Source organism: Lactuca saligna, chromosome 7 (assembly GCF_052625555.1).
Source record: "Lactuca saligna cultivar CGN05327 chromosome 7, ASM5262555v1, whole genome shotgun sequence".
In the NCBI taxonomy this organism is placed as follows: domain Eukaryota; kingdom Viridiplantae; phylum Streptophyta; class Magnoliopsida; order Asterales; family Asteraceae; genus Lactuca; species Lactuca saligna.
In genome coordinates, this window is record NC_136423.1 from 158,838,136 (window position 1) to 158,910,224 (window position 72,089).

General features: G+C 37.3%; 1 protein-coding gene across 1 annotated transcript; it reads right to left on the reverse strand.

Moving 5' to 3' along the window:
* Positions 1–17,255: 17,255 nt before the first annotated feature.
* Positions 17,256–26,662, reverse strand: SAP (Transducin/WD40 repeat-like superfamily protein). Its single transcript, XM_078963005.1, has 3 exons — positions 26,357–26,662; positions 18,335–18,872; positions 17,256–18,242 (listed from the first exon to the last, which is right to left on the reverse strand). The coding sequence occupies exons 1-3, from the start codon at positions 26,570–26,572 to the stop codon at positions 17,638–17,640; spliced, it is 1,359 nt and encodes a 452-aa protein (XP_078819131.1). The 5' UTR covers positions 26,573–26,662; the 3' UTR covers positions 17,256–17,637.
* Between the last annotated feature and the right edge of the window lie 45,427 nt (positions 26,663–72,089).

A 72,089-nucleotide genomic window follows, 5' to 3' on the forward strand; every position in this document is an offset into this window, starting at 1 on the left:
TTCATCTTATTATGGAATTCAGAATCTGATGCTAGCTTTCCCTTTCCTTTGATGTCCTTCACAGAATTTATTTTGCACTTCGAATTGGAAGAACCGAAACTAGTGTTGGGACCAAAACTAGACTTTCGGTTCTGTGGGCCAATGTGGGGACCGAAACTTGACTTTCGGTTCTGAGCGCTGATGCGGGGACCAAAACTTGACTTTCGGTTTGGTATGTTAGTCTGGGAACCAAGAGCTGATGTTTGGTTCGGACTTTTGGAGTAGTTGGAATTTGGGCTGAAAGTTTCTTTTCCTTCTAGTATTTCCTTTCCCTTATCCGTTGACACTTTCTTTGGAGGTACGTAGTTGGGTTTTTGAGATTCCCAGTGACATTTTCGCTCATTCAAGTTCTTTGCATATCTTTGATTTCTTAAGCGTTTATGTTCTGCTAACTCCTTCTGTGATTTGTGGATATTGAAGCTAGCCTTTAGCTTCTGCTTTTGATTTTCGGTTGTATTTGTTTGAACATATGGTTCTGTCATCGGTTCCTCAAGGATTTCTTTAGTTCCACTTGTTCTTGGTTTGTCAAAACTTGAGGGTTTGTTGATAGGTTCAGCCACATATCTTCCTTTAACCCTCCATGAAGTTTCCTCAGATAAGCCTACGGTTTCATCTGCGTTGTCAATAGGGGCAGACCATAACTAATCGTCGCATCCTTCAGCATTGTCTTTTTCTATCAGAACTCTTAATTCTGCAATTTGTCTTGTAGTTACCCCTGTAACTGCATAGACCTGATTTGGCACAGTCTGAACCTTTTGATAAACCATAGCTTTTTCCTTGAGTTTTTGTTGCTTGTCATTTGACATGCGAGCAAATTCAACCGAATTTTTTGAAATGAGGGGTTTCTCATTCTTGGTTTCGTTCTTCATAAACATAGAGCAATCAACAACGTCTTTTACTTAGATTTCACTCATCTCACTTTCCTCATCGAATTCCGACGTATTATCTAAGTTCATTTTATTTTCAAAAGTTAATTTGGCATTGGACATGTCAAATGATTGAATAGAATCTGACTTTATTTTCAACCTATCATTTTCATCTAAAATATCTTTTAGCATACATTTGTGTTCCTTAGAATCAATGAAGGTTTCTATTTTGTCCAGTCCAAATTTGTAAGACACGGATGTCTCTTCTGATGACACTACTGATTCACATTCTGCGATGATCTCATCCTCCTTAAATTCAAGGAAGGGTAAAATCATCTTATGAATCTTTTCTCCTATCTCACAGCTTAAATGTAATTGAGCAATATTAGTTTATAAATGCTTAGTAATTAAAAAAACATTCCTTCGTTTTAAAAACTTCAAATTGTCTCTTTGCAAATAAATAATTTCATCCCTAGCCCTAATTAACTCTGCCTCCTTCAGCTCAATCTACATTTTTCTCTCCTCAATCTTTGAAGACACCCTGCTGAGTTGGTCAGTTAGGTTAGAATTCGCTAAGCGAGTTTGCATGAGACTACCACTTAAGTTAGAAAATTAAAATTTAAATTTATTTAATTCTTCTTCATAATCTGTTAATGGAACTTTAAGTGATTCAAGGATGGATTGTACCCTTTTGATCAACCGATCGCAGTCGTTGATCTTCTCACTGACAGGTTTAGCCGCAAAACACTTATTCTCAGTCAGGTTTGGTTCCTCGTCTGCACTTTCGGTTGATAATCCAGCGGTGACAATCAAGCACTTTCCAGCCAAACATAATTCCTTTGCCACATAATCCTTTCCATGAGTGGGTTTTCTCACTTCTTCATCTTCGGTGTTGGTTGACCAAACTTCAACGCCACCGAACTCATCTTCATCTACATTCTCCTACACAATCAAGGCATTCATAGAATTGTTAGAACTGTTAGTTTCGTTCTTTTTCTTGATCTCTTCCAGCTTGCACATATAATACGCCTTGTCATTTTCACCATCTCTTTTCTCATCCATTTTTCTCAGCATGCAATCTTTGGCGAAATGGTTCTTGTCATGACAGTAATTGCAATCGAACCCAGTGTCTCCTGCAAGCTTGCTCTCCTTCTTGTCTTCATCCTTTTGAGAAGAAATTTTCACTTCATCCTTCACCTTCTCTGAACTATAACTTCCTTGCCAGTTTCGGTTTTTGTTGACAGGAAATTTTCTTCGTGCAAACTTCTTTGGGTTAGTGACCATCATAGCGTACTCTTCATTTGTGAGATCATATTGTGACCTATCAGACTCTTCTTCTTCTTCTGCAATGCTTTTTCCTTTTGAGACGAGGGCCAACGATCCTATACCAGAAACTACCTTTGCTTCTTTGGTTACAACACTCTCATGGGACTTAAGTATTCCCACAAGTTTCGCTAAAAAGTAAGACTTAAACTGTTTGTGGGCTTTCACGGTTGAAACTACGGCCATCCATTCCAGTCTCAGTCCATTCATAAAGGCTACCTTCTGCTCGATCAACTTTCTTTCAATTCCATGTTTGATCATCTTACTTAGGAGATGATTGAACTGATCGAAATTTTGTATGAGTTTCTCCTCCGGCTTCTGTTCAAAAGCTTCAAATTCTGACAACAACAAGGTTTGAATGGAGTGTTCTATATCTTCATCAGTCGAGTAAAGTTCCTTCAACCTATCTCAGATTTCTTTGGCAGTCGTGCATGAACCGACCAACCGAAAAGTATCAGATTGTAAGGCGAATCTGATCATTCTCATAGCCTTCACATTACACAAAAACTTGTCTTTCTCGTCCTATGGCATCTTATTTTCATCCGCCACTTACTTATTGTATTCCTTTTGAGTCTTAATAGTTGTGTTTGTTCCTGACTGAACAAACAGCCCAAGTGTGATAGCCTCCTAGATGAGATAGCCATTATCTTCTGATCCAGCCATGTAGTCTTCAAAGTGATTTGCCCAAACTTCATAGTCTTGAGTGTAAAGAATGGGTATTCTGGTTGTAGATCCAATGTTGTTTGAGATGTTGATGGGATTTGTTTGCGAATCTTCATGAGACATGGTGAGCTCCTAGAATCAAACCTGTAAACTTGAGATTAGGGTTTTATCTGAAATAGAGTTGTCGTTAATATGACGAATAAGGCTTCTATTTATATGATAAAATCGAAAACCCTAAATAATTCTGAATACAGAAGGAATTTGTATTGATTACACAGTCTCCTGCTCTGATACCAATTGTTGAAACTTAGTTCATTCAGGATTGTTAGATTCTATGCATGCAAACAATTAAGAATGTAAATATAAACACAAATATGACTTTGAATATGTCGTATGATTAATGCTTCAATGCCTCAGAAGAGCTCGACTAAGAACTTCGACTATAGAGGTGTTTAGGGTTACAGAGAATAAGCGTAATAAAAGTTGTAAAACTATAATGCATACATGCATGCATATTTATAGTATAACCCTACTAGATAATCACAGATGGACAGGCCCAATCCGGATACAAAACAAAAATCCCATGATGCAACACATTTAAGCTCTACACTATTGTTATACGAGAACTCCGCCAACAGAAGGTAAGTATCCTAACAACCTATGAAGTCTAAAACACACGCTCGAAGTATATCCTCCAGTGTTTGGATGGTCCGCTCACTCTGACCATCCGTCTGCGGGTGAAAGGCAGCGCTAAAATGCAGTCGAGTACCCAGCTCGTCATGAAACTTCTTACAAAACCTGGAAGTGAACCGCACATCCCTGTCTGAAATCACTGAAACTGGCATCCCGTGCCACGCCACTACCTCCCGGATATGGATGTTGGCCAACTTTTGGGCCGAATTACTCTCCTGAATCAGAATAAAATGGGCGCTCTTGGTCAATCGATCAATGATGACCCATATCGAATCCACTCCTCATGCGGTCCTGGGAAGCTTCGTAATGAAGTCCATAGTAATATCCTCCCACTTCCACAGCGGGATATCCAACGGCTAGACCTTGCTGTGTGGCCTCTAGTGCTCAGCCTTGACCTCTCTACAGGTCAGGCACCTTTCCACAAACCAAGCTAAGTCCCTCTTCATACAGGGACACCAATAATCGAGACGAAGATCCCTATACATCTTTATCACCCCGAAATGGATAGAGAACCTGGATTTGTGCGCCTCTACCATCAATACCTGGCACACAACCCCTGATAAGGGACCCACACCCTACGGTGAAGAGTCCACAATCCTCAGCTATCATAGTCGAATGAGGAAACCTGACCTACTATTCGCTCGCTCTTCTGATGTTCCTCCCTCATGGCCTCCTGTTGGGCCTCCCGAATCTGATCCAATAACAGAGTCACAACTGTCATCCTCATACAAATATCCCTGATCAGCACTGTCTTGCGGATAAGTGCGTCGGCCACGACATTGGCCTTCCCCAAATGGTAGAGGATCTCACAATCGTAATCCTTTACCACATCAAGCCACCGACGCTGCCTCATATTCAAATTTGGATGGCCCATGAGATACCTCAGGCTCTTGTGGTCTGTGTAAATTGTACAACGAACCCCATAGAGGTAATGATGCCAAATCTTGAGGGCAAAAACAACAACCCCCAGCTCCAAATCTTGCGTCGGATAATTCGCCTCGTGAGGCTTCAGTTGCCTCGAAGCGTAAGCAATAACATGCCCCATCTGCATCTATACCGCACCCAAGTCGGAGATGGACGCATCACAATATACCACAAAGTACTCCATGCCCTCTGGCATGGCTAAGATTGGTGCCTCGCACAATCTATGTCATAACCTCTCAAATGTGACATGCTGCTCAGGCCCCCAGCAAAAGACCACGGCTTTCCTTGTCAAACGGGTCATGGGCACGGCTATCTTGTAAAATTCCTTAATGAATCTCCGATATTACCCTGCCAGTCCCAGAATGCTCTGAATCTCGGATGGAGACCTCGAAACCTCCCATCTCATCACAGCCTCCACTTTGGCCGGATCAACCGAAATCCCGTCCTGGTTGACAAGGTGCCCAAGAAACTGCACCTCGTGTAACCAGAACTCACACTTGGAGAACTTACCATACAAGTTCTCCCTCCTCTAAGTATCCAACACCTCTCGCAAGTGCTCCTCATGTTGCGCTCACATCTTGGAATAAACCAAGATGTCATCGATGAAAACTATCACAGACCGATCCAACATCGGTCTGCACATGCGGTTCATGAGGTTCATGAACGTGGAAGGGGCATTGGTGAGCCCTAAGGGAATCACCACGAACTCATAGTGGCCATAACGCGTTCGAAACGTAGTCTTCTGCACATCCTCCTCTCTGACCCTCATCTGATGATATACTGAACGCAAATCAATCTTGGAGAACCAAGATGCTCCCTGTAGCTGGTCAAAGAGGTCATCAATCCTCGAGAGTGGATAACAGTTTTTCACCATTACCTTATTCAGATCCCTATAGTCTATACACATCCAATGCGACCCGTTCTTCTTTTTCATGAACAGAATCGGGGCTACCCAGGGTGAACTACTCGGTCTAATGATCCCTTGTCTAACAGCTCCTGCAGCTGTGTAGACAACTCCTGTATCTCAGGAGGAGCCAACCGATATGGTGCCTTGCCTATCGGAGCTGCACCAAGGACTAGGTTGATCCTGAACTCTACCTGCCTCTCCAGAGGTATCCCAGGAAACTCCTCGGGGAATACATCCACAAACTCTCGTACCACTGGCATATCGCCCACCATCGCCTTACCTGCCTCTCGGGTATCGATAACATAGGTGACAAATCTTGTGCAACCTTGCTGAAGGTAGCACCTAGCTCTTCTTGTTGAACATAAGGTTGGTCCTCGTTGTAGCCTCTTGCCCTGAATCACCAGCTCTCCCCCAGTTAGGGTCTTGATCCTCACCAACTATTGTGCGTAGTCGATCACTTCCCTATTGGGGCTTAGCCAATCCATACCAATAATAACCTTGTTCCCCCGCAAAGGTATGGGAACCAACTATACCAGGTAATGCTCCTCGAACAGCCTTAAAACACAATCTCGATAGACCTCTGATGCTCGCACTGACCGGTTGTCCATAATCTCGACCTCTAGAGGGAAATCCAACAGGCCCGAAAACTCAAGAAACTTCTTGCTAAGCGCAAGAGAGATAAATGATCAGGTAGCACCCAAATCAAACAACACCTGAACTGGGATATCGTTCACATGGAACGATCCTAAACAGAGCACATACATAACATATCAAAATCACAACGACATAAAACAAAAGCATAAGAAAAAATTGTACATGTCACCACATCAGGTGCAGCGCGTGCCTCCTCGGTTGTCAACTGAAATGCTCGGCTCCGCACCATCGGAGCCTCTGCCTTGACCTTCTGGTCATCTGCAACTCACACTGTCATCGTAGTCGGTGCCACCACTTGCATTGTTGTTGTCGCTGCTGTCAATCTAGGGCAGTTGGCCTTTTTATGGCTGCTCTGATTGCAATGAAAGCAAATCAGGTCTGATATCTGAACCTTGGGAGCAGGGCAGTACAATCCCTGCCAAAATGCCCAGTCTTGCCGCACTTATAGCAGCCGGAACCCGACCCAGTACGACAAACTCCCTCATGTGACCGACCGCACTTCCCTCAGCAGTCCCACCCCTACTGGCCCTTCGACCTCGCGTCGAATCCCTTGTATTTCTTCCCCGAAACCCCCCGCAATCTCTGACTTCCTCTTCCTGAGGTGCTCCAAATCTATCTCCCTCTCCCGCACCCTGGCAATCATGGACTCCAGGGTCGGGCAGGCCGAATAGCTGACATGCTCCTGAATGTCGGCTCTCAACATATCATGATAGTGGGTCTTCCGCATCTCCTCATCACCCGCATACTGGGGTACCAACAAAGCCCTCTCATGGAACTTGGCGGTGATCTCCGCTGCAGTCTCTGTAGTCTGTCTCATATCTAAAAACTCTCTGGCCAGCTATTGAAGCTCCACAGCTGGTGCAAACTCAGCCCCGAATCGAGTCACGAAATCTGACTAAGTCATAGCCTCAATGGTTAGGGCTCCCAACAAATCACCAACTGACTCCCACCAGTCTCTAGCTCTATCCCTCAAACATCACGCGGCAAACCAGACCTTCGACCCTTCCGGGCAGAAGCTCATCAAATGCACAGACTCAATGTCTGTGATCCATCTCCTTGCAGCAATAGGGTCCTTCGCCACGTGAACGCCCGGCGCCCCACTCCCCCTGAAGTCTTTGAAGGACAGTGTGCACGTTCCCGACTGGCTGGACGCTAAGTCACTCCTGAATGCTCAGAGGCGATCCTCCATCAGCTCAACCATCATTTCCTTGATCGACCCGAAAATAACCGGGGTCGCCTCAAGGATACCTCTCGTGATCTCAAATGCGAAGAACTCGCATAGCCCGTCATCGACTTGCTCGGACCCTGCACCCGATCCTGATCCTGATCCTAATCCAAATCGTAAGCCTCCTGCTCCATGTCATGTGACCACCATACTCGAAAATAAACACGTAAACGTTAGGATCATACATACTTTTGAGAGGTCTCACACACTCTCCCAGTTTCCTGGTTCCATCTTGACCCTCCTTGACTTGAGTACAGATCCTCTACTTTCAGTGTTACGGGCCCATACTACCTTCCGTATCTATCCACACTTTCCTCAAGGATTGCCTCAACTTCACCAAGTCCCCTTATCTATATCCTTCTCCAACTGATCTCATCCTAGGCTTTCCTAGGTCACCCTCTGACCTACTCTCGGCCATCAGCTGCACTAGGGGTCCCTGCCATCTTTCCCTAACTAGCTTGCGAATACTATTACATATCCGCTCAGTAGTTAGTTAAAGTTAGCCAGAACCCCTATAGCACAAAGCAAGCAACATTCGTGCATAGAGTAATTGAATCAACCATAACCTAATCAGGTTATCTCACTGCTAACTACAGGTCTACATACAGCTCGATGAGCTCCTATAGCAGGCATACAAGGCATCCTTCCTAGACCCTTAGCCCTATTCTAGCATGCAGTTCTCATAGTCATATCATATAACATAACAAGTATGGGTATCTTGGGGAAAACTTACTTCAGCTCGTCCGGTTGCACGCATCACACACCTCGTTCTTTCTCAAAACTCTTTAGTTTAGATTTTAGAAAAACCATTTCCTTGCAAAAAAAATCTTTCAAGCACTCGGTTTGAGTTCAGACACCCCCGAGGGTGTGTCCGAATCCCTCAACCCAAGGCTTTGATACCAACTTGTAACATCCCAAATTTCGAGACCAAAAATTTCATTTTTGAAGTAATATTTTATAAGACATTTTACCAAAACATTTTCAATAAAGTAACACATTACAAAATCATAATGTTGTGTCCCAACGCATGACATCAAAAGTTATGAAAATCATAGTACAATCCCAGAAACTCAATGCGGAAACCATGTGTGTGTGATGCGCTGCTACACCATCGGCTCCTTTCCCTTAGACGAAGAGGTACCTGAAACCAAAACTACAACTATAAGCACAAAGCTTAGTGAGTTCCCCCATCATACCACATACAATATCATATCATCGGTATCTTTCAACCGGTAACTGCTATCGGCATCTTTCAACCGGTAATCACCATCGGTACCTTTCAACTGGTACCTGTCATCGGTATCTTTCAACTGGTAACCGGGGACTATTTCACCCCCTACTGCTATCATACAATATCAAGATATAATCATACATTCAGGCATATCTGGGTACTGACCTACCCTTCGATCCTAACGACCGATGTGAGGGAAAAACTATTCCCTACTACTACCACTAACATACACATTGCATATCATACAAGCATATCTCATGACCGTATCACATAAACACACCAAGATAATTATCACAGATACAATTATCCACCAAATACCCCTGATGGTGGGCCGGCATTGTGGCATTAGACCCACCCATACTGTAAGGTAACTCACCTCGATGTTGTGTACTGTCTGAACTATCTTCGGCATACAAGTCGACTACCATCGACTCCTCGATCCCTACACGACAATACTTCAAAGTTATTCATTTGAGTATGCAACCCTAACCAGGGTCATACCAAACCAGGCAATGTCAACATTGGTCAAAGTCAACACCCAGTTGACCTGACTCGCAGAGTCCATACTCCACTAACTCGATCCAACCCCGACTTCACACGTCGAGTCTAGCAAGAACTTGGAGGGTTCCCCTTCATTCAAACCATCGAGACCATCTTCATCCGACTCGACGAGTTATCGGTGAGTTCTTCCTTGATCTCGTCGAGTTTATCTTGAGCATATGAATGCTACCAGTCTATGACTCGTCGAGTTGTATGAATAATTAGTCGAGTTCATCTTCAAAGATTGGGAGATTGCCTTGGACTCTCCAAGTCTGTTCATACTCTTGTCGAGCCCCATGATTCCCAGGTCTCTTTTCATGTCTAAACATCTACGGGACTTTCCTCCCTAACAGTTGATCCATCCACAGAAAGGATTTGGTTGTCAATCCACCACGACTCGTCGAGTCCCAAGAAAAACCCATCGAGTCCATCCTTGACCAACACTATACAGTCAATTTAAATGGTTCTTAACACACCAAAACCATAGATTTAGCCTCCTAATGCCCGATTTACACGTAAAGTTCCAAGCTTGGTGCACATGCAAAGGGTCTTTGGCTTAAAAAGCAATAAAAGATGCTCTAAAAAGTGCATGGGGCTCTCTTGGCTATAGATTTGGCACCTTTATGCCATGAGACCCCTCCAATGACCCATATCTGAAGTTAAAACCCTAAATAACCCTTCACAATTCCGAAAATGGCTTAGAAAGCTCTAAAGATACTCAAAATCCAAACCGTAAGGATAAATAAACACATGGAAGACCAAGAGTGGTGCATTTTACCTTGAATCAGCTGGAAATGGAACAAAATATCTGGATCTCCAATCCCCAACTCGAACTCCCAAGCTTCCTTCCTCTTTTCAAGCTTCACAATCCACCAAAATGCACCAAAATGGCCTTAGGACACTCACACAAGGCTAGGGTTTCGAGATAATGCTTTCTGGGAATAATAGGGCGATGGAGGTTGAGATAAGGTGTTTAAATAGGGTGCAAACCCTCAATTTAGGGTTTTACCCAAACAGAACCTACTTGCCGAGTCAGTCTTCCGACTCATCAAGTAGGTCACTTAAACTGTCCGCGTATCTCGACTCTACTCGACGAGTTGGGCCTCCAACTCGTCGAGTCCCAGAGAAAAACACAACAAATGCTTGAATTAACTGTGTACCAAGAATCGGGTGTTACAATTAGATTATTCAAATAATCCATAGCAGATCATACTTTGGAAGTAAGTAGTGAATTAAGGCTGTCATGAATTGGGTTGTAGATTATCTAGTGTTTAGACATAGCAATGGTTTGCTACAACGTTCTTGAGTACTTTTCAAATGGGGATTTAATTATTGGGTTAAACTGTAACACCCCGTTTATAAAATAAATAAATAAATGTATAGAATCCCTAAAATAAATAATAATTGAGCAAGGAGTTAGTTTTGAGGAGTTAAAAGTCATAATTACAGAAGTTAGGGTGAGTTTGGTAATTAATGGATTAAAAATGAAAAGATCCCATGGGGAGGGACCATAATTGTAATTATGGTAAAGATGTCATATGGGTGGGTATATATGAAACCTTAATTCGCTGGAAACCCTAACCCTACACACCACTTATGCAGCCGCCATCTTCACCTTATTCCCCTTTCCCCTCGTCCCAGCAACTGCCTCCGTGAGGCCATAGTAGGATCGTCGGCGACTCCATGCGACTCCGATGACGGGCCTGTGGCCGGTGCCGAGATTACCATGGTGTCCCCTCTTCCGAGACCATTCCACATCAGCTAGCCGCCGCCACCGCTTGTATAACCGACAAAGCCAGGCTATTCCATCGTTTTTCTACGACTTCCATGGGCCACCGCGAGAGTGGTTGGGATTGGGTGCGTTCCCCTGCTTAGTTCGCCGTCGCTCAGCCTTCTCTTTTCTCCATTTCTTTCTGATGGGTACAACATCGCTTCCTCCCCGTTTCTGCCGCTTCTGTCGTTGTTGGAGGACTCATTTCTGTTGCTCCGGTCAGCGGTTTCCATCCCGACGGTCTACCGTTTCGTGTCGCTGCCCCAACCATCGTGAGCGCCGTTGTAGCACTGCCAATAACGCTAATGCCATCGTTACCACCAGCCGACAACGTCGCCATTGTGCGTTTCTGTGAAGCTAATTGGTCACCGGTTCTCGTGGATAGCTCAGTCGGTATTGTGGTAGTGTTCGTGGAATTGTTGTCCCACTGGGAAACCATTGCTGCCACCATCTCGTGCAACCGCCGCCTACCACCGTCGCTGCTGCTTTTCTAGTGTTGTTGCCTCCACCGTGAGACACCAGGTGGGTGGTTGGGTCCTTAGTGCAAATAAGAAAACGTGTTTAGGGCTGTATTTCCATAGTTAGTGGGTGTGTTTTGTATAATCGAATAATGAGAACAGCCACCACCACCACCATGAGGAGGTGGCTGCCACCTTGTACCACCGCCAGTCACCACTTAGGTGGTTGTGTGTTTGTGTATGTGTGTGTGTTAGTTAGTGTATGTGTATAAAGCATTATAATTGTAATTTCCAAAAGATTAATGAAAAGAAATGGAAAACCACCACCTTAGGGTGGTGGCCGCCACCGTAAGCCGCCATTGACCACCACTACCCTAGGTGGTAGTGGGTGGTGCCCCACTAGAAAACCCTAATGGGCTTAGAGATTAGTTTTGGGCTTATTGGGCTATGTTTGGGCGGAAAACCCAAATTATGGTAATTGGGCCTTGGACTTATTTGGACCCACTTTTGGGCCATTGGGATTGGATTGTGAATTAAGCCCAAACTATTTCATGTCATTTATCTAGTAGAATAAAGGACTTAATGGACTAAGTCCTTAATGGACTGATTGAGAAAATACTAATATTTGAGAAATTATCAGGACACACACAAGAATTATTTAATAAGTGAAATATTAAATAATAATCATTGGCATAAATTAATCTAAGTAATAATGGACTTAATGGATTAAGTCCTTAGTGGGTTAAGCCCTTAATGCGTTAAGTGAGAAACACTTAACCCTAATTGTCATTTTATGTGAAACCCTAATGTCACATGGGCCTTAAGTTGGGCTTTTCAAATGGGTAATTGGTAATTAGGCCAATGATGGGCCATCCAAGAATGATTACGGACTAGAATATTTAGTTGGGCTATAGGGTAAGGCCCTAATGAAGGATTGGGCCCAATTTGGAAAATTAGGCCATAGATGGGCCATAGTTTGGGCCTAGATGGTTGTATGATATTGGTCCCTTAGAATAAGACATGTTGGATCGGACTGAGCAATTGGGCCTTAAAGGAAGTCCATGTAGAGGTTTGGGCCCAATTTAGAAAATTGGGCTATACGTTGGGCTTTGATCCCTAGTTGACTTTGGGCCTAGGGTTTGGACCTTGGGCTTGGGTAAGCCAAGCTTGGGGAATGTAGTAATTATCCAAAGTATGTAATTATAGTTATGTAGTGGAACCCAATTATTAATTGGGTGTGATTTTGATGTTGACAGATCAGGAATCTATCATCTAACAGCTGGGGTCGAGTCTGCGGGACTTCAGCAGGGTGGGATTGAGCCTACGGGACTTCAGCAGTGTGGGGTGAGTTTCCTTCCAGTAGGAACGGGTCTAAGGCCACAATGCCGACCCGTTTAATTAGTAGTAGTTTCCGGACCTCGGTCTAATGCAGTAGTTAGAATGTTTGATGCCTTCGTGGCTCAGACAGTGTTTATGTGTTATGTGTTCCGGGCTACGACTCGATGCAGTATGCAGTTTATGTGTTCATGCTAGTTGATATGTTTATGCTATGCTATGTTATGCTATGCTCAGTTACTTTTCGTACTTCGGTCCGATGCAGGGGATAAGGTCTCAGTCAGTTCCGGAATTTGGTCCGATGCAGTTAGTTCCGGACTTCGGTCCGATGCAGGGGACAAGGTCCCAGTAAGTTCCGGACTTTGGTCCTATGCAGTTAGTTTCGGACTTCGGTCCGATGCAGGGGACAAGGTCCCAGTCAGTTCCGGACTTCGGTCCGATGCAGTTTCCGGACTTCGGTCTGATGCAGTGGGCAAGGCCCAATATGTGTTTATATGTTATTGTATGGTATGTGGTACTTTGGGGGAGCTCACTAAGCTTTGTGCTTACAGTTTCAGTTTTGGTTTCAGGTACTCAGTTTTCAAAAGAGGAGCTCGGGAAGATTGCAGTGCACACACCATTTGTTCAGTCTGGGATGTTTACACTCTGATATATTTGACAGTTGTTATAATATTTTGAGATACATTGCTTATGATTTCTATATGAGGTTTATTGACTATGGTTTTATCATTAAATTAAACGAAATTTTCAGACTGTGTTTTTGGGATGTTACATAAACCCACATTGAGTGAATTACTTCATAGAATTTATCACGAGTAATTCTGAGGTGATAATATCGTATAATCTTAAAATGGAGATATAATGCGTAAATGTATCGGTAACTTGATGTTATAAAACGTATTGTTGTGCATGATTTGATGAGTAAATAGTGCAAGCATATAAGTCAAAGTTTATTTGTTACTTTTGCCCTAATGGGAAAATTGATATCTTGGGCCCCTCGATGATTTCGTGTTGAATTATTTGGCGAGCCCGTTCAGGACTAAATTGATGTGTTCAATTAAGTTCTTTGTCATTACAAATCAGAAATCGGGAAACAAACTGTTGGACAATGAGAACGATTATGTTACATGTCATTTGTCCACATGATATCTTGTCCACGTCAGTGGCTTTAAGAGCTACAATTTGCTTGTCACTTTTTGGAGATATACTTGCAATTATAGTTATTAGACTTATCCAAGTGGGTGACTGTTGAATTAGGTGTCTAAGCCCATAACTATATTTGGTATATACTACAATTGATAGTAGCATATTTCTTTTGGGTTGTCTTCACACTGGCAACTAAACAGGATGATTAATTGAAGAGAAGAATTTATTAATTTGATTAATAAATTGAAGTAAATGATTTATTAATATATTTTGGAAGTAATGTATTAATTAGAAGTCATGTTATTAATTAATATTTAAATAGAATTGAATTTGGAATTAATTTTGAGATTAAAGAAATTAATTGAAAGTACAGGGGTTGTTTTGCAATTAATTAATAGATGTGGTTTGGGCTCTTGGATCACCCTAAACAAGGTTGGCCGAAATTTATAAGGGAGACCCTTAGGATTTCGTCCAAAGCCTTAAGGAGGTGGATCCGTTGCTGCTTAGGCCTTAAGCTGGAAATTAGGGTTTCCACCTGAAAACCCTAGCTTTGGGACTAAGCAACCTTGACTATAAGAGGAGCATCACCCCCATCAAGTTTCGACCACTCCTTGGAAATCCTAGAAGAGTCGTAAATTTGAGTGTCTCCCTTCTCTCTCCTCTTTCTCAATCATCCTCTTGCATTGGTGTGTTTGTGAGTCATTAGAGGTGTTACATTTGTGGCACTTGTTCTCAAGTCAAGATCTTCAAAGGAATCATTGTTATTACTACATAACAATAAAGGTATGTATCTAAACCCTAGCTTTATGTTGATTTCGAAAAATATACATGCCTCCTAGGGTTTCTAGTTTTTGTGTTCAATGTTTGTATGTCAAATAGAGAAAACATAGATTCAACAATTATGGTTGCATGCTCATATAGGGTTGTTTATATGCTAAAAACCCATCAATCTGTAGAATTATTCGAGCAAAAATCCTTTGCTTATTCCTTTTATATATCCTATAAACAAATTACACTAACACCCTGATACCTATTATGAAAAATAAGTGTTACATATGTAATAATTATACACTAAACATTTAGTTATGTTTATTACTCTATTAATCTACTGTATACATGTGTTAACCGACAACACATCATGCTCTGGATTTCCTTGCTTCCACAGTGAAGGTTGGATCATGCTCAGTTGAATTTTTTACAAACAATTTTCAACACTGGTTTTTAGGATTGGCATGACATGGCTTATGGATCTCTTTACCTCGCTAAGTCTAAGTGTAATAGTATGTATTTTGTTTTAATTACATTATCTAAGTAATAGTCACTTATAAGAAAATGTTATATCATTATATGTTGTTTTCAAACTTTTGTGCAACTAAACATCCTTATTATTATACAAAATGCCCACTGATTTTTGCATGTTTTGGATTTCCAGATGTCCTCTCTCACTATATACGATGGTTACCAAGCTAACAACTATTTTTCAAAATATGCATCTTGGTTTATAATTATTTGAGGATGTATCTACAAACTCCTTATGGCTATCAAGTATTAGGGTACCAAATCCAAATATGTAATCCCCTTAGAGATTTTCACACTCAACCTTGTGAATGGCAAAAACGTATCTTAAATTTTTGCGATAAAATGGATTGTGAAGTTTTATTATGTTGGTTCCTAGAAAGGGTTGTCATTGATCAATTTGTGCGTAGGGTTGCACCAAGACCCGGTCAACTCATATCGAAAAGGCAATTTGCACAAATTGCATGGGGTACACGAAAAAAGTGGGGTCCATTTGCATGTTATATTATTATTTGAACATATTTGAGTTTTTATAATTACTAGTTTTTGCATTAGATTTTTTGTTTCCTTGGAAATATATGAGTTAGTTTCACTAATAATCGTTAGAAAATACAACTAAACCACATGATGATCATACTACAAATGACCAACATAAATTGAAATTAACATAAAAATTGTAATATGGAATTAGTAGTCCGGAATTTTGGAATATACTTTGAAATACCATGTTTTGTACAATATACTCATTTTACCAAAATAAAAAGTTGTTAAAAAGGACAATTATATTTGTTAGATTACTTATTTTTTTCAATGTTTAGATATAATTTTGAGATTTATAACCCGTATTCAACTCACTAAGCTTCCTAACGTAGCATTTTATTTTGACAAGTGTTGGGTTGATAAGACATACTAACGCAAACCAAGAGATGCGACGTAGTTACATGAAGAATTTAGAGGAAGGACATTATTGATAATGTTAATGTCTATATGTCATTTATATTAACCTCATTCATTTGGTCAACTTGTTATGTTTTAAAAGTTTGGTAAACGGGGAATTCCGCATTGCAAAAGAACCTAATAAATGAAAATCAATTTTACCACATGTTATATTCTCATTGAATTTAACACATATTATTTTCTAAGAGTTTTTGAATTTTTTTTTTTTTTTCACTTGTCATTTTTTTGTATTTTTTATTTTCTTAAATTTAACATCCATATTCTAATGAAATTTATATATGTAAAACAGATCATTCTATTTAATTTCATAAAAAATGTTCTACAACATTTCAAATATTTTACATTATATATTAAATTACTTACTTTATTTATTATATTCAGTGTATTTATTTAAAATTATTACTCTAAAAAATATGTAATGGTTATATATTTATATTAAACTTTTTTTATAAACCCGTATAATACACAAGTCTCACACATAATAAATAAATAAATAAAAATCATTAAAGAGTGTTTTACATTGCTAACTCAAACTAACGCATACAAGAGTGTATGAGTTTCATTTTGTCATTCATCAAATATTTAGAGTTTGTAAGCCTCATTTATTGTTAGAATTTGATATATTTTTATGAAATAGAAAACTAATTTACTTATGAAAAAGTCACTATCTTACCCCTAGGCCAAAGACCATTAGTAATAACCTAAGATTGAATAAGGTGGTCTTCAATAAGTATGCAGAGTAACATAGTACATAAAGCAACTTTGGCCAGTTACTAAGCTTTCTCTAAATATCATCATATATTAGTGACAGGATCACATCATGTTCTTCAAAATGATCCGACTCAAGATCAGTTTTGAAAAATTAAATATTCTCAAAAACCCAGATATTATGCTTGAGTTAGCACGCAATGGGAAAATTGCGTTAATCCTAGATGTTCAATTACAATTGTTTGTTGTTGATTCTCTTATAACATGGAACAGTAGGAAACAACGAAATGTTTCAACACATCCACTCATGAAACTATATGTGCTAAACGTCTTACACGATTCCTATCCACATTGATTATTTGTATGAAAGACTTTTCATGTTTAATGTCTTTTAGTGATGGATAAGAAATGTTAATCTTAACCTGAAAGATGAAACGGAAAGTTTAATAGTAGTTTCTTATGTTGAATTTCAGGATTAAGACTGGTTAGACTGGATGCAAATAAAAAAGACAAAAAAAAAAACATGGAAAGCATTTGTAATTAGAATGGAAAAGCAAACAAATGACAAATCTCTAAAAATGAATGTACACAAAGGCAAGACTTTTCTGAAATTAAAACCTAACCATCACCAATTCTTCTTCACCATGCGAAATGCATATAACCTACCTACCACCACATGACTACACCATCCATTAACTAATAATAACTATACCAGCAATCTCAAATGTCAAACCATAACAAATCAAACCCTACTCCAATACATCCAACACCAATATCACGCAATTCGATAGTTGTAGACTTACACAGCAAGTCTACAACTATAACCGTCTGAACAAATGGAGATAGTTCTCCATCTGATCAGACGGTTATATGTCCACGAAAATGGACAGGTCTACCGCTATTACCGTGCTCCAAAGTCCCACAAGTGAATAGTGTTATCGCTACTACAAGCCGCCAAATACCTCTCATCGGCAACCATAGCTGTGATATCCCCTATCCTCTCTCTAAAAATGTACAAATACTCCCCATGATCCAACTCCCAAACCCTAATACCACCCCTAGTACTAATAAATGAGTAACCACCATTCATGCAACCCAACAACGCACCTCTAGCCAGAAACCTACAAATCTCCTCCAAACTACCCACATGGCGTACGTTAGCTACACCCCTAGTATTTACGAACACAAGAGCCTTATCATACGCATCAGCAGCCCCGACGTTTATATCTCCCACGACCTCCTCTTCCTCCTCCCCAACATTTATAACTCTCATAACCTCCTCCTCCCGTAAAGTTATCTGGTTTCTTAGATCAAATACTAAAACTTTACTGCTCGTGAAACCAACGGCCAGATCTTCACTTGCGATTCGGATCCGGCCAATATGCTCCGTCAGATCGTTCAGTAAGCTCCACCCGATTACAGCGTCCGGGTTGGTTAATGTGCCTCCGATGTGTACAAGCTCTTCGGTGTTACCATTTCGCACGTGAAATGCACGATCTGGAAGACCTAAGAATTGATTTTTTTTTTTTTTTTTTTTAAATTCGAGATATTAATCTGATTGTAGTGAAGAAATTGAAAAAAGAATGTATTTGAATTACCTGCGTAAAGGCCGATCCACCACTGGTTACAACCGGCGAAATCGACAAGGACACCGTCGGTGACGACGTCACCCAAGTGTGCCCGCCGTGTGGCGCCGGGAACGTTGATAGATGCGACGTGGATATCGCCATCGAGGGAGGCGAAGATGAGACGGTCATCGGAAAAGAAGAGTCCACAGACGGCGCGGGAGAAGGGGCCGAGATGGTTGCGTTGGTGTGGGTGGAAGGTGGAGAGGTGGAACCTTGTGGGGAGGTGGAAGAGGCGGACTGAGCCATCGGAAAAGCCTGCGGCGAGGAGGTAGTCGGAGAGGGCGAGGCGGTGGCAGGAGAGGCCTTCGTTGGTGTTGTCGTCGTTTGGAGGGAAGTGGAGTGTGGTGTAGATACACCGCCGGAGACGGAAGTTTCTGGCAGTTCGGTGGCGGTAAATGTATTCTTCGTGCCAAGTGAGGTGGAGGAGGTGGTGTCGATGCCAGATTCGTCGGGTTAGGTTCTGCCATAGGAGGTCAGACTGAGAGACAGTTCGCCATGTTCTACAAACCTGCAATAATCACATAAAATAATATCTAAAATATCGTATAATAATTAACAAACACGAGGCACTTTTGGAATATAAATCCTACATAAAATGAAGCATTAGGAAGACCATTTTGATTAGTTATATTAGTTTATATAGGATGAAATTAAATAATTTGGAACAACAAAAGTATGCGATAACTGTTTAATTAATACTTTATTATTTTAGTGTTTGACAATACATAAGAATATGTGTAATAAGAAAAATAACTTAACCATTTTCAAACACACTTCACTAAAACATTTTACTAAAACTAAAAGAAAGTATGAAATATCTATCGCCGGACTAGAAGCCCTTTTGTATGAGATATCGGTTTAAAACTAACCTATGTATTTCAATCTTTTTCCGTGTTAATATGAAGAAAAAAAAAAAAAAACAATCATGCAGTCAATACGAAACTAAAAAGAATCATTAATTCATCAGTATCTAAAGATAATAAGTTAATAATTTTTTATTTAGTGTTTGACAATATATAATAATATACCTAATAAGAAAAATAACTTAACCATTTTCAAACACACTATTTTTTATTCTACTATTAGGGTGTAAAATATACTTAACAACGTTTAATCTCAGAAATTATTTTATTTTTCATTCTATTTTATAAAACAAAAAATATTCCAAATATGTTGTTTTCTCAAACTTATAGATTTTCATAAATATCTTTTAAATTTATTCAGTTTTACAAATTTGGTTAGAAAAAGTTGTTACAAAAACTTTAAGTTTATTAGAATTGGTATTATATATATATATATATATATATATATATATATATATATATGTGTGTGTGTGTGTGTTTAGAAAAAAAAAGACTTATAAAAATGCAAGCAAGTTATATATATATATATATATATATATATATATATATATATATATATATATATATATATATATATATATATATATATATATATATATATATATATATGGCAATTAAAGTTTTGTAAATTATATTATGGTGCTATAAATAATAAACAAATTATCAAATTTCAAATACATTTCAAATAAATATTACATTTAAAATATGACATGATAATTAAATTAAATTAAAGTATATAAACTCAAAACTAAAACAAGTTAAATAAATTAAATATATTCAAAATCAAAATCAAACTCAGAGGGTTAAATATAATAAATGAAACTCATAGTTTATAAAAATAAAGTAAGGAATAGTGGTATTCCTAATTTGGAGTAAAACCACCATGATTCCAAAAGATGTGTCATGGCGCGCACCAAGACAAGTTAGCGACGCGTTGCGCACAAAAAACATGCCAAGTCGTTAAAGCATATTTTGGTGCGAGTTTTTTCAAGGCGCTAGTTTTTTTTTTTTTAGAGATATTCATGACACCATGTTTAGAGTGTCTTTGGAGATGCTTTAAATAAGTCATCAAATACAGAGAAAATTATATATATATATATATATATATATATATATATATATATATATATATATATATATATATATATATATATATTAAAACTCCTTGTTAAAGTCATTAAATATTTATGAAAATTTTGTATTAGACATTTTAAAGTGGTTTTGTGGTATTATTTTTTGAAACTTCTTATTACCAATATTAAACCATAAGAATTCCAACGAGCACTTCGAAATAACAAAACCCCAAACTCCATATAAATTTATGCTTCGCAAAAGCATCTTTAATTTTGTGAGATTTGGGTTCTACCAAAGACACTTTTTCAAATTTAGGATTCAAAACTGTTGTACAAAATTCTACTACTCTCCAAATTTTAAAATTTTAACTACTAATTCTACATCCAAGCCTCCATTTCAAACTAACAATTCTGATATACTTGTGTTTCATAGTCCTTATCACGCAAACTATGAATATGCAAAAAGGAACTATAAAACTCAACTTGTTGTCATTTAAAGTAACTGGAATTTTTATAACCATTAAAAGGGATTAAACATGTTATCGAATTCAAATCTATTGTTTCATAATGCACATTTGCATAAGATGACTTTGATATCGATCAAGATGAATGGTTAGAGGTCAAGGAGCAGAGTGTGTTACCAAAACTGTTACGTTGCCTTTTCATGGACAACCATGACGTCGAATCAATTATCATATCAAAGGCAGCTAGACAGTTTTCATATCGAGAATTCGCTCTCAAACCATCGAAACCATTGTTGTAGGGAATTGTTTGTGGATTCCTTCAACTACTCAAAATACAATTTTGCGTATTTTCTTGTGGCTAAGAATTTAACTGTTCATTTTACAATTATTGTGGGGAATTGTTTGTGGATTCCCAACTAGTATTAACATGGAGCAAATTGATTTCAAGTAAAGTGATCAATCGATTTTACAACTATCCAAATGATTTGATCAATCAACACTCCCTTTTCAACCCCATTTCCCAACACAACTTATATAGTGCCATGGGACCAATACAAGTTATATAGTGCCATGGGACCAAAGAAGCATATAGAAGAGATAGGGAGGAAACTTATGTTAAAATCAAGCATGAGTTTCCCAACATAGTTTTATACCAGTTATTTTCTACAAAGATATTATTGGTTATTAATATATGATAATGACAATGACAATGAGAGGTTACTAGGTAATTAATTGTATAGTTATATATAAATTATAAAGAGAATTTCAGATTTTTTTTAAAATTTGAAGTATATATTTACTTATGCTTTTATTTTTAAAATGTTTGTTTTAATTATATAACTAATTCGAATTAATTATATCCGAATTATTTATTTGGTTATATTTGTTTAATAATAAACGAAAAGAACAAGAGAAATGTGTAAAAAAACTAATAAATATAAGGAATGTTCTCTAAAATCTAAATAAGTTTGTATTATTTGTTCTGAAGAAAATAGTGTTACGACTGCTGATGTTCTTAATATTTTCATTTTATACAGACTTTTCACTAAAAATAGGGTCATGAACAGAGTCTCATCTACAATTTACATTTTATAAGGTCTATTAATTTTCTTTTGAGACGCCAAATCTTGAAATCCAATGTTTTACCCCATTGACTATGGTTGTCAAAATCACGATTCTGATCGTAGGATCGTACGATCCTAGGTATGAAAAACGATCGAGATCTCAAAAGGATCGTATTTAGGGTAGAATCGCAGGTAGGATCGTAAGATCGTAGATAGGATCGAGGTCCGATCAGATCCTACCTTCCTTTGATTTTTTTTTTTTGCAAATAATTTTATTTTACCACTTTATGTCTTTTACCATTTATCATTTTGTATATTATACCTTATGGCTAATATTTTGAAGTTTTTATAGCTTTTGAACGAAAAATTGAATGTTTGAAATATTTTTCATGATTAAAAATTATAAATTAAAATTATATTTTATTTTGTGAGATTTTAGAATCCCGATCCCGATCTTGCAAACCCAAAAACGATCCTAAGTAGGATCCCGATCTTGAGAACATTGTCATTGACGTATTCACTATGAATATATCGTTTAACTTCATATCCATAAATTATCAAATAACCAATACATTTTTATTATAAGAAAAATACTATTAGTAAGAAAAAATTGTTGACCGGTTTAAATCATGGTGGTCATGAATGAGTATATATGAAGTTTAGTGGGGCCTATTAGAATTAATTAAAAGAGTAAGATACTCCTTTTTAGAAATTATTATAATATAATATAGTGGAGAGGAGTGGAGAAAAGAAAAGAAAACAAAATTGGAATTGATAAGATAGAAAGACTTTAGCAGCATGGGGGATATATCCTATGACAGAGAGAGAGAGAGATATAGAGAGTTCATGCGCTATTACAGGCATGCAGAAAGCTAGTAAGAGAAAGAAAAAAAAAAGAGCGAGACACAATATGATGGGAAGAAGAGTTGCTTTAATGAAACAAATTCTTTGTCTATATATTTAACCTAGAGAGAGAAATAGAAAGAGCGTCTGCTCGGGGAATAAGAAAAGACAGCTTTTGTTGCTGTATTGTATATGCATTTGTAGATCACCTGAGACCTATATACCTAACTCCTAATCGTAGGCGTAGTAGTTGTAGTAGTAGCCTCTTCCTTTTTTTTATTTTTATTTTAACTTTAAGTATCCTTTCGTCTTGTCCTCTTATTCTGCTTCTTATTTATACATTAAGTACACCATCAAACCCAGGACTGCATCCCTCTACTACTGCACTCACTATTCATTAGTCGTACTCATCAACCACCCTCATAAAAATCCTCACAACTCTCGTTCTCTCTCTCTCTCTCTCTCTATACTAATATAATAATAATAATTTTTCTAACTCTATTTCTATATATATATTCAAATTCAAATAAATTTGACACTCGTTTATTTACAATGTTGTAAAAGGGAATGTTATTTACATGTTAAAAACTTATAATATAAATTTAGTTAAGATAATGAAGTATAAAAAATGGTTATGTTAAAAAGGACACATGCATGTCAGAAAATTTAACATCTAATTGGGAGAAAAGAAAAGTCTTATGTACAATTTTGGACTGTGAAAAAGCTGCTGGTATTCTTTTTATTTACATGAGTTATCTTTTACTAGTAAGCAAAAGTCAAAAGTTTATTGAGAGGTTTTTCCTTTTCAAATAACATTTATTTTTTTGACATGTTGCCTTATATTATATTAAAAGGAAAAAGTAACTCAATTTTGTAATGAGAGCTATTTAATGATCTAGAAGTCGATTATATAGGTTTTTTTAATAAAAGATGTATATAACATGTAATTTTTTTCCTTTGCATTTGTTCTATTAGACTTTACAAAAATCGAAACAAGCAACGTTGTAATAGGATTATAAATAGTCTTTTAGCATAATGAAAAGTACAAATGTCCTTCAAAAATTGTCCATTACATTACATATGACAGATACGAACAATTTCTTTTATAATTTCAATGTAATTGAATAATTCCATTCATTTAATAGATTCCATCATACCATATATTACCTAAACAATGTGCAACCTTTCCTTATCGCATGATTTGCTAACATTTATGTTAGTGTTAGAAAAATCCTAACAGAAATTCACAAGTTTTATTTTTCAACATAAATGTCCCAATTTCTTAATATTTTGTTATTTTGTTTAAATTAACGGAAAAGCCTTCAAAATTCTTAAAAGAAAAAGATTAACCACGTATAACCTTTTTTTCTTTAAAAAAATAAAAGTTGAGCCTTTTTTATTTTTCTAAGGTTTCTAAGGATAAATCCTAGTTTCTACTTCCATTCTTATAAGTATAAAGTTTTTGATGTTTCCTAGATTTGGGTTTTATAATTTTTATTATGTGTAATTTTTGTATGTATAGTCAAATCCAACTTTATGTTTATAAAGAATATTTCATTTGGTAAAAGAAAATCAGTATAGCATAGGATAGGAGTCCTATAAAATCAAACGAAGGATGGGGGACAGGAACATAAGGTACACAAATAAAGTACAACCCCGGATGATATTGATATATAAAAACCGTAGCTTTCACCTTATAAATATAAATAAATAAATAAAAACATACTCATATGATAATAAACTATAAAATAAACATCCATTCTGTTTCGTGTGTCCCAAAAACAACACAAAAAGGCAAAAAGGCAGCAACAAATAGGGATAAATGCCAAATTTATATGAAAGCGACAAAGTGTGGGTCTTATTTTGTGTTGGAGATAGATCTATAGTCAAACTTTTGACCTCGCTTTCTAAAAGTTCTCATCCTTTTTCAATAAACTATTTACTGCATGCATCTTTTTTAAGCTGTGTCTTTACAACCGAGTGATTCTATGCTTAAAGGATAATAATCTTTAAGTTATTTTATGGTGCAAATATTTACTATAACCTATATATAATTATAAATAATTACATTAAAAGATGAAAAAGACAAAAAAGTCTCTTGGGTTATGATCCTGAGTGGAAATGGCCAAAAACTATATTGTCAAAAGCCTTTGAATAACTTTTTTATTCTTTCATTCCCAAGAAAGTAGTGGCAAAAAGCTCCCAAAAAAAAAAAAGAAAAAAGTATTGTCTCTCTTTGGAAAGAAGAGACTAACCTGCACCTTCCCATCTATCAACTTGCAATTAATTAACCCTACAAATCCCACACATGTCACGCCGAAACCCCATCATTTCATCTCTTTTAAAGATAATCATAAATAAGTATCAAATCATCTAATTACAATGCTTTAATTTTGTTATTATAAAAAGTATAATCATACTTCTTATAATTTTATAATATTTTTATTATATAATAATAATAATATAATAAGAATATTACATCTAATATTCTTATCTAATATTCTTAGTATATTATAATAAATTCTTAATATATTATAATAAGAATAATATACTTTTAATTTCTTCGAAAGAATAAATAATATTCTTATTATATTATTATAATAAGAATATTATCTTTTTGATTCCTTCAATAGAAAGAAGTATTTTTGGAAAGGAAAAGGGTGTAAAAATCATAACTAGCTTGGTATACGTGTATGTTATATAGTACAGAAAATAAATAAAGTATACAACTAGATCAACAGAAGGATCTGTGCTCAGAGACCTAATACGAACTAGTACAAACATAAAAACGACCCAATATACATTTTCTCTTCTTAAAAAAAAAAAGGACGCATTAAAGGAGTTTACGAGTTTTACATTTTTTTTTTATTTTGTTAATCTTCTTCTACGAATAATTCTGTAGGGTTTGTTTTACTTTTACTACTAGTAGAAATGTCAAATTTCTTAATATAGAAATAATATAACAGAAGATATATAAGCTTTGGGTCCGATGGAATTTTTTTTTTTTAATGGTATATGCCCATGCTGAAACAGTGGAACTCAACTCAATGTCATTCCAAATTTTCTGAATCAAATCATTGAATAAAAAAAAGAAGGAAAACCCCTCTCCTTGATCTGACCATACTATACCAGTCTAGGAAAAAATTAATTGTTGCTTTCAACAGGGGTGAAGCTTCAGATTACAAGGAAGAAATGACAAATTAGTGTAGAATTTTGAACAACCACATTTGAAAACGCTATTAAATTAGGTTTTTCTCTTTCACTTTTTGCAGAAAAATTAATTCTTAGTTCTGAATCATACTCATCAAACAGTTGGAAACGTGGAACAATTTGAAGTTGACGGAGATTGTGTACTTTTTACGAACATCGATCACTATTTGTTTTACGTAATTTTCATGTTCAATCGAAGATGCTTTTCACTTTGAAATACTATTTCTAGGTCTAAATCAAAACGAAGATCAAAACAGTAGTGATAAAAAGCTAGCAATGTAAGCAATGAAAATGGCTCTGCATGAATGATGAATGATGAGCCCTCATCGAGAAAACAAAGTGCTGAGTTCAACGATCGATTATGCACATCAGTAAAAAAAATTCAAAAACTGCAACATATGATTCACCTGATGCACCAACATTGACTAATGTAAACCTCTAAAACGATTGAAACAACGATGAGATGAGATTTTACCTGAAAGAGATTGGTGAGAGCAGGAGCAACGGCGAGGCGACCGAATGAGAGAGCGGCGTCGATCGCGATTTGAGTAGCTAAAGCTTCAAGGAAAGGCTCCGGCCATACGGCGTTGTTGAAGCGTTGACGAGAATGCGATGGTCCTTCAAACTCTCCACCACCGCCATTTCCACCGTCTCCTCCGTCGTGTGACGAAGAAGACGAGGGCGTTGACATGTGGTTTGTTTGTTTGTTATCAGTTTTACACAGAGAAAGAAAAATGTAACGGAAAAGTTTACCAGAAAATTAAGTGGAGGAGGAGGAGGAGGGGCCCAAGATACACAATAGCCTTTGCGTGTGTATATATATATGAAAGAAATTAGTTTTTTTTTGGCAATACGCAATGTATTTACCATTTAAATCCATTTCACTATGTAATAAACCAATTATAAAATTTATATTTTTATATTTGGTTTTGTCAATTTGTTATTTGTATTAATATTATCGTTATTGTGATCAAAAAAGTAAGTGAGAAAGCAATAAAGGTTTAGATTCAGCATAAAGTGAAAGTACGTATGTGAATATATGGATTTGATGCAGTTATTGTATCATAGTCATTAAATGTCGCTTAAACATAAAGAATATACGTAATGAATAAAAATAAATACAAGAAAACGTAAAGGCATTTTAATATTTAATTTTAAATAAAAAGGTATAAAAGTTTTGTTTGTTATTTTGTTTTATTTTTAAAAAATATCGATTGAACTTATATAAAAAGAAACATAGTTTCAAAGTTTTTCAATTCGGTTTAGATGTGCTTTTTATACGGAAAAAAAAGTTGTATTTTAGAAATTAGGCGTAAGTTTTGGTGTTTCAAAGATGTACGATTATTTGTTTTATAAATAGTTTTTTTGAAAACAATACAATTTTAATCAATAAAAAATAATTGAATAACATCGGCTGCTAGTAATGGGAATCGCCAAGACCCTCATTAGCACAAGCCAAATACCGCCCCTGGGGCTCGCTAAGGGACTTGCTAAGAAGCAATCGCCAAAGGTATAACAAGAAGAGAAAGAAAATGGAGATGATGAGTTTTGATTGGTTCTTGTTATTTTTTTTCTTTTTCAAAATTAAATATATTTATTAAAAATCACACACTACCATTATTTATCGTTTTCAATGTAAACATATTAAGATTACATGGCAATAAAAAACTGATGTATCTAAAAAAAAAAAAAACTACGTGACAATGTGATATTAATGCTACCATTCATATTAAACTTAATAAGGTATTTATATGGTAAAATGAAGTATCTTTGTAACCAATCTCTAAACTAATCTTATATTATTAAAATATTTAATCAATTAAATCTATACAAGAATGACATTATTTTGTAGTTTTAGATCCGGCTTAGGTATTTCAACTTAAATTGAAACTCTAATGAGTATTTCATCAAAAAGTCATTAATCTATGTAATAATATATATCATTTGATCTTATTTGAAAATGAGTTTATGTGGTTAATTTGAAACTCATAAACCATATATTAATGAAATGTTGATTTAAAACTCTATAAAATGAAATTAATTTCTGATCTAGCTTGCAATTATGACTTGTTTATGATGTCTGTGAAACTAACTAGCTTTGTTTTACTTTTTTACATATAACACACAAAAGTTAGTGTACTTGTCAATTCGTGGTATAGTTTAAGCAAGCAGGGTATCAAACACAAGGAACAATAAATATAAAACTAACTACTAGGATTATCTAAATAAAAACAAGTAATAAAAGGAGGGTTTTCTCTAGTTTTACAAGACTTGAAACTTAAATACTCAACTAACACTTAAAGAAAACAGTTAACAGCTAAGCAAATAAAATTCAACTAAATTCAATGATAAATGAGACTTCTGTTTAGGTTTTATTCATTTGATTTTATGGTAAATGCAATGGATTATTTTTTTTCATTGGCTACCCATTAAGGTGATTAGGTGCACGTTCGATATTACTAATCCTTAGAAAGCAGATTAATTTTAGTAATGGTCAGTTTTCTAAATTAATGAATTTCCTAGCTTATTGGTTCGGGTTAAGTAAGACTTGTAGTGTTTAATTAAATTAATAATTCAGTTAACCTCTTGTTGATGGTTTATCACACAAGTTCATACATTAATTTACCCATTTTCTAGTTAACCATAGTTTCACAATCGTTATTCCTAGGCACATGACAATGTTTTCATATAGATCACATGAGGTAAGCAATTAAGAGATGTTCATGCAGCTTAATTACTTGCTAATTAATAGAAAATAGTTGTGGTTAATGCATAAGGTTATTTAACAAGCTTAACAAAACATGTCACACCCCCAAACCAGAATGGCGGAATCGTTCGAGGGCGGATGACTTCATGTAGTATCATAACAGTTTGAGTAAATAGTAAAGAAAGAAAACACATCCACCATAAATATAATTTAAAAAGTTACATTGTTGCAGGTGATACATGTTTCAAAATAAATTACAATATGATTATTAAATAAGTTTTTGAAACTGATGCCTTAGCATCCCTTCCCCAAAAGTTGGTGCTTACCTGTATTACTGAATCCCTGAGAAATACAAGCAGTTTTGAAAAAAAGTACCAACAATTAAGTTAGTGAGTTCATAAGCGTTTTTGTATTTGAATTGTATGCCTTTATGTATAAAATGACTGAGTTTGCTTCTAGAAAGTCCAATATTTTCCATAAATGTGTGGTAGTTTCAAAAGTTCCAAAATCTGAAACGTATAAGTATTTTCCATACCTAAAATTGTGTAAGTAGATTTATATATGTATATATAATCACTAAGGCATATGTTGGAAGTAGATATGAAAGAAGACTGTCATGAATGTGTTTGTAGATTGTCTAAAAGTTTTTAGACATAACAATAGTTTGTTGCAAAGTTCATGAGTGCTTATGAATTATGATTTGAGCATTGGAATAAACCTGCGTTTGTTGGTATCAATTCATGAAATTTTATCTCGAGTGATCGCAAAGCGATAATATCTTATAGTCTTTAAACTTAGAGATACGGTTATTGTTTGTTGGTTGGTTATGCATTGATGATGTGTAAACGCATTAGTAACTTGATGTTATAAAATACATTGTTGTTCATGATTTAATTAGTAAATAGTAGATGCATATGAGTCGGAGTTAATATGTTCCTTTTATTCTAAGAGAATAAAGGTGATATATTGGCCACTCGATGATTTGGTTTGACTTATGTGTCGAGCCCGGTCAGAACAAAGTTGATGTGTTCGACTAAGTTCTATGTCGAACGAATGAGAGATCGAGAAACAAAGTGCTGAACAATAAGTATTGTAAGCATGATATCTAGAAAATAGGATTATACGATCCCTTATCTGAAGGAGAGGTTACTGAGGAGAGGTTACTGATCAGAGTTGACAGCGACGTATAAGAGCTACGATTGCTATTTGGATCCTGAAGTCACATGTGAGATATAGTTGCTAGACTTATCGAAGTGTGAGACTGTTGGATTAGTGTCTAAGTCCATAACTATAGTTGGTATGTACTTGACCCGATTGTGCATGGTCCTTTTGGGTTGCCTTCACTAAAGCAACTTGACAAGGTTATTTAGGAGAGAGAAGATATTATAATTTATTAATATATTATAAGAATAATATATTAAAGGATAAATCATATTATTTAATTAATATTGGTCATTAATTAATTAGAAATTAATTTGGTGACTAAAAGAGATTAACTGATTAAAGGGGCTGAAACAGTCAATCGTGTGATAGTTGAGTTTTGGGCCGGGAAACCTAATGGACTAAGGGGGATAGTTGAGTTTTGGGCTGGGAAACCTAATGGACTAAGGGGGAACGAAATTATCATGGGGATCCATCATATTTTCGTCCAAGGCCCTATTCCAGAAGGTTCCATGAGCTGCTTGGTGACTAAGTTGTCCATTAGGGTTTAGACTGAAACCCTAGCAGCCTATAGTATAAATAGAGGCCCTTGCTTGCAATTTTCGGCCACCTTGACTCCAAGAGAAACCCTAGGCCGATTTTAGCATCCTCTCTCCTCTCTCATAATAGCCTTCTTTCTTGTGTGGTGTTTGTGAACCATTAGAGGAGTTACAATTGTGACTCTAATGTCAAGATCAAGAATAATTAAAGGATTTCAAGCCAATTGAAAGAGGTAATCACTTAGATCTGTTCTTATAATGTTAATTTCGAATTATGCATGCTAGATCTAGGGTTACAAGTCTTGGATGATTACATGTACAATAGAGAAGCCTAGATCCAAGCTTTAGGGTTTTGCATGAGCATATAGGATGTTCGTTTGCATTAAAACCATCAGTATCAAGGGACTTAAGTTGCTTAAATAGGGGTTCAACCCTAAAATTCAGGGTTTTGGAATCAACGTGAGTACACCCTGCATATATTATGTACGCCCAACATAATACATGAAATCCCCATGTCCACTTTAATGATTTACACCCAACGTACACATAGAGTACACCCCGCATAAGGATGAAATTTGCAAGAAATTGATAATTTTGAGTTGATAATGAAAATACCTGGGAAACGGATGTTACAACTCTCCACCACTTGAATCAAACTTCATCCTCGAAGTCTGTCGCTACAAATAACTATGGGTAATTCTCCCTCATCTCCTTCTCAGGCTCCCACATACACTCTAAGCCTTTCCGGTGCTGCCATTACACCTTCACCAAGCTCACCACCTTGTTTCGCAAGGTGTTACATCCCAAAAAACATAGAAATTTATAATTTTCAAAAGCAACCCATTTTAACCATAAAGTGTTTACAAAAAGCATAATTTCAAAAGTATAATCATAATTAGAATATCCCAAGATCCAATATCAAAAAAGCAGGAAGATGTGTATGATAACACCTTCGCTTTCCCATGATCATGAAACATCCAAATTTTTCAATAAATTGTAACTTTTAAAAAACAACCCATTTCTTCCATAAAGTGTTTACAAAACCAATAAGTATTATTCAAAATCAGAGTATCCCAAGATCCAATGTCATCAAAACAGGAAGATGTGCACGATCACACCTTCACTTTTCCACAATCCTTTAAAGTACCTGGATGTTACAATTTGGTATTAGAGCCCTGGTTTGAGTGAATTGGATGAACATTCGTGTGAATCCAGACTAAAACTAAGGATCTGTGAAAGATTTCAAATTATTTTCAAATTAAATTTAAATTATTTCCAAAAGTAACCAATGAATGATGAGATGTGTACAATTAGCCGAAGCAAGAAAGTATACCGCAAGTTACGACATTGTTACTTGTTTATGATGATTATGATAGAACTGCATGCTAGTGACAGGCTAGGGATCTTCAAAAATTACATGATAGAAAATTTCCTGATGTATGATTCTTTATAGCCTAGGAAGACTTCTTATATGTTAGATGAAATCGACATCCTTACTGTAGTTGCTTAGTGTGTGCATCATAGTTGTACATAATTAAGATTCTATAGCCCGAGAATGTTTGGTTTAGCTTTATTTCATGTTCTTGTCTGATAAAGGGCTTAGGGTAGATTCAATTATCCGACTATCTATGGGGTCCAACATTATGTATGATTAGCATGCACGAGTGGCTGCAGGGTTGGTGGAAATTTCATGAGTAGGTGCAGTTCACAGTAGGTCAGCGTGAAGAATGATTAGCTAGTCTTGAGAGAGGAAGGACATGATGAAGTTGTATCCTAGATGTTTGGGCCTAGAGGTTGGGAATTTTGTATAAGGGTCTGCCTAATTTTATTTTGTCTTAGTGTCAGTCGACTCCACTGCTCAAATGGTGCTTGCTTTTGTGCTTTGTGGGATTCATAATGATGTGAGTTAACTATAAAATGAATACATTAATAACATGATACGAAGGTTAAATAATATTAGAGTGAAGGATTTGGTCCTATTGCGCAACTCTCGTCTGAGTCTAACCGTTGTAGGTTGAGTCTTTTAGTCGAAAGATTATTTAAGTTTTGTTGTATGTATTTGTACTCATGAAGTGGTTAGCTGACATTAATAGGGGTTCTTCAGAAGCTGATGGCATAGGGGTGGGGAATCTTAAGAGAGCCTAGGAAGTGCTTTAGTGTAGTTGCTATATTAATTAACAAGTGTTGGAATTACTATTATGAGTAGGTAACTTAGAGGACTCATGATGAATCTTGAGGAAAGTATGGATATGTATGGAAGGTAGTATTGGGACCGTACTACTGGAAGCACGTGATCCATACTCGAATTGAGGGAAGTCATGAGGATTCTAAGGAGTTGGTTGAGGATGAAATGCATGATCGGTACCATGATTCGTGACAGTGTTACTATATTTGCCTATCTTTTGGTTATGGTTGTTCAGAATGAGGATAAGTCTAGTGCTTGTTTGGTCTTTAGTGGCCACGTCAGTTTGGGTTTGAATGGTACAGCCCTAGGCGAGTTAAATGTTTTTGAGATCTTAAGAGTCTTGCTCAAGTAGTTACAATTGAGTAACATGACTCAAGAAGGAAGCGATTATCGTGATCGGATCGAGGATTTCGGTCGGAGAATGAGTTATTGGAAAATAGATAGGAATGTCACTATCTATGGTGTGGATTATGTATTTATAGTTTTTTGAGTTTGGAGGAAGGAGTGAGCAGGCATGTGACATTTAGGGTTGGGATGTAAACCCAACATGAGACTAATTGGCTATGCTCTTTGGTGGCATCATGATAGTGTGAGAATGCACAGGAGGATTCTTGTGGTATGGATTCCTTGAGATGAGACCAATGGTATGCTTCTTGGTATATAGGTAGGTCAGGTGCGAGCTGATGGTTTCTGAAACATCCCAAAAATACAGTACAAAATTTTCATTTTAAATCATTAAGAAAACCATAGTTATCAAACATCATATAAAAATCATAAGTCGTGTATCTTAAAAATATCATAAACATTTGTCAAATATATCAGAGTATAAACATCTCAGGCTAAACTAATGGTGTGTGCACTCTAATCATCCCGAGCTCTTCCCCTTGCTACCGGAAGCACCTGAAACCAAAACTAAAAATTGTAAGGTCCTGTTTGATAGTTGTTGACTGAGAAAATGCTGACTGGGAAAGGTCTGTCTGGATAAGAAATCCTAACTGAGTAATAAATCATGTTATTTGATTGTACATCTGACCGAATGTGCTGAGTGATGAAAAATGACCATTTTACCCTGCTGTTATATATAGTGATGGATGAAGTTGCTGAATAATTATAAAAACATACATATTGTCATACAAAATGTAAATTATAGACAAATAAAAAATGTCATACAAAATGTAAATTAAACATAAATCATTTAATATCCAAATAAAAACATAACAAAATTTAAAATAACATAATAATTTAATGTAAAGTAGGTGAAAGTAGTTGATTTGTAATCTGATCACGCAAAACACGCATATATTCAACGACTTCTGGACCCCATTCTATGCCTTATACGTTTTCTCTATCAATTCCCCCACCTTGGACTTCAGGAATAACCATAGTGTCATCCTCAAAATTTGTTTACAAGTCATCTTCTATAATGTATTTCCTTATAAAATTCTGGACTACGACATAAGCAATGACTATCTCTTTGCACTGTAATAGATAAGGAGCCATTTGTTTTAAGATTGGGAATCTCACCTTCAATAGACCATAAGCACGCTCAATAACATTTCTCAGTTGTGCATGGGTATAATTGAACCTTTCTTCTCTAGTTAAAGGTCTGCCTCTTCGAAAATCGACTAACCAATACCTAGTATTGCGGTATGTAGCCATAAATTCATGAATGTTTGTATATGTAGCATCACAAAGGTAATATTTATCTACAAGTGATTGTGACACATATTATATAAAGAAGATAGATAATAAAAATTATATAAAGATTACAAACATGGAAATCCAGAAGTCGAACTGAATGCAACTTCTTTCAAAACTCTTGAATCATGTGCTATACCCTCCCATCCAGCCCAAACAAAAGTGAATATAATATCAAAATCAAAAATTCCTATTACATTTTGAAAACATTCACCTTTTCCTCTTCCCCTATAACGAGTTTGTTCGTCAACGGGTAGAACCTCATGTACAAGAGTTCCATCTAATGCACCTATTGCTCCGGGAAAATATTTTTTAACCATCTATGTCGTTCCGAGTTATGTCTTGTTGGATTAGAAGTTGTTGGTACTATAATTTCTTTTGCAAAATACATCATTGCAGTTAGGACCTTGTGAAAACATTGATGAATCGTTTGTGTGGAGTAATGAAATCTTCCTTTAACTGTGCGAAAACGTTTATTATGTCCTATAACATGTAAGAACATAGCCATCTTCTCTTCAATGCTTATTGTCCTACTAGCTTGAAACCAATTTTTTTGGGTAAAATGATTGCATAATAATCCAAATGCCTTTTGTGTAAGGTTCATCATATCAAAACATTGTGTAGGGTCTTCGTACATCAAATCTTGCGTATACGCATACCCGCTTGAAGCGTTATCTCTAATTCTATGAATTCTGATTAGTTTGCGCCGGTTTAACCTTAACCAATAAAACACAAGTAAAATAAAAGCTACAACTTCACTATCATAAACCATACTTGACCTGTTACAAACAGTTAGATAACATTTAAAGTAAAAAAAATCATGCACTAAAGGTCATATTCAATATACAATAAAATATCATCCAAAGTAACATAGAATGCGAAAGTCATCAAATGTCACACCCCCAAACCGGAACGGCGGAAACTTTCGGGGGCGGAGGACGTCATGTTCAGTATCATAACCATAGTGAAGAAAGTAAACACAACCATCATAAATATAATTTAAAAGGTTACATCGTTGCAAAAATACATGTTTCCAAATAAATTACATATGATGTCAAAATAGTTCAAAAGAAATGTGCGCTTTAGCATCTTGCCTTCACAATCTTGTGGTTACCTGTATTACTGAATATCTGATAATACAAGTTTTTGAAAGAGTATCAACATTAAAGCTGCTGAGTTCATAAGCAATTTATGAATGAAAAATGAATATTGTTCCTTAAAGTTTGTTTCCAGAAAATCCAATATTTTCTAAAAGTTTTATTATAGTCTTAACTTAACCAAGACTTAGTATATGTAAGGAAATCATCATACTTATATGTGGTTTTATATTTAAATAAAACTCCTTTTTGTGAAATCCTTAAATTTCTGTGAATTGTGTGTTTTTAATTCCCCATGTGAGTTGTTAAAACCATACTAAAACTCGAAGACCTCGTACTCGACGTTCTTCAAGCGTCGGAATGTTATGACACTTGTCACCCTAGACCTGCCGGTCTAGCTGTTGCAAGCAGCTTAGGTGCGGGTTGTCAAACCCAATATAGATTTATATACAACTATCACGCTCTCCCTACAAGAGATTCTGGCTATAACTACAAGACTTTTCTGTTGTACTAAAGAGTACTCTGAAGATGAATGTCTCACAAATTTATTCATTAACATGTTCACGTAGTTTGTAATAAAATACTTCGCTTTATAAATCGATTGTATTACCATTTATTTGTTAAATGAGGTGTCCAAACTATACCTATTATAGTTTTATCAAAATGTTTTTATGTTGTAAAATGATATTGAAAATGCTAAGTATAAAATCTTCCACACCTTGCTCAGCATGTTACAAGGTGTGAATAACTCTTAGACTCGTTTTAACAATTTAACTCTTAACTGCCACTGTTTTAGATTATTTATAGAAAAATCATCGTAAGTCTAAAACTGAATCCTTAAACTCGGAGAGTTTAGAAAAAAAATCTACTATGTTCACAAATTTTCTTATAACTTTTGGTGGCCTCAAACCAGTGTGAAAATGTTCATTTCCCCAACCTGGTCCGATTTCGTTGCTGCAGTGATAAATAGTTTTGTAAAAATCACCAAAAATTGTTGGAAAATTTTATGGAGATGTGCAAGTAGTCATTTTAAAGGTATAAACCTGAACTATTTGAGTATTGAGTAGTTTTGAAAAATATTAAGTTTAAGTTGGGTCAAACAGTTCGTGATCAGGTTACAACTTTTTTGTTGTAAGCTGTCAAGTTATGTTTCAAAAATGTTTTGGTGTTTTAAACTGTATTCCCCCCTGAAAACTAAAAAAAATAGAAAATGTAGGGGTATGAACTCACCTTTAGTGATTCTTATAAGAGTTGAAGATCGAAGACGAGAAGTATCAAGTCAAGAACACTTGATGAACACGTGAAAGTTTGGATGATCCTAAGAACGATTTTTGGTGTTAAGATATGAGTCAATGATCCAAGAGTGTTATGAAATTATAGAATAACACTTGAGTTTAGATGGAATACTTACCAAAAAGTACAATAGAAACTCAAGAACACTTCCAAAAAGTGGCTTGAAGTAGAGAGAAAAAAGGAGGCTCTTTTGAAGGTTTGAGAAGTGTATAAGTGTTTGATTTGATCAAAGTGAACCAAGAAATCCTCCAGGGATTTATTTATATAGATGTTGCTGGAGCAACTTGTGAGTTTGAAGTGATGTGTTCATTGGTTTGTGTGATGTGGATAAGGTTGGATTAATGAGAGGATGACACATGGAAGGCAAGTGGGCACACTTGACCCACTTGTGAGGTAAATATCCACTTAATATAAAATAATAATTTTTAATTAATAAATCCTTGAAAAATAAATAAAATATGAGTTTTAGGGGTTTAAAATGGTAAAAATATGAATTTGGTGAAAAATCCCTGTAAAAAACGGGCTTAAGAGGCGAAAATAGTCGAAAAGCGACTTTAGGGACCGAACCTGCGAGGTTCGGCTCTAAGGAGGTAAGAACCGAGAGAAGCACAAGGGAACCGAAAGAAAAGAGAAGGAACTGAAGGTGGAGGCTCGGGCCGAGGGTGCTTATGGAACTCAAATGGACCGAGGGCTCGGTTTATTTCGATTGTAGGGTAGGTTCGGTTCTGGCTAGTTTCCGTTCGCAGGAGGTTCGGTCCAAGATGCTGACTTCGGTCTTAAAGGTTTAAGTTCGGTTCTCAGAGGCTGAGTTCGGTCCTAAGGGACTAAGTTCGATTCTCATGAGGGACCTTCGGTCCTAATAGGAGGTTCGACCCTAATTGGTTCCTTTAAAGAGGTTCGGTTCCTAAGAGGGGTTTCGGCCCTATTTAGCTGATTTTTTCAGTATAACTTCCCGTTTTGCGTGATTTTTGGCCAAGTTAAGGGTCGGGATGACCCGGATGACTATAAAAAGTTGAGAGAGATTTGAGAGAGATTCGGGAGAGATTTGAGAGAGATTCACTTTTATCCATTTTCATCGAATAATCTTGCAATGCAAGGTCTGTGGACCCCATTATACTTCGTTTATGATTATTTTAAGTCCCTAAAAGGGTCCATAGTTGTGTTTTGATGCGTTTAACTCACTTCTTAGGGTTTCAGATTGATAAACACATAAATTTATTGAGACACTTGAATTCTTTACATACAAATGTACGTTTGCATAGAATAACTTTTCATCATACAAGTATTATACAAGATTGACCGGTTTGAATTGTTGGTTTAACTTTGACTTGTTGGTATGACTTTGAATTGTTGACTTTGAATTTGACTTGACTTGAATTTGACGGTTGTCACATCAAACATCATCCAAAGTAACCAAAAAAACTAGTAACAAAAAATTAGTAAACATCATCCAAAGTAACATACAAAAAAGTTATCAAACATAGGATCCAAAATAACTAGTAACCAAACTTTTCTACCCGCACCCATCAAAGGTAACCATACTTCCTACCCGCACCCATCACCCATGACTCACAACTAGTGTGCGAAAGTTGTAACCAAACTTTTCGAACATCAACACTTTCACCAAATAGAAAAAGAGCGGTCTTGTGTCTTTCATCTTCTTCTCCCCGTTCCATTTTGTTCAATTTCTCCATACACGCATCAACATCCTTATCCATTTCACTTTTTTCAATGCTTTCATTTTTTTCCACTAACAACCTTGCAAGCTTGAAAATCTCCTCTTCAACTTCTAATGCCCTTGCATCTCTTTTTTTTTCGCACCAACTCTTTTGTTTACCAACTTCAGTGTTTTTTGAACGCCCCGAAGACTCTTCACTTGCACCTACGTGTTGTGTTGAGGTTTCCATTGGAACATCATCATCGAAATCATGGGCACTAAATTCTTGTACAGGACGAGGGAGTGTAGAAGATGCCCCCCCAACTTTGAAAGCCGGTTGAGGTCGACCCTTCAAATAGTTGGGTGTAAAGATCAGGAAACAGCAGGGGTTTAGTTTTCAGTGACAACACGTACTTGTTCAATTGTTTACAATTTTTATAAATATTAGTATTTTTTTTATAAAAATAATCATAATAGTATTTTTTATAAAAATATTACCTTTCCCTATTCCTTCCACTGTTCATCGGCCAATTAAAATTAATTTTTATACGATCATATATATGGACGGTTTTGTTTTTTAGTTTCACCCATGCAACATATTTTGATTTGAAGTAGTCAAAGTGGTTTCTCATTTGCTTCTGATCAACCTCTTTACCATGCTCGTTGATCAATTTTTCGCGTATTGTCTTCCATGAACTTGTCGACCATTAGTGGTTAGTTCGTGGATACATGCATCAAGAAAGGTCTTATCCTCACACTCATTCCAAACCAACATCCTAAAAAAAAAAATTCATGACAGTTGGATTTTGAGTTCATAGCATAAAACAATTTTCTAACATAAACAATTTTGTACCAATAAAATCAATTTCAGATTTCATAGCTTATACACACAAAAAAAATTCTAATTTAATAACAATAGCTTATCAAAATAGAAGATTTCAGATTTCGTAGATTTTACACAAAGAAAAATTATGATTTCATAGCTTATTCATAACCAAATTCATGTTTCATGAAATTAGAGCAATACACAAAAAAAAATTACGATTTTATCACGTTAGCACATCTAAACACAATATTTCAGATTTTAAAGCTTATAGGCCACGAGAAGAAGTAGAAATTAGTGGGTAGGATTCAAATTTCATAACAATATCACATTTAATCATAGCTTATACATATGTCATAACAATACAACACGACATGAGTTACAGAGAGTTGTAATTAACAAACACAATGATAATCATAATTTGATCAAGTATACTTAATTTAATCATAAAAGTGTACAACCAAAAAAGGAATCATATACCAACATCCATCATGTGCACATCCATTTATCTTTATATGGAATTATATACTTATAAAACCGGAAGACATACTAGAGCAATCCGGTGTCCTATTAAGCACAAATAATGTCATATGAACTTTTTTAAGTTCTCAAATCAACTTATTTGCAATAAAAAAACATGACTTGCTAAGAGCTATTTCGTATGATCTTGTCCAACATATTATATAACCAAAAAAACATAACACTTGCTCATGGCTTATACATATTTCATAACAATACAGCAAAAAAGATACAAATTTCATAACAATAGAGCAAAAACAATTCTGATTTTAAAGATTACAAACAAAGAACTTCTGATTTTAAAGGTTCTATAGCGATTGGGAGGATGAAGATCTTACCTGCCAGAGAAGATGAAGATTCGACTGAAGGAAGGAGGAGGAGATCCGAAGCGAGATGCAACGATTGGGAGTGAGCGATGGAGGCGATGGAGGAGGCGTCTGTCTCTTTGAGGTCACGAGAAGATTATTGAGAGCAGGAGTGTCTTTTGGGCGAGTTAGTGACTTCTTCACATCTGACTTAGACATACATTTGGGCCAGATAATTTGCCCGATACAACTCTTATCAAACACAAATGTCTGACCGAGTAAGCTGAAACATTTGACCCAAACCGAATCAGATGAGTATCAAACAGGCCTTAAGTTATACTAATTTTTAATATATATATATATATATATATATATATATATATATATATATATATATATATATATGGGAAAAATGAATATACCCTTAAGGGTATATAAGCTTAGGTACCCAAACACACCATAATATATCATTTTGTTTGATATATTCATTTTAATGTTATTAAACTTCAACTCCTAATTTGATTTACTTTTAAGATTTTCGAAATTTCATTATTATATTCCTCTTACAACTCATGTTTTTGCCGACCACATATTAGGCTATATATATTGTACTTGAAAATAAAAATTATTTAAGAGTAAGATAAATGTGTAATTTATAAAAATCATGGAAGTAAATCAAGTTCGAAGTTAAATTATAAGAACCTTAGACAATTAGAATGAATTATATGATACAAAACGACATGGTATAGTGAATTTGGGTACCTAAGCTTATATACCCTTAAAGGTATATTCACTTTCCATATATATATATATATATATATATATATATATATATATATATATATATATATATATATATATATATATATATATATATATATATATATATATATTGGTTTCACAACTCAACACTCTTAGAATTTAGCTTTAACCCAAAATTACTGTTCTAATTTAATTGTAAGTGAATGTTTTTACTTTTATGGATTTCATTTAATATTTGATTTCTATAATAATTCTTTACTTATTTGAATTATATATATATATATATATATATATATATATATATATATATATATATATATATATATATATATATATATATATATATATATATATATATATATATATTGCCTAACGATTTAGATGTTATAATTCGTCATCGATATCACGAGTTCCATGTTACGATTTGGGTATCTCCCTTTCAACTCCTCTTTTAACTCCCACGTGACATTAGTCCCTATAGAACAATGCTTACATTTGACAAGTACAAGATCAATCATATTTTTTCTTAACGTCATGGTGTTTTAATCCATAATTCCTTCAGGTTCTTTAATCAATCTTTGTTTTTTTTGTTAAGTCGAATCCCACTTAATGATAATACATTCACCCTATCTTGCCACGTTCCCAAATAACAAACATGAAATACATTATGAATCCCTTTAATTTGCATTTTCATTACTTGGCAAATAGTTTTTATTTCTTCAATGTCTCAACAAAATATCCTTAGAGTCTACTTGTGTTCTTCTTCAACTTTTAAGTAAATAGTTATATCATCTACAAATACGATGAAGAACTTATCGAGATAAGTATTGCAAACTCAATTCATAAGTTCCATGAATGTCATGGATTCATATGATTTTTATGAGACTTAAACAAACTTATGTTATTCAAATCAGTGTCTCATTACATTCAAGTCATAAATCCATGTGTACTTATGTTTTGAAAAGGTTAATAACAGGCTTATGATTTCATTTTAGTCAATTAGGACAAGTAGATGCATCGTTCGTATCCTTAACAAAGTGTTGTAAAGGTAAATAAATACATATAACTATTTTTTAGCATGTATGATGTGAATCCATCCGTACTTTATGATGATATCACTTCTTACACACAAATGATGCTTGGAAGGAGGATGTTAAAGTGTGGACCGTGAAAGGTATAACTCATCCATAACTTCATATATGAAGTTAAAGAAGGTATGTAAAATGGGGTTATCAATCTATAGGATATGACTTTTATATTTACGGAATCGCAATGCTATGGTATACCATTTACTCATGCAATAGTAGTCTTGGAATTAACTTGCTTTACACATGGTTAACATTTCATTAATTTATTTTTTTCACGTCATTGCTCTATTGATCTACATACGAATGGGAAATGATGTACCATTTTCCATATGCCTCTAAATGCGAAAATGCCTAATGAGGCGATGATCCTTAAACACTCCCGGATGGACTAACACGAAATAAACAATTCAATTTATGTTTTTGTAATCAAGTTATATAACTTTTTTACATCAAGATTGGCGTGCTATTTTATTATTATGTGATCAAGTTTATGCTATCTTATGTTCACTGATTGATGACTCCATACATTTAGTTTATAAAATCCATAATACAACAAAAATCCACAATTCAACACATATCATACTCTTCGTTTGTAACTTAATAACTCATCACAAATCATTCACTTCTTTTTAAAAATACATAATATAACATAAATAAGTATGAAAAATAAACTACTTACGTTTATATATAATAAAATACAATACACTCTAAAACTCTAAAACATAAGCTTAACAACCCTAATAAATTGATAGGACACAAATCATTGCCTATATTGGACACTTACTCTTAAACATTGTTAATTTTGAACCGACAAACTAACATACTGTTAGAATTGGGGTATAGAAAACTTGGAAATTCTGAGAATTGTGGCTTTCACTTTCATATTAAAGTGTTTGGGTGGCACTCCCAATTTTTAATCGGATAAAACTCAGAATTAAGAGAAAACAGAAGAGATAATGTTTTGATGTTATGAAGAAGAAGTGTACCAACCACAGATTCGGATATGATCATCTAACAGAAAAAACTTCATGTCTTAAAACTGACACATGACAATTTTATGTCTTAAAACTGTCCACAAACGGTCATAAACAACCTTAAATCCGGGTCTAGAATATGGATCACAAAACTTGGTACATTTATCAAAAATCCGGATTTTTGATGCAGTCAGGGGCTGCCGCCCCTTGGACCCCGCTCCCAGGGGCGCTGCCCCCGGACCCCCGTCGGTTTAGGAGCTTCGCCCCTAAATAGCAGTATACTTTCAACAAAGACAAAATTAAACAAATGTGCACTCCACACCATACCGATTTGTTCAATAATTGTCAAAGTGACATTGATCAACAAATTAACCCCATTACACTTAAATAACATTAGTGATATAAAATCACCAACACATACTCCTAAAACTACCTATGTCTCATAATGAAACTTTAACATATGACCTCTCATTTGAGAGTGTCACACCTTACTGCTAGACAAAATGCTCTTTTGATCACATGTGAATGGGTTATATGAGTTTTTATAGTGATATGTTTACCCTAAACCCTAGGGCTCCCATATGTTTCTTTTATAAGTATAAAATACATGAAATTATAAAAGCACCGTTTAACATGATAGTTTTTTTTTTCTCGGTAAACGACGACTTTTTAGAGTATTTCTTCGACTATTACATGCATGTATCAACACAAGGAAACATTATGTTAATTTAGAGTACATAAGAGAACATATGTATTTTGGACTGCAAAAAACATATTCGAAATCAAAAGAACATTTCCCAAATCCAAAAACCATACCAAATTCGAGAAATACATCAAAAACGGACACCTGAAAATAGCACATTTTGGGGGCATACTACTAAAAAGACTTTTGTTTAAAATCAATACAATATAACATGCATATATACAAAAATATGATATTTTAAGGTTAAAACTTTAAAATACTTTTAATTTTGGATTTTAAAACCCTAAAAGCATTAATAATATGTAGAATAACATTACCTAAACACAAAAGCTTATAAAAAAAAAGTTGGATTTGCCTATTTTCTTTTTTATCTCTGAGTGAGTTTTTGGGTTGTCTCTGGTAGTTTGTCTGCTCAAACGAAAAGATGTCTGGATGTAGTTAGGAATGTCTACTATGTTGTGGACGATTTGGTTTTTTCATAATAGACTGTTGAATGCTCATGTTAAACCCATTAAGACGGTGCTTTGAGATTTCTTCTGGTCTCATTTTTTTTTTTATAGATTAATTCTAGAAATCATAAGTTTAGTGTTAGGTGGGTTAATTACATGCTAAATCCCACTCTTGTTATAACTTATGTTTTTTTTTTTGTTCTAGCATTATGTTAGTTTTATTCAATGCCTCTCGTTCTAAAAAAATCATGATATAATACGTTGTCATTTCTGGTAAATCTAAACAATTTAGTATAATGGTCGAAATAGATTGTTAAGGTAAATATGCAAATAAAAAAATTATAGATAATATCCGAAATTTGAAATAACTTTATTTCATAATTAGTCATTTCCGTAAATAAAAATAAAAACGAGTTAAATAAATGTATTCTTTAGACTGGAAGGAGTGATGCCATTGAAATCACACTCCGTCCTACGCCACTTAGACACCAACTCAGATTTTTTCGTATTTCATCAATTTGAAACCTGAATGTGGGAGTGGGAAACAGGTTAGGAGAGAAAAAAGAAAAAAAAATGATTGGTTGAGAGGAAAGAGAGAGCAAGTAAAAAAGGGGAAAGAGAAAAGGGAGTGCGACTATGGATTACCGCACTGCGGTTTTGGTCGCAGGAAACCGCACCCTAAGGGCGGTGTTTGCGGTCCACGTGGCAGCATTGCAGTTTGGAACCGCACTTAACACCCTACGGCCTTAGTAACATTGGTCAACGAATATCCCCATATTCTAATTATTTTTGTGCTAATGCATAACTAATTTGTTTGAATTATATAACTTACTAATGTGTTTTCTGAAATTTAATTTATTTTTGTATCAATGAGAGAGAAAAGGAACTAAGGTGTTGTCATATCAGACACTCTGGAAAAGAAGACAAGAATGAAAGTTGAAGATGTTTCTGTGTATGGGAGATGTACATATATAGATTTGGGTGTATATATAGACATATAGATACATTTATATATAGATATAGGTGGCTGAAGCAAGTACAACCTTCCTCTCATACTGTTTGCTACTTACCATGACTGTACTGCCCCCCTGGCCACTCCATTTAATGATGCAAGCTGGACCCTGCACATCATTTTCTTATCATTCCTCTATACCTTTCAATTATTCTTATATTTTATTTTATTTTATGCCTGAGAGATGTTTATCTAAAACTTTATAAATAAAAGGATTTATTTTTGTATTTTTCCCTATTTGTGCAATTCGTAAAGTTATTTTCGTCGACGTAAATTGCCAAATTCTTATTAAAATATATGACAATCAAATAATCAATATATAATGTAATTTGATTTATTAGTTATTTAAAAAATTTAGACATTTCAAATCCTAAATCACAAAAGCAAAAATTACGTTAAATAATCGTTCTCTTTGGCTCCAAATGCGTTCTTAATCTTTTCAACCGATTTTGAGGGTGTTTGGTTTAACTTCTAAAATGACTTTTGACTTTTTCTTTTAGAAAAAATCAAAAAGATGTTTGGAAACATAAGAAGGACTTTTGAAAATAACTTTTCCAATAGAGTAAATTTTATCTTTTTGAAAAGTCACAAAATCATGATTTTTCCAATTTTTCAACAGCCTTAAACATTAAAATTACTTTTATATCCCCATGCACCCCTAATAAATATGTAACCATGTCATTTTTAATCATTTTGCATGTAAAAATTAAACCAAACACTTTAACTTTTGATTTTTTCTCTTCAAAAGCTAATTCAAACACATTTTAAAAAACAACTTTTGTAAAAAGTCCTTTTACAAAAAGGATTTTTGCCCCACAAAAGCTAAGCCAAACACCCTCTTTGTTTTATAGTTGACTATTTATGGGTGTATTATGTTCTTTGCATAACTGTCGAAATTGTTTCATAGTTGATCATCGGGTTAATATCAATTTTGTCCTACTAATTTTTGTGTTTTCATTAATTTGTTTCCTATTTTTTATTTCTACCTACTAATATTATTACAAGTGTTACTATTTTATATTTTTTAACTATCTCATTATTTATATATATATATATATATATATATATATATATATATATATATATATATATATATATATATATATATATTATCTCTGATAAATGAATGTTTTTTTTATTACATGTTAATTTCTAATGAGTTTAGCCACTTATCATTTTATGATTCTATAAATAAATAATATCCAACATGTCAATTTATGATTTTTATTTTCAATTTTTAAAGTTAAAAAGTCACATAATTTTATGCTTCTATATATAAAGTATCAAATGTAATAAATATTATGATAAATTACAATTAATATGTTTTTTTATTCTTTATTTTAAAATTTTATTTTAAAAATACTTATTATTTACCATTTAATATTTTATTTTCTTTAATCAAACCGTGTAACACACGAGTTTACACCTAGTTAGGAATAAATCAAATCAAATTAAATTTAAATATGGAATGGTGATACTTGTCATAATGTTAATGGGTAGGAATATTTATAAGAATAAAAAATAAGAAGTAATTAAAATTTTCTTTGAATTAAAAGGTCTCTCATTTTTTTGTTGGCAAACTATGAAAATCATTATAAAAGTGTCCTTAGTTCAACTGTTCAACTGTGATGTTCAAATGTGAAAGGGTTAACGTTATCTTTCTTAGTTGACAATCCATGTGGCGTTGAGATGGCTTCCACATGGACTTTGACCATAAAAAGTCCAATTGTCTTGTCTTTAGTCTCATCTGGAAATTTTGGGTTTATTTCTCATGTCAGCCAACCATTTTCAATTTTTTGAAAATTTCTGTTTTTGGTTAATCAATTTAGCAGAATTCATCGATTAACATCATCATTGTATCTATAATAAAGTTTTTGCGTCTAAAATCTTACTTGGGTTTTGAATTTACAGAGTTTCATCGTTCGGGGTTTCACTTGATTTCTGCAATGATGGTGTTCGTCGTTGCCTCCCCACTCTGTACATCATTAGTGGCTGCTTGCATGTCTATTTCCAGCAAGAAAGCCAAACACCGTCCAAATGCCTCGCCAACAATGTTTTTTTTCCTAAAAAAGACCCAATCGGTCGGCCAGAGGAAAGTTGTTGACGGTGACGGAATGCAAGCATTTATCTGACAATGATGGATTAATGTCATCGTTATGTGGGTCTAGTATAATGAACCTAATGACTTCATTGGAGCCCTATAAATCCAAATCGTTGTCTTCTTCTCTCTATATAAATCGAAACAATATTACAATAATTAAGTAATTAACAGTAAAGCTTCCATAAATCTTGGAAATTAAACAACTATGGTTTATATTCTAGGAACAATAAAGTTTCCTTTTCGTGTAATTCGATCTAGTAAGGAATTGGAGGGTAGGCCACGAAATTGATCTCTTTGTCATTAGATTATAAGATAACAGAAATGGCGACAATCAACATTGTGACATCCCAAAATTTACGGTAATTTAAAAAAAATTCATTTATGCTTATTTTAAAACAGAGTATTTTTTGTTGTAGAATTGGTCCCACAAATATTATTTCAGTGTGAGATAATATTAACATTAAACTTCCACAGAACCGTTCGACATTGATATCTTTTAAAAACTTGGGATGTCATAACTGACACAAAACATAAGCACAAACAGTCCTTACATTTATTTACACTAGTGATCTATATCTTCTTTAATCTTTTAGTGTAATGTATATTTGCATCGATACTTGTGATACAAATAAACTGAATAGGTTACGTTGGAAAACTTGGTGAGTACATAAGGTCTTCAACCCACAATAAAATAGTTAATTATCAAACAATTAACTCATTCTCTCATTCTCTCATCCCCATTATCTTCTTTATTCTTAAGGATCTACCCTAATGATCTTTTATGCTGGCAGTACAAGTTTATGGATTCCTCCGTAATACATGTCAGTAGGTTGTTTTCTATCTTTATTCCTAAGGGTTTTCCCTAAGGAACATAAATGAAGTTCATCGCTATCAGTTTTTATCTAAATCCATAGCAGTCAGTCTTTATTTAGTAAGCACTAAGTCCATATGTAACATCCTGATATTGAGGTAATTTCATTTTAAACCCTAAGTATAAGAATTAATTGCATTTTAGCCCTTAGATGTGATTTAATCACAAAATTAGCCCATAGTGGCATTTTTGTAATTTTGGGCAGGACTTGAGTACGCTGGGCGTACGTACGTAAGTCCCAAATCCTAATATTTAAGGTTTTGACCCTATTTAAACATTCTTAATTGTCATATGTTTTCCTTTCATCAGTCTCTAGCCCCATTTCGACCACTTTGCAAAACCGAATCCTTTTGAGAGCATTTGTGAGCCTTTGAGTGTATTTTGGTGACCTTGAAAGAGGAAGGAAGAAGAGAAGATCATATTGGAGAAGTGGAGTACTTTGGATCCAAAATCACATCATCATTTGGCATCATTTGGAGGTAAAAAGCTAAACTTGATTAAATGTTGATTAGATCTTATTTAGTCATGAAATGGTGTTCTTTTGGTCCCATAAGCTTTGTATCATGAGTATAGATTACTCTAATCCATATAAGTTGTCCTTTCCAATGTTTTAGTGAATTTAGAAGCATAAAAATGTAATCTTGATTATTAGTTTCCTTCCATGCATGAGTTACAAGGTCTTAATCGGTTAAGTAGTTAGGGTTTTTGTTGTTGGGCACTTAATGGCCATGCAAGACCATAAAGTTGGAAACTTTATGGTTAAGGACATTATTTTAAGATTAGATATGGAACATCGGCAAAAGAGCTTAAGGATTAAGCTCTTGATAAGAAGGAAAAATGTAACGCCCGTTCCAGGTATCATTTAATTTTCTAAGTTTTTAGGATTTTGTGATAGGACTCGACAAGTTAGGGAGATCCTAATCGTTGAGTAGAGATCATTTATGAGGACGCGGGATTTAGATCCTATTCGACGAGTCGGAAGGCCCCGACTCGACAAGTAGGTGCTGTAAAGGAAAACCATAATTTGTAGGGTTTTCACCCTATATAAAGGACTTAATCCACATCCTTTGGCCTCCCTTATCACCTCATTACCCAGAGAAAGAAACCCTAGCCGTTCTTTGTTACTTCTTTGTGCTTGTGAGGCTAAAGAGTGTTTTGGTGCATTTTTTTGAAGAAGTTTGAAGGTTGAGAAGCTTGGAACGGGAAGGATCTTGTAGATCCAACATCTACATTGTTTTGGCTTCCATTTGAAGGTAACAAGTTGTTACCTTGATCATTTTAGTATTAGATCTCCATATTCTTGTGTTTAAGGCCATTCTTAGTATATTTGTGGGTCATTTAGGGTATTCGACATGATCTGAAGTTGTAACTTCATATCTGGAGTCCTCTAAGTACATAGAGTTATAAAGTTAGTGAATTTATCAAGCTTTGGCCCTTCTCTTTGGCTTAAAACCCTCCATTAGCTTGGTTTTGGCATTTAAGATCATGCATGCATGTAAAGCTTGCAACTTTATGTGGAAACCATACCCTAGGAGGCTAGATCTTCAATTTGGAGATATAGGGTAGCTTAAAAACGTATGAACACAAAAAGGACTTAAGGGACTCGATGAGTTTCTTAGCTAACTCGACGAGTCAGGTAGGGTTTACCCGTTTTCGAGATTCTGTGTGTTTCGGTGAAGGATTAGAGTTTTCGGTCTACATTAGTTTTCAGTCTTCTAGACATTAAGGAACTCGACGAGTTGCTCAGGTAACTCGGCATGTTGACGAGTTACTCATGTAACTCGGCGAGTTGCTGGATGCACTCGACAAGTTAGGGTCAACATAGACTGTTGACCTTGACTGTTGACTTGGACTTTGACTAGGGTTTACCAAGTTGACTTGGATGGTATTCTGGGCATTTCATGATTTTGACAAGTTAATCACATGATGGTTATAGGCAGTTGAGTTGGAGCTACGCGTTGGGACTTATCTGATTCTATCTTATCAGTTCGGCATTCTTAAGAGGTGAGTCTTCTCACCATACCAATAGGTCCATGGCACCAAGGCCGACCCATTTTATGATATATATATATATATATATATATATATATATATATAGTTGATTGGATGATATGTCGCTATGACACTTGTATGGAAGCCCCCGGGGAGGCTCCTATGGCAATTGGTATAAGTCCTTGGAGGGTTTCCACGACTTCCTAGTATGTTTACATGTTTAGTTCATATGATGTTTTTATGATTAGGTGTGGAGGTTCCCATGACAGCGAGCCAAAACCACGTGGGGGTTCCAATGGCGGCTAGTAAAGACCGCGTGGGGGTTTCTCGTGGCATTTGGTGTAAGACCTTGGATGGTTTCCGACATCACTATATGTTTATATGCATGGATTATGTGGTTTATGTCGCTTTTATAGCTAATATGATTATGTGATTATGTGGATTGTGTGGGGTATGCTCTGGGAACTCACTAAACATTAGCTTACAATTTGTTGATTGTTTCAGGTACTTATGAACCTAATGGCAAGGGCAACGCTTGATGGCACGACACGCACTCTCTTTCAGGCGTTTTTATGGGATACTCTGATGTTTGGCATAATGTTGTTGATGTTTATGAATTTGAAAACAAATGTATTTGAGATTTTATGGTTTATTGGAAATGTTTTTGACTATTTAAAAATGAAAATTTTCTTCTAAAATTTGGGTTGTTACAAAAAAGACCCCATCACATACGTTGGTCGTAACCCATGTACGTTGGTTGTACGAGGTCAACCCAGCCCATTTTGGTCAAGCCTCGGGTACGCCGTGCCAGCTGATGGGTGTACTCTGCTCTGTTGAACAAGTTTCACTTTTTAACTTTGACTAAGTTTGACCTTAGGGTATTTTGGGTATTTTGAGTGGTATTTTAGATTGGTCACTATTTGATAAATGGGTGGCAGGTAGAGTTGATGTTCGAAGTAGAGACCTATTCAACTATTTTTTTGGATTGAGATGTGAATTTTCCTCATTATACTTGTGGGTTGAATGCACCAATTCCAGCCCACTAGGTTATGTATCCTGGTATATATGATGTTGTTATGCTAGTTATATGATAGATTAGTAGATCTGTATGATTACATGTATTTGTTTGATATGTGTTTATGTTATCTGTGGTATATATCAACATATTGAGGTTGGGTTAAGGTGGTCCTGCTTTGTGCTGAAGGCCAAGATACTCGGTATGGTCTGGATAAGTTGCAGGCCTTGTGAGGCGGTCCAGTCATGCCGAAGGCCTAGATAGTGGTCTATATAGGTTATAGGCCCTGAGACGGTTCATTCAGGCTGAAGACTCATATTTACATGTTGTTGTTTGTTATGTTGTGTGGTGGTACTTTGAGGGAACTCACTAAGCTTTGGCTTACGGTTTTAGTTTATAGTTTCAAGGTCTTAGAGGATCATGGGAAAGCGAAGGCGTGATCATGCACATCTTCATGTTTTTATGATATTAGATCTTGGTGAACTATGATTATGATTATACTTTTGAAACGATGGTTTTGTAAACATTTTATGGTTAATGGGTTGTTTTTGAAAATTTTAAATTTGTAAGATTTTTTGGATGTTACACCATAGCTGCTAGTTTCTATCTAATAGGCATTTAGTCCATAGCTGCCAATGTTTATCTAATAGGCAATAAGTCTATAGCCGCCAATGATTATCTAATAGGCACTAAATCCATAGCTGCCAATATTTAGGTAAGAAGTCCATAGTTGCTAGTGTTTAGGTACTAAGACCATTGTTGCCAGTGTTCTACGAGATGGTCATGAATAGTTCGATGTTTGTCACCTTTACTTTGTTAGGTGATTATATTATTGGTACATTAGTACCATTCCTAGATCATTTGGCACACTAGTACCCTTTTTATGGTCGTGGCATCCTATCATTGACTATATCTTTCATTATAATATGGAATCTATTACTAACCTTCGTTACCCATATTATATCTATAAAAATACACATACGGAATAACACATATAAACTATCTTTATAACATTTCATCTAGCACATATCGTCTTTGCACATAAGAACATATAGCAATTTATCAATTAGATACTCCCTATCTATGTGTAAGATGAAGGTAACTATTCACTTACTTGTTAAAGTGGATGATTGGAAAGGTTGGAAACTCTTTTCTTTAGCACTTGGCTTTTCCCTTGATATGACATAGGTTCAATTATCATTAAGTCTTAGTTTATTTTTATGACTAGTTAATGTTGGGTTTTAGTTTAAAAATAGTTTCATAAACTTGAAAACTATGGCAACAGAAGACTTTAATTTTTTTAATAACATAAACATTTTATACCCAACAAAGATCTCCTTGTAGGTTATATAAAGATCAAAACACCAACCAAAGAAGAGTTGAAGAAATAACAACATTTATAGTTCTTTGGGTCCTTTTGGGAGGCTTGAAAGTTGATGAAGAATGTGGAACCTTTAAGACACCAACAACGACTCAAATTGATGTAGATGCTAGTACAAAACTCTTAAACCCTTAAGCTTTAAGTTCATAACCAATATGAACTTAAAGAGGCCTTGAAGATGCAAGTGTTGTTCAAGTTTTCTAACCAAAACTAGAGAGAAAGGGAGAGGAAAGAGAGGATACAAATATTTAATCAAGTAATGAATGAGCAAATAATCCAAGTGCAACCTCTCTTATTTATATGCATAAAGTGAAGTTATTAACCATTAGTCCTTATCACTTTAAGCAAACTTGTACCCATTGTCATAAGCATGTCTCCCATGCCTTTAAAGCATGATTAGTCAAGTCATACACTTCTTCTTTTTATGTATATCTCGAAAATTGCATAAAGAAGAAGAAAGAAAGTCAAACTTTTATAAACTCTTTTATAAAATATAAACCTTCTCTTTTAGGAAAAAGTTAAAAGGATTCAACTTGTCCAAAAGTTTGTACATGACTTATAAATCATACCATCTTATATATATTAAGTTACTTGCTAATGGAATTTATTATTTCCATGAAATAAATAATTTCCAATTTAATTATAAGAGTTTTATTGAATATTTATTAAAATCAATTTCTAATAAATAATCAATTATATCAAGTTGTTGTTAGTGTGACCCATTAATATCATATGTTATTTAGTAATATTACTTTAATATTACTCTTGAGCATACTAGGCCTTTCAATCTCCCACTTCCACAAGACTCATATTAGACTGATATAGAGAGTGGGAGCGCGAAGACTCAATGAAGCAGAAATATCCGCATCTCTTTTCAAATCCATGATTTATATCTTAATTCTAAATTTCGGGATGAAATTCCCTCTAACGGGGGGATGATGTGACAACCTGAAATTTATCTCGTCACTGTAACCCCTTTTTCCGTTAATAAAACTCATTTTATTAAATTGTTCCGTTAACATTTTGGATTAAGAAAATCAAATTGGGACTTTTATTATGACTTCAAAAGTGTCGAAATGATTTAGAAACATGTGAAACACCCTCGAAAAGCTTTTAGTTTACGACCAAGTCGGGTTACGGACATTTAATCGGGTACGACCATAATCCCCGTTTAACGTCGGTATCGGGTAGATTTCCATTGGGCCGCAAACTCAACCCCTATATAAGGGATTGAGTGGTCACATTTGAAGCTTTGACCACCTCCTCATAGCTCTCTCTCTCTCTCTCTCTCTACAAGTTGATTTTGATCCAAAAACGCCCATTTCAAGCTCCAAAATCGTAAGTGATTTATCCTAGCTTGTTGTTTAACTTGTTATTCATGAAAATTTGTGTTTAAATCATCCAAAAGCCTCAAAATCATGTGTTTACGGCCAAGGAACACCCTCAAACCGTAAACACCCATAAGTGGGGTTTTGAAGCCCCAAAACCCTTCCAAATCCTTTCTAGTGCTTAGCTATGACTTAAGGACTTGCATGTATGCGCTTAAAACCCCCAAATCATATCATTAGGGGAGTAAACATGAGTTTACAGCCCAAGAACATTCTGGGACCGTAAACCTCTCTTCATAGGTTGTAAACACCTTTTTAAGGTGTTAAATTGCCCTTAAACACCTCCTATGGCTTGGATTAATGTCTAGAACCAACCACCATCGAAGTAGGGACCTTAAACATCATCGAAACCAAGACCTTAAGATATTATGTCCGTAAAGCCCCCAAGGATTGGTCCCTTGGCCGTAAACTCCCTTAAGGAGGTCAAATGGTGCCCTAACTTCCTTCCATGGCTTGTATAATGGACTAGAAACATGTATGCTTAACCTAGAACCATAAAAACATGAAATGAAGGGGAAAGTAAGAGTTTATAGTCGTAAACTCTATGTTTACAGCCATGAACTCCCCTAAATGGTCCATTTGAAGCCCTAGTCACTTCCTATGCCCTAAAATTGAACCTAGCTTAATTCCCCAAGTGTTATAAGACCTTTGAGCAACCAAAAACACCCCACCCATGAGTTTACGAGTGTAAACTCATAGGGATATGGTCTTTGGGCCGTAATCTTCCCTAAGGGTTTACTCTTGAAGAGTAAACTCCCTATCTAAGCCATACACTCCTTAGATGCAACCCGTATCACTTCCAACACTTGAGATAAACTGTATTCACGCATCGAAGTGTATTATCTTACTTAATTAGTGGTTCAATGTCTAATTAGATACAATTATGTATCTCCTCATGTTACATAGGATCCTCGTGCGTGTTCAAGCCCTAAACTGACACTTAGCATCCTACCCGGCACATTCTCGTCTGGTGAGTTCATACCCTTACACCATTTTCCGTGTTTTTCATGTTTTTAGGTGGGGGGGGGGGGATACGAGAAAAAGTACAACGAAATCTTGTACTTAAACTTATTATTTCGTATGAAATGTTACATATTCAGTATGCTTTTAACACATAAAACCGTATTACCAACCGTTTAACTTGTAGAGTTAATTTTCAAACTAATCGTGAAACTCATTATAAAATGTTATATTTTATATTTTACAAAGGATTTCATACCATTCATAAAATATGATTTTCAATATCATTACTTGTAAAATTTTTAATCTTAGTATTCTAGACATGTCCTTGGTAACACTCCCCCGAGATACGAGAGTGAAGGACCAATAACATTAATATTAGAACTTTAGACATGTCCTTAGTAACACTCCCCATAAATACGAGAGTGAAGGACCAATAACATTAATCTTAGAACTTTAGACACGTACTTGGTAACACTCCCCAGAGATACGAGTGAAGGACCAATAAAACAAGATTTTCTATATTATTACTTTTAAAATTCATTAATCTTAAGATTGGAGACACGTCCTAGGTAACACTCTCCCGAGATACGAGAGTGTAGGACTACCCCTATAACCAAACTCTCCTGGAGGGAGAACATAACTTGAGTGTATAGATCTCTACGGGACTGACTACCCCGCACCTGGCTGCTAGCTACAGTGGGACCGACAGGTCCACGGGTGACAAAAGTCATAAAATGATATTGGCCCTGTTATGAGCTTTATCTAGTTTATTGTATGGTTATGGAACTCGCAACTTAGATAATGAAGATTTACTTTAGTAATTAGTTTATTACCTACTTATTAGTTTTATATACATGTTAAAACTAACGTACTATTCAAGGATAACTAGGCTTTCAGGGAAACTTCATTTAATGATACAAGTATGGTAGATACTTGTACACCTCATTTCGGATTGATAACCAACCACCAACTTTTAAGGAAAATAAGGGTTTTTCTTGGGATAACTTGACTTTTCATAAGTAGGCTGTTTAACAAACGGATAACTAAACTTCTTATATAAGAAAATATGGGATTTTCTTGGATAACAACTTTTCGTAAAACCAAAGGATAACTTATTCTTTTACCAGAAACAAACCGCTTATGAACTCACCAGCTTTATGCTGATATTTTTAAAACTGTTTGTATTCTCAGGTTCTCGTTAGACAGGTATCCCGCTTTCTTTTGGAGAAGACATAGTGTATAGAAGTCTCGTCTTTACTTTTGTTATACTGATGTATATATAAAACATGTATTACTTTGCTTTCAAACAATGTAAATATTCCTATGTAATGTAATGGTTGTGTTTACTATGCTTGCTATGTACATTGGTTGTGATACATTACATGACTTCCTCCGCCCCGGAACGTTTCCGCCATCGGTTTCCGGGTGTGACACATTTAAACATGCTTGAAAGCAAAGTTACTAACTTTATGTGATTTTCCAATTCAAGGAAGTTAGATCTATGTTTTAGGGCTATGTCTTTATGGATTAAGTGCTTATTGGTTAAGCCTTTGCACTATGAAGCTTTATGGATTTGTTTTGAACCTTTTTGGGTAGTCTCAATGGATAAAGTTGGAAATTTTATCCTTCTGGACCATGTTTCGGACTAGATCTGAGCATTGGAGCTTTTAGAGTTGGAGAAAACAACTTGTTGTATTATGTTGTTGAATCTTGGGTGAACACTGCGTGTTTGCAAGCCAATACGACGTGTTGGCAGGGGTTCGAACCTCCTCTGTGGTCAGCTGAATGCTCTCCCCCCAGCCCTGGGAGGCTCGGCCTTCCCCGTCTGGCAATCAGTAACACGTAAAGCAGTAGGAGCAATAGCCTGGGCTGATCCCTGAGTGAGCTGGGGACACTCGGCCTTTCGATGGCCCCTATGGTTGCAGTGAAAGCAAACCGAAAATCCCGTGGGGCATTCCCTCACCATGTGCCCCTCCTTGCCACATTTGTAGCAAATCCACGCTCGACAAGACCCCGCGTGGCTCTTTCCACACTTGCTACAAGTGCTTCCCTTCTGGCCTCCAGCTCTCGAATTAGCGGGCTTATCCTGTTTAGCCGCCAACTGTGATTGTACTGATCTCCTATCTCTCCCTCCTCCTTCGTATGAATCTCCAGCTCAATCTTTCTCATCCTAGCATTGGTCGGAAACTTAGCCAATGTACGATAAGACGATTTCACCATGAACTCCCGAATATCTCTCCTCAAGATGCTCGAATACTGACTCACACGTGCCTGCTTAGTCGACACGTGCTCAAGGAAACACATCACCCTCTCATGGAACATCCCTGTAATCTAAGTTAGCGACTCTATCTTCTGCTTGATAGACAGAAACTCCTGTGCCAAACATTCCCTCTTCACCTATGGACCATACTCATCTTAGAACAACTCGGTGATCCTCTCCCAAGTCACTATAGCATGATCTGCATGGTAAAAATCAGTCGTTACAAACTTCCACCAATCCTTCGCTCCCAAGCGATGCTGGCTCAGCGCGAACCGGACTCACAGATGCTCTGTACATGAACACGTATGAAAACACCCCTTAATGTCAAAGCTCCATCTCATGGAAGCAATCAGATCCTGCGTCCCATCAAACTCTGGTGGCTTTGTGCTGCTGAACTCACGAAACTACAATGAGTCACTTCCTTGTGGCCTAGCTGCAACTATGGCCTCGGTGGCTGCAGCAACATCAGCCTCCGTAACAGTAGTGTATCTCTTATTGAATGTCTCAATCAACATTGTCTTAATAGAACTGAACATCTCTGGTATGGCCTCTTGGATAGCTGCAGCCACCTCCTCATGAATGATCCTGCGGATCTCCTCATCACCAGTGCCATTGCCCCCGGGGTTGTTGCGGGTAATCACCATAGTGTCTCTGAAACACATAACAAAAAATCATCAAACGCTATCTCAATATACAACACACTCGATTACCCACCCTTATATGATCCTTATCATCCTAAGATTCTACAGATCTGATGTTTTCAGTAGTACCGACCCGTTACTACCTTCCACATCAACCTGTAGTCGTCTCAACTCTTCCTCCTAGGATCCTATTTCATAGTACACTATCTCTCACGGATCTCAACTACTCTCTCGTTAGATTCATCAATTCTCATCTAGGTATCTCTCCTAGATTAATCAAACTCTCTCTAAAGATTCCTACTACGTTTCTCCCTACTCGGTACACATACAGAGAAAACAGTAGATAAAATCAATCAATGGCATACCTTAGGCTAAGGCATCATGAATCATGCAACTCTAGCCCTAATTTTTGAAGTACCTAGCCTATTCTCTAGCATGCAACTCTAATATCTTATAAATATCTCATAATATAAACAAATAATGGTATTTTGGGAAATCACCATTCGGGCTCTGGCAGATTCTACACACTGCTCTATCTCATTCTCTCTTTAAAACTCTTACTTATTTTAGAAAAAAAATCGTTTTCATTTATAAAATTTTCTCAATTCCTCAGTTTAAGTCCAGACATACCTGAATGTACATCCGAATCCCTCAAACCAAGATGTAACATCCCAAAAATTAAGACCAAAAATTTCTTTTAATAAAACATTACTTTAAACCAAAACATCATTCCAAAACATGATCTGAGTATAAGTTTTCAAAACACACGTTTATTACCAGAGTAACATTCCCAGGCTGACTACACTATGGTGTGTGCCATGCGATCACCCCGAGCTCCTCCCTCTGCTACCGGAAGTACCTGAAAACAAAACTGAAACCCGTAAGCACAAAGCTTAGTGAGTTCCCCAACTTACCACATACCATACAAAATCACACACTGCCCATACTAGGCCACGCCCGCTACCATGGGCCTCGCCCTCTACTCCGGGCCTCGCCCGCTATAACGGCCCCGCCGCCCCAGGCCCCACCTGGCTTCGAGCCCCGCTCGGATACAGATCTGTTTCACTTAGGCCTCGCCTGTCATCGGGCCTCGCCCACTAACATATAATAGCACATGAACATATCGCATAACATTACATAAGCTAAACATATACTAACAATTCTTGCTCTAAGGCCCCGCCTATCTCGGGGCCCGCCCGAGTCCTGCTACTGATGAGTCATGGAATCTCGTCCATACTCCTGCTGATAGTGAGGTACGGGCCCAGCCCACTCTCACTCCTTTCCTAACTTGGGCCTCGCCCCTACCCTGCTGCTACTGAGATGTGGAACACCATCCACACTCTGCTATTGGTGAGATACGGGTCCTCGCCCTCACTCACCTCCCTACCAAGCACATACAAGTATCACACAGGCAACAAGTATAGACTATCACATAAACCGCTCCTTGGGCACCCGCCCTCTGTCATTGGACCTCGTCCAAATAGCATACTAGCATATTGTGCCTAGGGCTAACCCCCAGGTCTTCTACTCATAACTACATGGGCCGGCATTGTGGCCGTAGACCCATTCATACAAAGGGAAACTCACCTGATACTGCTGAACTGCTGCTGCTAACCCCTTTGACCGCTACCTGACCGCTAACTCCGCACTGCTGCTCCGCTAGCTCCCCGAGCTACCAATAACAACCTCATACTTAGTCTAACTGACCTCCAAAGGTCAACCAAGTCAACTCTGGTCAAAGTCCATGTCCTGGTCAAAGTCAACCTCCCAGGTCAACCCTACTCGCCGAGTCACCCTACTGACTCGCCGAGTTCATAAATCCAGAGTCCTTCCACTCGCGACTCTACTCGCCGAGTCAGCCCCTGACTCGCAGAGTCTACTGATTCCCGATTCCTATCCTGTCCAACTCACTGAGTTCTGGCTCGACTCGCTGACTCGAGTCTTAACTCGAAGGGTTTGGGACCACTCGATCTGACTCGCCGAGTCTAAGAACAAACTCGCCGAGCACACGGAAATCTTCATCCAACTCGCCGAGTTGTTCTTCCAACTCGCCGAGTTCATGCCTATCTTCATCCGACTCGACGAGCTGTCCATCCCACTCGTCGAGTTCCTCCTCATCTTCAAGCTACTCGCCGAGTCCACTCGAAGGACTCGTCGAGTCCACTAAGATCCACTTACATGCAGAGGACTTCCGAGTCATGCATGAGCTCCAAACTGTAGATCTACCCTCCCCAAGCCTATTTCCCACGTAAAGTTGCAAACTTTACGTGTAGAGAGGGAGATCTAGGCAAAATACGCCCATAGCTAGGGTTTAGGACCAAGAGGCTCCAATTTCCACCCAATGGCTGATACTTTCTGGGATTCCATACCAAAACAAGCATGGATCTGAGGTAGCAACCTCAGATCTGGACCTCAAGCTCAAGATTGGTCTTAAACATGGCTTAAAAGCCCCAAAACTCATAACCAAGGAAAATCTGGAGGAGAGAAACGAATTGATACCTTCCAATGCTCTGAAATGCTTCCCAAACTTCAGATCCAAAGCCACTCCCTGATGCTTCAAAGATTCCCACTCCTTCTTCTTCCTTAAACCCACCCAAAAATGGCTAAAAGCTTGAATGAGCACAATGGGGGCTTAAGGTGCGGCGTTCTGGGTGTGAGAGGCTGTAAAGGAGCCCTAGGAAGAAGATTGAGATGCTTAAATAGGCTCCAAGCCCCGGATTTATGGTTTTCCTCGCACAGACCAGACTCGCCGAGTCCACTTGGCCGACTCGTCGAGTTTGTCACTTTCTTATCGACCCGGATCCCGCTCCGACTCGCCGAGTCCTTCCTTGGACTCGTCGAGTCCCTCTTAAATTTAGAGTTTCCTTTACTTTCTTGGCTTTCAAAATCCTGGGTGTTACAACTCTCCCCCACTTAAACTGAACTTCGTCCTCGAAGTTTACCATGGCCCACCGCCTACGATCTACCTCCAATACCCCACACCAGCCACCTACCTGCGTTGGTCTTCCACCAATACTGCACTGAACCCACAGAGGTTCTCTACTTCTTCCTTGCGCAAATCCCTTGCCTTCCCAAGGCAAAGCCTCATAACTGACTTTTCCTTTGACACCGAGAAGGTCCTATCCTTCACTAACTCCAACACCTCCCTGCTATTCCCAGAACGAGTCATCATCGTCAACACTCACTGACACTCCTTCCTGCCGACACTTGGTGTCGAGCACCCCTCGACTCAACTAACTGAACCCCAACATACGCTGCATACTCGCACTGCCACTGACTGGCAATTCAACTATTCCCCGACTGACTTTCTGATAAACCGGGACCGCCCTGGTCCCTACCAACCTATCAATGACTGGATTACCGGTTCCCTCCGGTAGCTAGTCGCAACACCATCCCTGGTCGCTCTCAGCGACTTCCAAAGAAACCTCGACCATCTATAACTGCTCATTCCATCCTGCCATCCAGGCACTACAAACCTGGGATCCCCGACCCCCTAACTTGACACTAAGATCCCGACCAGGTCCCACCTGCGCTGCTAAAACTCACGGGCCTCGCCCACGGGTCTCACCCAACCTTACTACTGAGCAACCCGGCTCCCAGGTCTCATCTACACTGCCAATCTCATACGGGCCTCGCCCACGGGTCTCACCCAACTATATCCTGGAGTAGCCTCTCCCAAGGCCTCACCTCTCTAGATCTATACGGGCAGCTTCCTATCATTCTCACCCACTACACAATCTGGATCCCTGCCTGATCACTAGGAGATAAGGGCCTCGCCCCGACTCCGCTAACGAAGCTACTAAAGAATGCTACGGCTTACCCGTAGCCTTACAACACCCCTACCACTGACTGCTAATTTGAAGGCACCACATGCCATCGGCTTTTCAAGATCCTTAATCTGACTCTCGCGAGTCCTTCAGGCGATCCCCAACCCGAAATCTCAACCATAACTAACCAATACCATCACACGCGCTAGCTGATGTGGAGTTTCTTAAACTCCCAACCCTGAAATCCTCAATCCATCAAACGCTAAACTACTTCTCTTCCCTCTCGGAGGTCACGTACTTATTCTGGGTGTGTGTGCTCCTCTCTGGGAACACCCGGAGGATTCTCCCCCACTTCGATCCTACTTATCCCTTGTTGCACAATACTCAAGAAATCCCGATTTTTGCTATCATTCCATACCCCATCGATTTAGGAACCCAAGCCCGCCATAGCTAGAGATTTAGCCAATCCATCACATCACTGCACCATTCCGAACTAGCAAAACGTACCAAATCCCTCCTCAGCATGCTACAGTTACTGCATCCTTCGAAACCTTCTTCAATAGAGCACATCCCCTAACTACCATACAAATATCCAAGGTATGCAGATGGCATATAACTCGGTCACAATCAACCAATCAAAATAAAATACTCATACCGATAATGATGCAGAACCATAACAATGAAATCATGCACAAAATAAAAGAACTGGGAATGGAAATTGCATACCTGCAACGTCCGGCGATGCTCGCGTCTCCAAGGTCGTCATCTGAAAAGCCCTGCTCCCTGCTGCAGGTGCCTCTACCCGGCCCTGACGGCCATCCGTGATCCTCAAGGTTGCAGGAGCGGGTGCCATCACCCGTCCTGCCGAAGACAAACTGGGGCACTGAGCCTTCTTGTGACCTCGCTGGTTGCAATGAAAACATATCATGTCAAATCCCTGCGCGGCGGTAACAGTACAATCCCTGCTAAAATGACCAGTCCGACCGCACTTGAAGCAGCCAGACTCACCACCGCTACCACTCCTGCACGCGCCCCCGTGCGCCCTGCCACACTTTCCGCACCGACTGCGGTCCTGATGATCCCTCGATCTCGAATCCGATCCCTTGGGCCTTTTGCCCAAACCCGCAGCCACCTGAACCTCATCCGGCTTCCTCTTCCGGATCTGCTCCAAATCAATTTCCCTCTCTCTAGCCCGAGAAATCATATCTTCCAGCGTCTTACAACTGGACCTGCTCACGAACTCCCTGATGTCGTCCCTCAACATCTCATGGTACCGAGCCTTCTTCATCTCCTCATCCGCTACATACTGCGGTACAAGAAGAGCCCTCTCCCTGAACTTGGCGGTGATCTCCGCCACAGTCTCAGTAGTCTGCGTCAAATCCTGAAACTCTCGTGCCAGCTGCTGCACCTCAATAATCGGCGAAAACTCCGCCCTGAACCTGGCCGAGAAATCGCTCCAAGTCATCGTGTCCAACGCGGCATCATCCCCCAAAGCATGACCAATCTCCTCCCACCAATCCCTCGCTCTGTCCTTCAGAAGACAGGAGGCGAGTCTAACCTTGTCCCCCTCGGGACACTTGCTCGAACGAAAAGCGTTGGCAACATCAGCCAACCATCTGCTGCTAGCAATGGGGTCCCTAGCCCCATGATAATCTGGTGCCCCACAGGCTCTGAACTCTCGAAATGTCAAGGTACGCGCTCCCACCAATGCCATCATCTCAGTACGGAAGGCTCCAAGCCTCTCCTCCAAGATCTCTAGTATGCCCTCCTTGACCGTGCCAAAGATCACAGGAGTCTGAGCTAGAATACTGCGCGTAACCTCATTTGATATCAACTCTCTCATCCGCTCCTCGAGCTGCTCGGCCCCTGAACCCGAGCCTGATCCCTCTCCGGCGCCTGATCCGCCCGTTGGTCTCTCTCGCAATGTCACCATGCTGAAAATACACCACAACCATTATCAGAACACTCATCACTGATACCAGACCAAACACACCCCTACCAGGTTCCCGGTCTTGTCTCTGCCCTTCCCGAATCGAGTACGGATCCTCTGCTTTCAGTAGTACGGGCCCATACTACCTTCAACATCAATCCGTACTTTCCTCAGGAATTGCTTTGACTCCACCAGGTCCCTCATCCACTAATACTGCTCCCAGCACTATCTCATCCTAGGCTTACCCTAGGGAAACCTCTGACACTACTCAAACCAGTCCTCAGCTGCTGAAGGCTTCCTCGCGATGCCAATTAGCCACCATCTGGATACCATCACATGTGACAAGGCTCAGATAATCCTTCAAGTATAAAACTCATTCCTACAACGGTTGGACTCAAACAAGAGCTGCGCAATAGGACCAAATTCAACACTCTGAGATTATTCAACCCTGATCACATGTGGCGTGTCGTATCCACCTAATGGCTAACTCCCATCACTCGGAATCCCACAATGCACAAGGCAAGCAACATTCGGTCAAGGGAAAATCTAACTGTAACATACTCGAGCAATCATATCCACATAGCAAGAACCTGAACTAGCATGCAACACAAACTCATAAACTCCGGCATAACCTAAACAGGCTATCCTACTATTGTCTAATCAGCACTATCATGCAGCTCAAAAGCATAAATAACAGGCACATAAGGCATCATCCCTAGATCCTTAGTCCTATTCTAGCATGCTGTTCTACCAACGGATAATCATAACATAAACTTGCATGGGTACTTTGGGGTACTTACTTGAGCTCGGTTGATTGCATGCACCACACCTCTTTTCTCTTTTCAAAGTTCTTTTCTTTCTGGATTCTTTTTGCTTTTCTAAAACTGTTTTTCATTCTCAAAATTCTTTTTATAAAACTGTCTTTTCACATTTTGAAAACTTTTCATCCGACCCCTCAGTTTGAGTTCAGGCACACCCGAGAGTATGCCTGAATCCCTCAAACCAAGGCTCTGATACCAACTTGTAACATCCCAAAAATTAAGACCAAAAATTTCTTTTAATAAAACATTACTTTAAACCAAAACATCATTCCAAAACATGATCTGAGTATAAGTTTTCAAAACACACGTTTATTACCAGAGTAACATTCCCAGGCTGACTACACTATGGTGTGTGCCATGCGATCACCCCGAGCTCCTCCCTCCGCTACCGGAAGTACTTGAAAACAAAACTGAAACCCGTAAGCACAAAGCTTAGTGAGTTCCCCAACTTACCACATACCATACAAAATCACACACTGCCCATACTGGGCCACGCCCGCTACCATGGGCCTCGCCCTCTACTCCGGGCCTCGCCCGCTATAACGGCCCCGCCGCCCCAGGCCCCACCTGGCTTCGAGCCCCGCTCGGATACAGATCTGTTTCACTTAGGCCTCGCCTGTCATCGGGCCTCGCCCACTAACATATAATAGCACATGAACATATCGCATAACATTACATAAGCTAAACATATACTAACAATTCTTGCTCTAAGGCCCCGCCTATCTCGGGGCCCGCCCGAGTCCTGCTACTGATGAGTCATGGAATCTCGTCCATACTCCTGCTGATAGTGAGGTACGGGCCCAGCCCACTCTCACTCCTTTCCTAACTTGGGCCTCGCCCCTACCCTGCTGCTACTGAGATGTGGAACACCATCCACACTCTGCTATTGGTGAGATACGGGTCCTCGCCCTCACTCACCTCCCTACCAAGCACATACAAGTATCACACAGGCAACAAGTATAGACTATCACATAAACCGCTCCTTGGGCACCCGCCCTCTGTCATTGGACCTCGTCCAAATAGCATACTAGCATACTGTGCCTAGGGCTAACCCCCAGGTCTTCTACTCATAACTACATGGGCCGGCATTGTGGCCGTAGACCCATTCATACAAAGGGAAACTCACCTGATACTGCTGAACTGCTGCTGCTAACCCCTTTGACTGCTACCTGACCGCTAACTCCGCACTGCTGCTCCGCTAGCTCCCCGAGCTACCAATAAAAACCTCATACTTAGTCTAACTGACCTCCAAAGGTCAACCAAGTCAACTCTGGTCAAAGTCCATGTCCTGGTCAAAGTCAACCTCCCAGGTCAACCCTACTCGCCGAGTCAGCCCCTGACTCGCCGAGTCTACTGATTCCCGATTCCTATCCTGTCCAACTCACTGAGTTCTGGCTCGACTCACTGACTCGAGTCTTAACTCGAAGGGTTTGGGACCACTCGATCTGACTCCCCGAGTCTAAGAACAAACTCGCCGAGCACACGGCAATCTTCATCCAACTCGCCGAGTTGTTCTTCCAACTCGCCGAGTTCATGCCTATCTTCATCCGGCTCGACGAGCTGTCCATCCCACTTGTCGAGTTCCTCCTCATCTTCAAGCTACTCGCCGAGTCCACTCGAAGGACTCGTCGAGTCCACTAAGATCCACTTACATGCAGAGGACTTCCGAGTCATGCATGAGCTCCAAACTGTAGATCTACCCTCCCCAAGCCTATTTCCCACGTAAAGTTGCAAACTTTACGTGTAGAGAGGGAGATCTAGGCAAAATACGCCCATAACTAGGGTTTAGGACCAAGAGGCTCCAATTTCCACCCAATGGCTGATACTTTCTGGGATTCCATACCAAAACAAGCATGGATCTGAGGTAGCAACCTCAGATCTGGACCTCAAGCTCAAGATTGGTCTTAAACATGGCTTAAAAGCCCCAAAACTCATAACCAAGGAAAATCTGGAGGAGAGAAACGAATTGATACCTTCCAATGCTCTGAAATGCTTCCCAAACTTCAGATCCAAAGCCACTCCCTGATGCTTCAAAGATTCCCACTCCTTCTTCTTCCTTAAACCCACCCAAAAATGGCTAAAAGCTTGAATGAGCACAATGGGGGCTTAAGGTGCGGCGTTCTGGGTGTGAGAGGTTGTAAAGGAGCCCTAGGAAGAAGATTGAGATGCTTAAATAGGCTCCAAGCCCCGGATTTATGGTTTTCCTCGCACAGACCAGACTCGCCGAGTCCACTTGGCCGACTCGTCGAGTTTGTCACTTTCTTATCGACCCGGATCCCACTCCGACTCGCCGAGTCCTTCCTTGGACTCGTCGAGTCCCTCTTAAATTTAGAGTTTCCTTTACTTTCTTGGCTTTCAAAATCCTGGGTGTTACACAAGACTCTAATACCAACTTGTAACACTCTGAAATTTCACCCAAAATTTTCATTTTTAAATCACATAAAAATCGGTATCACATTTACCCAAAGACCTCAATGTATCATATGGCAAAACACAATTCAACAAAACAAATGATAAACTCCCAGAATCCTCGACATAGCCTCAAACATGTGTGTACAATTAATCCGACACCTTCCCGCGATCCTGAGAAGTACCTGAAACACATAACACACACCACGGTAAGCACAAAGCTTAGTGAGTTCCCTAAAATACCAACAACACAAATAACACGCCTCTCGTGTCTATAGGTTGGCATGGACCCTCCGGTCATTCGTCTCGGTGAGGACCGTCCGGTTTCATGGCTTGGTGTGGATCCTTCGGTCATGTGTCTCAGTGAGGACCCTCCATTCTCACAACTCAGGTTGGACCCTCCAGTCATGTATCTCAGTGAGGACCCTTCGGTTTCACAACTCGGGTTGGCCCCTCCGGTCCGATCTCAATAATGCACAAAATAATATAGGATATATCACAAAGACCAAATGCATAATATCACATAACTCAATATAAGCACATAGGACCCTTTGGTTGACAATTGAAAGAAGACCCTTTGGTCACTCAGTATTACCACTCATGTATGTATAGTGAGAAGACTCACCTTGGAAGTAAGCAAGTAGATCCGCCTACATAATATAATTATCTCAAATAAGCGAATTGTAATAACCACTTGATATGCTAAGCTAACTCCTCCACTAAATCACAAAAAAGGTGAAAAGACCATTTTACCCCTCCATGGTCTCTAAAGTCCACAGTTGACCAAACCCTAAAAGTCAATGGAAGTCAACACTCCATTCAACAGTCCATGTTGACTAAACTCATTGAGTGCACCCATGCAAATCGTCGTGTTCGTTCGTTTTCTCTGAAATATTGGGAAAATCCAACTCAACTCGTCAAGTTGTCTCATCAACTCGCCGAGTTGTAGCGCTTCTAGTCTATTGGGGGAAAACCCTAGCTGTCTCGTCGAGTTGGCTCATGCACTCATTGAGTCCCCTAGCCAAATTCTCATTCAGACGATTCTAAGCTGAAATAAGGTCTCAAACTCTAGATCTGGCCTCCAAAGGTTGATATACCATTTAAAGCTGCAAGCTTTACATCCATGCATGGCATCTAGGGCTCGAAATGCCAACATAAGCTCTATATAGGGTTAAATGCATAAAAGCTTGCCTCTAACTTAATAATGCTTTGATCTTTAGGCTTAAAGGACCTCCTACAGTCCAAATCTGATATTTCAATCTCATGACATGTTCAAGTGACTCAATAACCAAAATATGGATGGGAGAAAACCCTAAAACTCCCTAGAAAAAGATCTAACAAAAGAAATGGTCAAGATGGTAGCTTTTTACCTCCAAACAGAAGCTAACACTGAAGAACACTGAATCTAAAAGTTCCTCCTCGATTCAATTTGTGCTGCTCTCCAATCTTCTTCCTAAAATACACTAGAATACTCAGATTTAACCTCTCTCTCTCTCTCTCTCACACACACACACACACATAACGAATGAAACTTTTTTAGGGTTTCATACAAAGCTCTAAGGTGATAAGTGAGGTGGATATGAAAGCTTGACCTGAAAATTAGGGATTTCTCACTCAACACCTACTCTTAGAGTTGGGGTCCACTAAATCATTGAGTAAACTCTAAAAATCACGTGGCCATTAATGTTGGATTAGTGTCTAAGTCCATAACTATTTTGGTATGTACTTGACCCGATGGTGCATGGTCCTTTTGGGTTGCCTTCACCAAAGCAACTTGATTGGAGAAATGAATAAAGAGGGAGAGGATAATATGATTTATTAATATGTTATAAGAATAATATATTAAAGGAGAAATCATATTTGTTTAATTAATATTGGTCAATAATTAATTAAGAATTAGTTTTGTGATCAAATGTAATTAATTAAACTAGAGGGGCTGATTTGTAATTATGTGATAGTTACAAAATAAGGTAAGGATTATCTTATTTATATGGTGGACGAATTTAAGGTTGGAAAGCCTTAGAATTCGAGTATGATAAGGATTCAAGGATTATCTTATTGGTTGCTTAATGGATAATCAACTAGATAAGGATAATGACTGAAACCCTATCTCTACACCTATATAAACACCCCTAGGGTCATGAATTCGTGTATCCCTTCCCAAGAGGTCCTAGATACGAATTCTAACCTCTCACCTCTCTCTTTATACCTTCTCCACTTGCTTATGGTGTTTGTAAGCCATTAGAGGAGTGACACTTGTGACTCTAAGCCTTCCAAAGCCAATTCAAGGAGGAATTGGGATTGTTATTGCTACATAACAATCAAGGTATGATCTTAAACCTAATTACATATTAATATGATTACTTGTATGCTAGAATTAGGGTTTATAGTCTTGGATTCAAAGCATGTACAATAGAGAAACCTAGATCCAAGCATTAGGGTTTGTATGAGCACATAGGATGTCTTATGACCAAAACCCATCAGTGGTATCAGAGCCTAGCTTGGTTTCAATTGTATTGATACATTGTATAACTGGAAAATCGTTTTTTAGGCTTTATAGCTGAGGAACTCGGCGAGTACCACAGCGTACTCGGCGAGTAGACCTCAACTCGGCGAGTACAGTGCGGTACTCGGCGAGTTCGAGCGTCAGATAATGCTTATCTCGGGATTTCTTGCTGTTTTTGCATATGGATAGTTACCTTATCATGTTAGATCAATATAAATCCGATTTTATGATATATATGACTATATTCTTGATCTAATTAAAGATAATTATCAATTAACAAGATAACTGTTTCCTTATAAGATAATTGATTAATTATTTTGAGTAAATTGATAAATTGTTTTGCAAGAAATCATTAAACAAATCAAATATGGATAATTATGTAACTCAATGTTAGTTTAGATTATTTGTTATTTGATCCTTGTTGTTATGAAAAGTTTCATATTTTCCCCTTTAGGTTTTATAGTTTAAATTTGAACCCAAAAGTTTTGGAGTTTTGAAATTTAAATAGTTAAAACCCTAATGTTTTGAAAAAGGTTTCAAAACTTGCCCTCAAGTTTTGGAATTTAAAAGTTTATTAAAGGTTTAATTAGAAATGTTAAATTCTAAAACCCTAGTAATGTTTTGAAAAGGTTCAAATCACACCCTTATGGTTTTGTTAATTAATTAAGGAGTATAATTAAAAGAGATTTAATAAATCCATAAAGGTTTAGGTTAACCTTTTAATTGAATTAAAGTGTAATTGTTAAAGTTAACCATATAGTATTTTAAAAGTATAAAATACACCCTATACTATATATAACATTAAAAGTCTAACATTATATATATGTATGAGTAAAAGTCAGTCTTACCGTTAGTAGGCCTCATTCACGAAACTGGTCTATAAGGGGTGTTTAAGGAAATTGCCTATAAAATGGCGATTGAATGGGTATCCACTCTTACCCACCGCACTCTTGACTAGTGGAGGGTCGTTAGCTGAACGGGTAGGATAGGACGAAACCTTCCATTATAAGTATAATGAAATACAAAGTAACTAAATGTTTTTCAAATTCCCAATCTTAGTTACTTAGGCAAAAGTGAATTGATACAATTCCATGAAATTACACTTTGTCCCCTTGCGAAGACGTTAGTGGAGCGTGTGTGGTTTACCGGCACACTAAATGGTTCTAAGCAAAGGTAGCAAAGGGTGACTCAATGTTTGTCATAGTTCGGTGGAGCGTGTGTGGTTTACCGGCACATTAAATAGGTGATTGTAACATGTGAGGGCACCATGTAGTTTGCATGGTTATTCACACCCGCTTTGTGATCCTCGGCATCCCAGTCACAAACAAGAGGGGCATATCGAGATTTAAACATGCCATTGAAATGTTCAATGAATCTCAAAGGATCTAGGAGTTTTCATAGATTTAAAACTTAAATTTATTTTTCGTTTTTCATGGTGGAAATTAGTGAATCGTCATTCACTTACCTTCAAATGTTCTGCAATTTGGGTTACGGCATCCCTCTCCCGAGTTGTAGGATATTGTGTTGGGTCCTAGCCTTGGAATTTCATTTGGGTGATTTACCAAGGACTCAATCAATCAACTAACTTGAATTTGTTTTTCTCCTGATGTCAAAGTTCGACAACTATTGTCTTCTCAAATCCCGTGGAACAAGCATTCCACATGAAGATGATATTCCACGATTTGATCGAGGAACAAGAAATCATGCTTCACTTCCTCCTCCTCCTCCTCCAATTATTCTCCCTAACCCACAAGATTGTAAAATTGAAAGGTTCAATATCACTCAAGCCCTTTTGGCAAGTAAACATAAAGAGGGCAAGTCGGTGTGTGCACACGTCTTAGGGATGAAGTCACACATTGATAGATTAAGAATGATGGGATCCGTTGTCGGTGAAGCAATGGCTGTTGATTGGGTTCTTCAGTCACTTCCTAACTCATATAGTGAGTTCGTAAGAGAGTACTATATGATGAACCGCGATGTGACCCTTATAGATCTCACCTATATGCTTATTGCTACTGAATCAACAATGGTTTGGCGCAATAGAAAAGCAAAGTTGATTGGTGAATCTGCCTTCAAGACCTCTATGTATATAGACAATGGCAATGAAAGACATGCAATGATCGAAAAGTTTGATCATAAGAGAAAGGCGATGTCTGAAGTAGTTCCATGTGTTGTTCCAAAAGAGTCAATTTGCTTTTATTGCCAAGAGAAGGGGCATTGGAGACGAAGTTGCCCTAATTACCTAAGAGATCTACGAGATGGGAGAGTCAGAACGTATGGCTCTACTTTAGGTAAGAATCCACTATCTAACTCCATTAAGTTCCTATTCATTGATTCTTAATACATGATGTGATAAGATTGCATTTGAATGTTTTGAAGGATCGGTGAAAAGAAAGGAAGCTTGATAAGAGAGCAAGATGAATCTAATCACAAGAGATGGATCTTGATTGCATGGACTTGAAGATTGGATTTTGAGCTTAGATAGTTATGATAGAGTTGTTAGAAAATTTTCTTTTACATAGTTTTCAATAGATCTTGCATTGTAAGGACAAATATTTTTCCGCTGCTTTTATAAATAAAATAAATTTTGTTTGACTTATTTATTTATTTGTTTACTTCCTTGCAATGAAATCGTTATGTGAAAATTGATGTTTGCTTATTTCTACAACGAATGGATATGATTCTTAGTTATGTTATTTATGGAAATGTCAAGAATTTACCAAATAGGGAGAGTTTCTCATCGTCCAAGTTTCAATTGGATAGAAACTTGGAATCATGCAACGTGGATGCACGATGAATGAGAAATTTCGTATTTGGAAATTGGACTAATTCATTGACAAAGTGTCAAGTGAAGGACTAGGAGATCGAGTACACAAAGTTGTGTGTTGATCAAGTTCACCATAAGAGTAACAAAGATATTCGGCATGATTTACTAAAGGCTTAGTAAATATGATTACACTTACAAGATTAAGTGTAATTTTGAATTGATTAAAGGGTTTAGATCAATAGCAAAACGAATAAGAAGAATCAAGTAGGCAGAAAGATAAGAGTTTCTCCATTCTAAGAAGAAGGGAGAGTAGCTTTTATGCTTTATGATAGGTCTTAATGATTAAGAACCATATCTCAATTGATCCTCTAATGAGTCTTGGTACAATTGTATTTCCAAGAAGAGGAATCAAAGATTGAAGAAA

Coding starts and splice junctions, on each gene's coding strand:
- SAP (XM_078963005.1), bottom strand. CDS start 26,572: ATGTCAACGCCCTCGTCTTCTTCGTCACACGACGGAGGAGACGGTGGA. Junction 18,873..26,356: donor CTCTCACCAATCTCTTTCAG/GTAAAATCTCAT, acceptor TGATTATTGCAG/GTTTGTAGAACATGGCGAAC. Junction 18,243..18,334: donor GTGGATCGGCCTTTACGCAG/GTAATTCAAATA, acceptor ATCAATTCTTAG/GTCTTCCAGATCGTGCATTT.